The sequence below is a fragment of the Camelus ferus genome, chromosome 19 (genome assembly GCF_009834535.1).
Source record: "Camelus ferus isolate YT-003-E chromosome 19, BCGSAC_Cfer_1.0, whole genome shotgun sequence".
NCBI classification, from domain to species: domain Eukaryota; kingdom Metazoa; phylum Chordata; class Mammalia; order Artiodactyla; family Camelidae; genus Camelus; species Camelus ferus.
In genome coordinates this window covers 10,633,576-10,703,758 of record NC_045714.1, presented here as the reverse complement: position 1 = coordinate 10,703,758, position 70,183 = coordinate 10,633,576, and the positions used below count along the sequence as shown (strand labels likewise).

Below are 70,183 nucleotides of genomic sequence, written 5' to 3'. Positions count from 1 at the left end.
GCAAAGATCAGTTAGGTAACTGTGGGAGGCAGAATAATGGACCCCCCCAAGATGTCCCCACCCCAGTGCCCAGAGCCTGGGTACACATTAGGTTATATGGCAAAGGGAAATTAAGGCTGCAGACGGAACTGAGTCGCTGAACGGCCGACCTTTCCTCTGTTTCACATATCACGTTAGATATTTTTTTTTCTTAATTTTAAACACTAGATTCAGGCGGTGTATGTGACAATTTCATACACAGAGACTGGAAGGTCTTAAAGCTGGAAGTCCCTTAGGCAGGAAACAGGATGAAGAAATACATGGGACATTATGAATGAAAACATCTAGGCAAATTAGAATGACCCACTTTTAAGGGAGCAAGTCAAAGGTTTTTTAAAAATTTCTACTCATGGCGGGGGAGGGTCTAGCTCGGTGGTAGAGCGCAGGCCCAGCCTACACGAGGTCCTGGGGTCAACCCCCAGCACCTCCATTAAATAAATATACAAATAAACCATTCGGTAATTACACCTCCCCACTGAAAACAAACATTTCTACGCAGTTTATTTTACATTTCAGTTTATACTGAGAAAATCTTTTTTATTTTTAATTTTTTTATGAAAGACTTAATTGTCTGTTGAGGCATAATTGGTGGCCATTGTATTAGTTTGCGGTGTACAGTGAGAAGTGCTCAGCACAGTAACTGACGTCCATCCCTGGACACGGGTACGATGTTTTTTCCTTTTTTTCTTCCTGGTGAGTACTTCAAGTTAATCTACTCTCTTAGCGATTTTTAAAATAAGCAATAGGGGGCCCAAGGGATGTGCTCAGGGCCACATGGAGACCTGCTGGCTGACCCTTCTCCTCCCAGAGTCGAAGTGGGGACAGAGCACGGCTGCAGCCTCAGATTGCCCCCAAGCCTCCACTCTGATCGGCACCATCCGGAGCGCTTGCAAAGTTCGCTTAGAGTGTTGGCAGAACGAACCCAATGCTTCCACACATCCGTATCAGCAGCCTTGATAAAAACCAGCCCTACGGTTCTAAAATAGCCTCCTCGGTCTGCCGGAGATGCCAGGTCTGGGGAGGAGAATCCAACCCCAAGGTGGGGGCACCATCTTCAGAGACGAATAACACCTGCCATGTGTCTGGGCCCAAAGGCTCACCTCGAAAGGTGGGTGGGCATGAGCCCCCCAGAGAGGCACGGGTGGAGGGGGAGACAAGCGAGGGTCCAGGAAGCCCCAAAGTGGGGCATCATCTTCCCCCTTCAAGTCCCTTTCTCACCCCCCTCCTTCCCCTGACTGTCTTCTCTCATCACCTTATAATTAAAAGATCGGGCTGTGGAGGGACACCCCCCAGGCTCCACCCTCACGAGCTGCCTGATTGTAAGCAAATTACTTCGTCCCCTGAGCCTCAGTTTCCTCAGTGTCAAATGGGGCCCCCGCCCTGTGCCGGGTGGTCCTGAGAGGCCACAGGACAGTGCAGTGAAGAGCTGGCAGAGGGACCAGCCCATCAGCTAGTGCCTGACAACCCGCTTCTGCCCAGAAGGTGGTGACGACCCTGCCCCTCCCTTCCCTGCTCCCCTCAGGCTCCTGGCCTGGCCCCCAACACGCCGAGCACAGATGATGGAATCGCCAAGGTGAGGGCCTGTTTTGCCAAATTCCACCTGCAGCACAGCCCTGTTGCCCTGATTCACCTGACGTGTGGCTTGAAGAGGGAGCCTGGACCAGGCATGCAGCCTGCATCCTCCATCAACTCTCACAATAACTCTTGGGGCTGCTTCTTACACAGCTGTACCCAGCACCTAGAGTGGTGGGTGGTGCGTGGCAGGTTCTCCATAAGTATTTGTTGAGTGGTTGAAGGAGTGAGCAGTACATTTTTTGTTCCCATCTTACAGGTGAGAAACAGGCTCCAGAAGGTCAGCCGGCACGTAGCAGAGGGAACATGCTAAGGGAACCCAGGCTCCTGTCCAACGTCCCAGAGGTGGAATTTAAACCCAGCTGCACTGGCCCCAAAGCCTGAGTCTTAACCACCAAATGATACCCCATCTCTTCTAGCCAATCTCTGCACTGAGCTATCTTGCCGGCCAAAGCCTGCCATGCACATGCTGTGTGGCCTTAGGTAACTCACACAACCTCTCTGAGCCTCAGTTTCTGCAGTTATAAAACAGAAAATCGACCTCACTGCACTCAGGCAGGGATTCCCTCAGCTCATTTTCCCTCTGGTTTCTCAGCATCTAGCTCCGGCTCTGGCACGCAGTCCATGCCAAATAAATCTTTGTTGATTAATTAATCGAGAGGACACGTTTACTTTAGAGCATTGAAGTTGGCCCAGAAACTCTCTGGTTGGTTGTCTCTGTGAACATATTGGTTCTCTCTCCACTTTGAAGAAAGAGAAACTGGAAAAAAGCAGAAGAAGATTTAGGCGTGTGGGTTATGGGGGAAAGACATGAGCTGTTGGCAGACGCCTCAGACCCTTGGAGAAAGACCTTTCTCTACATCAAAAAATCAGCCAATGAACGTGAATCACCAGGCTCTCCATTAACACAGTGTCAGAGGGCGAGCTATCCCGCTGGCTGGGATCCCGGCCTCGGGGGAGGACCGTGATGAACTCCAGCTCCCGGCTCTGAGGGCGTGGGCCGGCCAGGAGCCCGCTGTTCCCTCCTTCATGAAGCCCTGTGCCAGCGCTGTGCCAGGCTCTGGGAGACCCCAGGGAACAAGCCAAACCCAGCCCCCACCGAGGGACCTCAGAGCTCAGTGGAGGTGGGGGGACCCGTAAGGTTCTGAGTGGAATCCCCCAGGTTCCAGCAGAATGGTCACAAGTTCCCAGTGAACACATTCAAGCACTGGGTGGGTAGTTTCTGGAGCTAACAAAGAACTTTCCAGAGAGGTGGGGAAACACACTTTTTCAGCAGAGTGTTAACTCTAGGGCCAATGTCAAGTGACAGCTGTCAGGGGAGCCCCAGGCCCCTTGCAGGAGCCCCCAGATGGCAGCCTCTAGTTCTCATGCTCTGGGGCCCTCAGGACATCCCTGCCCCCGGCCATCCACCTGCAGGGCTCACCAGCTCGGCCCCAGCTGCCCGTCCAGCAGAGCCAGTCCCGCCCACCCACTGGGCATCCCCCTCATGGACAGCCTCGCTCACAGTGTCCTGCCAGGCTGGCTTAAATCAGGAGCTGCACAAACTCACTGGCCTCAGGTCCAAGCAAACACAGCTCACCTGACTCAAGTCCAATGGCTGGGAGAGCGCTTTTATCAGAGGCTCTGTGTCCTGACGTGGGCTCCCGGCTGCTTCCATGATTCAGGGCTGGGGGGTCACTTTTACAGACTTTATAGGCCCTTCCTGCTGATCCCACCACCACTGCTGGGATGGGGGTCCACACACTCACACTGCCAGGGACAGGGAGGGGACAGGGCCGTGGCAGTCACACAGGGTCCCATGTTCAGAAAGGCCCCTCGCTTGGTTTAATGCTGTGCTGGTGCCAGCTTGGAAATCGATACTTTTTGAACAAGAAGTTGTGCGTTTTCATTCTGCACGAAGCCCCTTATTCCACAGCCAATCCCAGGGGAGGGACTGTAAGGGCCCCCCTGGTGAGCCCCATCAACCTGAGATTTCCAGAATTTTTGAAAAGGCTTCAGAAACAGAAATCAGCAGAAACCACCAGTATCCCCCGGCATCGCATGCCCACCGTAGGAGTCCGAACCCTTGCACACGTTCAGGATCACACAGCTGTGCCCATGGAAGCTCGCGGAGACCCCACACATTCACACACACTCACATATGTTCACACGTGAACATCCACGTCACCCCCAGCCACACGCTTTCTGTCCTGGGAGTGGCTCAGGAGACCTCAAGTGCCATCCCAGCTCCCATAGGCTATTGAGAAAGCAGGGGAGGCAGTGAAAAGCTGGGGGGGGGGGTGTTGGGAACAGGAGAACCCCTCCCCCATCTCCCAGGAAAGGAGAGACCCCCTATTTCACCCAGGATCCCACTTAATCCTCAAATAGCTCCCTGCAGTCTTCCATGCGCCTTATCCCATTGAATTCCTGCAGCCACTCCAGTGGTACTTTGCATTGTACCCATTTTAAGGACAGCAAAACTGAGGCTCCAAGAAGTGATGTTGCTGGCAGGAACCAAGGTAGGCAGACTGGGGGCTCCATTCCCCATACGGCTCCTGAGACATGACAAGGCCCCCGGCACCCCGGCACCAGCAACGGGCTCGCCCCTCCGTCTTCCCACTCCCCACCTGCAGGATGCTTATTCCCAGGTGCTGCTTAAGCTGGTTCACAGGGATGGGGTTCTCCCATACTAACCAGTGCTCACCACACCACAGTTACAGGTAGGGGGACAGATCACTCACTGCTCAGGGACCCCTGGTTTGCTCTAGAGTCCCTGGCCCCCAGCCCTAGCCCCTTGGCCAGTCTGCCCTTTGACCCCACAGACCAAGGACCAAGAAGAGGTTGACGGGTGTGACTAGAGATCCACAGATAACACCCCACAGCAGATCAGCCCTGAGGACGTGGGAGCAGGTGTGGGTGTTGCACTTTGAGGAGGGGCAGGTCATCCCTTTGGTCTCATTTAGTGGTCCCAGGGCCACAGCAGGAGTTCCAGGAGTCTTTCTGCACCTTGACGTCTCTCAAGATTCTAAATGGAGCTTTCTGAGGGTTCCAAGTGGAACATTCCAGAGGTTCTAAATGGAGGCTCCTCTCCCAGGGATGCTAAACAGTGCCCGGGGGCTCCTTGGGCTGGGGCTCTCCCTGGAGCCTCGGGGACAGCACTCCACGGGGCCCACTGGCTCCGTGCTCAAGACAGTGCAGGAGGAGGAAGAGGTAAACCAGCAGGCCGCTGCCTCCCGAGTCTGAGCCTGTCCAGGCCCTGCAGCCCAGGCCTTATTTGGTAAGAGCTGAGCTGATGGGACACCAGGAGGCCCTGAGCCTGCCGAGCACCCACCAGGCCTGGCAGCCCGCTCCCGCCCACCTGGCCTCCTCCCGCAGTCCCTGGGCCAGAGGCTGGCAGATCCGGAGGTGCGAGATCCCAGAGGTCAGGCCAAGGCTGTGGCCGCTTCCCTCAGATCCCAGCCCGGTGATGGGAGAGGGATTCCCCGGCTTTTGCCTATATATGGCTGAGGAGAGGCGGCGCTGGGGATGGGCCCCCAGGCCCCGGAGGTATTGTCTTAAGAGGGTGTTTGGCTTCGGGCAGTGAGGCCTTGGATTCTTGTAAAAACCTGGCAGGGACATTGTTTGACAGCTTTGACAATGTGCTGGAGTCTCTGCGGGAGCCCAGCCGGCCCAGGGGGGCTGAGGGCATGTGACACCCGTCAGCTGCCTGCCCGGCCCCTCGGGAGGGAGGGGAGACAAGGGGGCAGGCGTCCGGGACAAGGCAGGAGGCTCAGAGCTGCCCAGCTTGGCGGGAGGGGCCAGACAGGGACGACCCCTTCCGGGATGCAGTTTCCTCATCCGCGTGTAGTGTGCGCAGCGGCACCACTGAGGACGCATGGAGGAAAACGCGTGTGGAGGTGCATGGGGGGGTCAGCGTTGGCAGGACCACCTGTCTCAGTCCTACTACGTGCAGCCACGGTGCAAAGACTGGTCCATCTTTGTCACTGCATTCCTACCTCATAAACCCCAAGGAGCTTGGATGACCCTCTCACCCCTGCTGGCCGATGAGGAAACAGAGGCTGGGAGAAGAAAACAGACTTAAGACCCTGGGCTCTGTCTCCAACCTGCTGGAGACCTTCGCAGGGCAATGTTCATTCATTCATCCTCTTGAGGAACTTGTCCTGAGCTCTGCTCCGGGCGAGGCGTCATCCTAGAACCTGAGGCAGCAGCAGTGAACCAGCTAAGAAATGTCCTGTTCCCAAGAAGACAAACATCCCTTCAAATCAGGCAAAGAAGTCCTCTCTGTGCAGACGGCCTTTAAACCAAGGCCCAAAGATGAGAAGGAGCCAGTTCTGGGAAAGAGGGAAGTGGTACTGCAGGCAAAGGAAATAGCATGTGCAAAGGCCCTGAGGCAGGGAGAGGCCTGGCCCGGTCTAGGCCAGTCAGGAGGCCACTGTGGCTGGAGCAGAGTAAGCAGGGAGGAACAGAAGATGCAGTCAGAGATCACAGGAGCTTCAAAGTCCCCTGGGATTTGGGTTTTATTCTAAGAGGGGTGAGAAGCTGGGATTTCAGCAGACATCTACTAAGATAATCAGATGCGCTCTCCTGTATCAGATATCTACACTAGCTGAGTGCTGTATGTTTGTTTGCTCATTTGATTCCCTTGCATCCCTGTGTGGAATCTTATCCTCACTTTACAGACAAGGAAACTGAGTCTCCAAGAGCTGAAATGACTTGCTGGAGTCATTTTCACGGGATAGGACAGGGATCCCTCACTCAGCTCTGCCTGATGTCAAAGGCAGGCCCAGAACAGATCCCCACAGCCAGCAGGGCCAGAGGGGAGCAGTGCAGTGTCCTTGGGGTGGCTGATCCTGTCTCCTTTCCACCTGCTTTCGGGCCCACTGCCCCACCACACAGGTCTCCTGAAGGATGGGTCACCAACTTACCCCAGTCTGCCCAGGACTTTCCTGGTTTTAGCACCGAAAAGTCCTGCTCCCCGGGAAATCCCTCTGTCTCGGACAGACCAGGACAGTTGGTGTCACACCCTGCAGGGGCCCAGGCATCACAAGGAGCTTAGAGAGAAAGGAGCGGACCACAAAGCCTCCGCACCTGCACACCTGGCCTCACACCCACCTCCGCCCGGGCCAGGAAGGGCCGTGGAGAGGAAAGCAAATAGCAACCCGTGTGTGGCCACCTCAGCCTCCCTCTGGTGCCAGGGCAACGCCGCCGGCTCCTGGACAGCCAGCGGCGGCAGAACAAAGGGAGGCGGGAGGCCGCCTGCCAGGGAAGCAGACAGGCGGGAGCAGGCCCGGGAACTGGCCAAGCAGGGAGCGCGCGTTCCCCAGGCGAAGACTCAGAGCCACACAGGCCTTCACTTGAGTCCAGAGGCTCTGTGGCCTTGAGCAGTTTCTGGGCCTCAGTTGCCTCATCTATAAAGCAGAAGAGTGACAACAGCCAGAGGTCTGCCGGATGCCAGACTCTGTTAAGAGCTGTGCCAATTACGCCCTCCTGGGGCATCCTTGGAAGGAATGGCTGTTAATTTGTGCAGACAAGGAGCTAAGCCCAGAGAGGGTGAGACAGCCACCCAGGTCACACAGCTGGTAACTGTAGAGCAAGGATTTGAGCCTAGAACTGTCTGCTTCAGACCTTCGCCCAGGCCAGGAGGCAGCGCTCCCCAGAGGTGGGGTGCAAGGGCTCGGGGGTCAGCCCCTGAGGGCTCAACGCTGGGATCCCTCCCTGCAGATCCCTGTGACCCTGGGCAAGTGGCCAGACCTTTCTGGGCTCATTTTACACCTAAAGTGAGGGTAACTACGGTGCCCACCCTGCAGGGCTGGTCACTTACACAGTGAATTTGTATCCAGCATCTACACTGCACCGGGCGCTGTTCTACGTGTTGAAGATACAGCAGAGAACAAAACAGACAAAAAACCCTGTCTAGAGTTTATATTTGGGGCGGGGGATGGAGAGGACACAGACAAAAAATATAGATACAAATATCTCCATGTCGGGGTTAGGAATAGAGAGTGAAGGTGGGGTTCCCTTTGATGAGGGGGCAAGCAGGCTTTATAAGGAGGGGATATTTAAGCAGAACCTGAATGAGGTGAAGGAACAAGTCATGCAGATATTGGGGGGAGGGCATTTCAGGCTGAGGGAACAGCCAGTGCAAAGGCCCTGAGGCATCCTCAGGCCTGGGGCATTTGAGAAAGAAGAGGCTGGAGTGGCTGGAGCCCAGTGAAGCAGGAGGTGGAGGAGGAGAGGTGGGCAGGGCTCCAGTTGTGTAGGGGATGACAGGGACAACCAGAAGGAGGCAGTAATCCAGACGAGAGGTGATGGTGGCTTGGCCCAGGTGGGAGCAGGCGAGGTGGGGAGAAGGTCAGATTCTGGAGATATTTTCAAGGTAGAGTCAATAGCTTTCATTGATGGATTGGATGTGGTGGGAGACAGGGATGGGGAATAAGAGGATATCAAAGATGACCTCAGGAATACGGTGAGGAGTCAGTGAGCTGGTACCTAATGAGCTCCTCGCACAGCGCCAGGCACGCGGCCACCGCTCAGTGAACGTGGGCTCTTGTCTTAGTTATTAACTGGGATGCTCTCTCCCCTAAGCTGTCAAAGCCTCTCTGATGAACAGGCAAGGTAAGAACTGGTGCATTGGGCTAACGAAGCGGGAGAGGAGAAGCTGGGAAAGTGAGCGCTGACAGCCAGGGCAGCCCCCCTCCCCACAAGGAAACCTTCAAATCAAGACTGGCGAGCAGGGATTTGCCCTGAGCCTGGAGGGGTGCTTCCTGGCCTAGACTTGGCAGGAGGGAGAAGGAAAGAGAGGAGGAAGGGAAGGGGAAGTCAAAGGTCCCAGAGACTCAAGAATCAGTCACCTCGACACAGAGGACCCAGGAGAGGCCAGGATGGGAGGGGCAGGCAAGACCCACACCATCCAGGGCGATCTCGCCAGACGCCAAGGAGGGCCCTTGCCTTCGGGTCCCAAACTTCAGACTTTCAGGGTCACCTCTATGACCAGCCATCTTCATATTTTTATTTACGGTGACTCACCTTTTTTTTTATTTAAGGAAGTTTATTTTAAAAGGAAATTCTCTATCACCAATGTAAATAGAAAACCAGTATCACTTGCCACTAACAGAAGGTAACTCTGACCGTGAACCCAGCAGAGACGAATCGTGTTGTTAGATACTGCAGCCTGCCCGCGGCTCTGAGCCCGAGGCCTGTTCTCTCTCTGTTGAGGAAGGGGACTGGCAGGCGGCTGCTGGCTGTGAAGACACGCGAGCCTCAGGCTGAATCGAAGACAGAAAAATCGTTGAAAAGCAATGGCCTTCCCGCCATGCCCCACGCCTGCTGCGCGCACAGCATCCTGCAGCCACGGCAGCCGAGGCCCCACATTCAACGTGCATGTGAGTCAACCTCACCCTTTAGAGATGAGGAGCCAGGGACCCCAGGAACAGGAACCACTGTTCCCTGAGAGTTCACAGTGCATCCACACTCACACCAGCTTTGGATGTGCCACCAGGACATGTCCCTTCCTGTCCCCTTCTCAAGAGACAGAGGATCTCCAAGCTCTGCCTTGGATCAAGAGCATCTCCAAAATTTCACACCGCCCTTGCAGCCGCAGGTGCTTGGAGGGGCCGCCATCCCTCCAGCACCTCCAGCCATGAGGCCACCAGCATTTCTGCCCAAGAGGGAATCACTGGGGTTCTGGGCATCGGTTCAACTGTTCAGCTCCCATCCATGTACCATGAATTCCTTGGACAAAGGAATTGATATTTGGCTTGATTCCTTGGACAAACGCAGAGTGTGTGTGACAGCTGGGTCTGGGGGCTGGGCCTGGCCCACCAACACCAGCCACCAACGGCAGGTCTTCTGGGGTGGCGGCTTACCCGCATTCCAGAACCACAGGCTGGGGCACGCCCGCCAGGCAGCAGGCTTGTATTTACTGCCAGGCAGAGGAAGAAAGAAACTCTTTTGTCTTCTGGTCACATCCTGGTGACAGCACACCCCCCTCCTCTCACTTTCTCTTTGGTGGACAATTCTGCCTTCATCTTACAGAGCAGTGGTGTGGGGCAGGGAAACCCCAGGTTTCAGGGTTCAAACCTCAGGTCTGCTGCCTACCACCTGAGTGATGGCGGAGGGAGGGCTGGACTCCGTGGGCCTCCAGCTCATCACCTGTGAAATGGGGGCTCATAAAACACACACCTCGCAGAGTGACTGTACAGTTAAATGTTCAGCATTTCAAATACTGTGAGCATGCCGCAGAAGTTAGCATAGGTCATCCAGGGCTTTTGGCTTTCATTTTTTTCCATTTCCCACATTTAAATAAGGCCACATTTTGCCAAAAGACAAAATGCCGGGTCACGGAGCATGTGTAGGTTCTCAGCACTTATTTCACACAAACGTTGATCTCCACAATCTGAATCCGTTTACAGCAAAGCTGATGTGTCACTTTCCCCACATCCCTGCCAGCACTGGGCTTTATCATTTTATACTTGTTTTCTAATTGAATCTGCACACAGCAGGACTTTTGTTTGTATTTCTTTCTTTGCCTACAAGACTACACATTCTTCCATGTAGCAACTGTCTATATTTCCTTGGAGATGAATGGTTTGTTCACCTCTTTTGAACATTTCTCAAATGGCCTCTGTGACTTCCCGTGGTGGGTCCCCGTGGGAAGCGACTTCCAAGCAGGAAGGAGGATGGGAGAGGTTGCAGCTTGGGAAGGCGGGGAGAGCCTCCGCCCCCACCCAGCCCATCTCCCGCCTTCCCTTCACCTGAGTGTCTTTAGAGTTTGCCCAGGGTTGCAGGCACCCGGACTGGGGAGGAGGAAAGAAGGGACCAGAGGAACTGACTGCATTCTTGGAGTAACAAACCAGCCAGCAGGGCAGAGGTGTGACAGGCACTGTTTCTGCACCAGGGACCACCCACCTTCTCGCCCCTGGGAGCCCCTGGGTATCAGGAAACTTTCCTTCCAAACTGCAGAGGTCAGAATAAATCTCTCCAAGTTATGATATTGGGATGACTGTATCTCCTTGTTTCTTAATCACTCAGGCTCCCAGGTGCTGTATTAGCAAGATACCCAGAACCTGCTTCTCGGGTCCTCCCACACCTTCAGTAGTCCAAGGATCCCAAGGTCATCTTCAACCCCCAGGCTGGGGTGGGGCCTGTTCCCCACTAAAGGTCACTGCTGCCTATGGCATCTTACTACCACGTGGGGTCGCTGTTGAAGATGGGTTTCAAACAGTCCTGTGGACATATGTCCACATGTCCTGAGCTGACTGGACCCTTGCCTGGGTCTTGGAGGTCACCCACACTTGGGACTCAAGTTTACAGCTCTCATGGGTCACTCAAACACTCAGAGCAGAGTGACAAGTCATGTCCCCATCCTGTGTCCCACTACCTAGCACCTCAACAACTCTGCACAGAAGCCCCCCTGGGGGAACCTGAAGGTAGCATTGCTCCTACTTTGACAGAGAGGGAAGTGGAACCCCCAAAGAGTAATTTTTCTCAAGTCACCTGGCCAGTGAGCACCCAATTCAAGCTGAAGCCCAGTCTCCAGACTCCCGTTCAGTGCTCTCGGCACCTTTGGGTTTAGCAGTTGCTAGTGAAACTCCTCTTTCTCGGCCCCTGAAACTGCAGGATGTGACCTCTGCCTTCCTCCCCACTTCATCTCACCTCCTCACCCAAGTTCAAAATCCTTTTCCACCCACCTTTGCACCTGTCTCCCTTTCCTACAGATCCCCCCCAAGACCTTCCAGGGAGGTCCCTCACTATTCAAGCCTCTGCTCATCGTCACCTCCTCCCACAGCCGTTCTCCCCTCCGCTCCCCTCCCCTCTCGGGTGTCCCCTGTCACACTCCTCCTTAATCGTGCACTTGTCACCATCAGACTTCATCTTGTCCCGTCCACTCTACCTTCAGAATACACCCCAAATCCCGGCCCTCCTCTCTCCTCCACCACCATCCTCCTGGCCCGACCACCCCTCCTCCAAACACAGCACCATTGACATTTGGGGCCGTCCCAGGCACTGTAGGCCATGTGGCAGCATCCCTGGCCCCTTCCCAGCACCCCATCCCCAGCTGTGACAACCCACAATATCTCCAGATATTGCCCGGTGTCCCCTAGGGGACAGAATCACCCCCATGGAAAACCACTGCTCTAGACCATGGCAAAACACGTCTCAGGTAGTGGGGGCAGGAAAGCCTGCCAAGGAAGCCAGAGGAGGCCCCATCCTGGGCCTCGGGGCCTGAACATCCCCTACACACACCCCCTGGTCCGCAGGATTCTCGGGGTTCTTTGGAACCAGCGTGGAAACCCCTCCCCAGGCCAGAAGCAGCGGCAGGCCCGACCACGCCCAGCCGGGAAAGGCAGGCCAGGGTCTGACTATAGAAGGCCGGTGGGGAGAGGTTGTGAAAGGTCTTCTCTGGGCAGAGGAAGTGGCACTCTGATTAACACTTGAGGTGGGTTCACCCACATTGAGACAGTCCCCACAGGGAGAGGAAGTGGGGTTTAATGAATTCAGCCACCAGACCCCGGGGCGGCACCGACAAGACAGGCAGTTCTGGCTTCTGGCCATGGGGATGGCCCAAAACCACTGAGGAGGCTTTCAATTCTCTGGGCACTGTTTTTAAAAGAAAGGGGACTGGACCAGATACTGTTTTCAAAGCGAGTGTCTCCTGCTGTTTCAGGGCATGGGCTTTTGAGCCTGGAGCTCTCTGTGCCTCCATGTTCCCATCTGCAGAATGGGTTGACGAGAACCGTGCCTTTCACAGAGTCTTTGGAGGATTTGCTGAGGTGGTTTGTGCTGTTGGCTGGCCTAGGACAGGGCCTGACACGGGACGGGGTCTCGGTAGGTGTTCCATGCTTGTGAGAATGGGGCCCAGTCAAACTGAAAATGCCAGCCCCTCGTTCAAAAGTTACTAAGAATGTCAAGACAGAGACAGCAGAGCATTAAACCTGGCGTGGGGCCCTTCTGAGCCCTGCGGCGCTGCCTGGCCCACAGGTCTGGGAGCTGGGAAAGATGCGGGTTGCCGGGAGCTGTGGGGTAGCGGACAGCTTCTTACCAGGACGGATCCCTCTCCATCACTATCATCAGTGACCTCAATGTGTGGGAAAACACAAAATCAGGGCCCTGCACGCTGTATGAGACCACTCCTGTACAAGACATTTAAACGGCGCACCCAAAACAATACCACAGATTGACTGTCACCATAAATATGCCGGTAAAAATCTGGGCGGGAGGTCGCATCTCCCATTCCCACTGAGGGTGGCTGGGAGTGGGGGTGGGAGCTGGGCGGGAGGCCGCATCTCCCACTCCCGCTGAAGGTACCTGGGGCTGGGGGTGGGGGTCACAGCAGAACTGAGCTGAATCTGTAACATTTCATTTCTTTAAAAGAAAAAGGGTTCGTGACGAATGTGACAAAATCTTCATATCTCATGATGTTTAATTCTGGGTAGTGGTCACAGGGGCTTATTTTATTATTCTCTGAACTCTACTGTGTATTTTCATTTTTAAAAAGCCAATTTCACTGCTTTAAAAAGCTTGAAAGCATTAGATTAGGTAAGAGCTGGCCTTTGGCTCAGGCCCTGGGAGTAAGGTGTCTGAGAAACGCACAAGTGTTAATAGAGCACCTACTATGTGCCTGGCCCAGGGCTGGCTTCTAGGGAAATAAACATGAGTATTTTCCCTCCAGGAGCCCAGAGACCAGCATGGGACAGAAAAAAGGCCTTCACATCCTCTGCGGGGACCTGCACAATACAGACCCCAACCCCGGTGCAGGGCTGCCACTTTGCTATTTTCACAGGAAAGCAGGCTCCGCGGGTGTTTTTCCCTCCTGCAGAAGGACGTGGAGAGCCTCGTGGGAGTCAGCTGGCAGGCACTGAGGCTATGTGTCTGGGGAGAGGGGAGATGGGAAGAGGAACAGGGGGACATCAGCCGGCACATTCAGGCGCCTTCATGGGTGCAGGGGCGACCCAGGGGCTGCCCCAGCCACTTCTGAGACCCTTAGATGAATAGGAGACATCACCCTGAATTGTCAGCAGCCTCTGCTGGCAGGTCTCTGGGTCTGCAGCCTTGGGCATGGAAGTACCTCAGCTGGAGCTAGAGCCTGAGCCTGGAGTATCAGCAGCCTCTTTGTCAGGAATAGGCAGAGGACTGGCCACCAGGTTCCGCCTAGCCCAGGGCTTCATCCCAAAGGGGCCGTGGCTGGTGGTCCCTGCCAGGTCAGCAGCACAGGTAGCTCCCTGTCTCAGGGCTGCTCTCTGGTCATTTCTGTCTCCTATGTTTATTTAACTTTTTATTTTTAAATACATTTAGACTTAGAGAAAATGTTTAAAGCTAGTTCTCACATCCCCTTCACCCAGCTTCCCCTAATATTAATATTTTACATAATAGCACAGTGATCAAAAATAGGAAATTCACCTTAATACAATACCATGAGCTGTAGGCTTTACTAGGATTTTCCACCTAAGCCCTTTCTCTGTTTGGGCCCCACGCTGAACTGGTCATCTTGTTTCCTTAGTCCCCTGTAGCCCCGGGGAGGGTCCTCCCTCCTTCCTTGTCCTCCCTCACCTTGCCAATGTGAACAGCATCAGTCTGCTATTTTGTAGATTGTACTTCACCTTGTGTTTCTCTGATGTCCCCTCACGGCTTGAAATAAGGTATGATTCATGTTCCCTAAAACGCAACCTTGTAAAGTGTACGATTCTGTGGCTTTTCATATACACAGAGCTGGGCAACCATCACCACAATCGAATTCCAGATCATTCCTACCACTGCAGAAGGAAGCCCTGCACTCCGTCCCCCTGGCACCCACCATCACGGTGCTCTATCTTGCCCCATCTCTTGCCCTAGTCTCCATCTCTCTCCGGGACTCTGGTCCTGTTTTTCTTTCAGTTTCTGTTTGTGTCTCTGCCTCTGAGTCACTGGTCTCTCCCTCACAAGTTCACTTCTATTTCTGCACCTCTGTCAGTCTCTCCCAGTCTCTCTCCGTCTATATTTTCCCTTCTCATTCTGTTTGCTCTCTGTAGTGTGTGCGTCTTCCCCCTCTTTCATTCTAAAGGAGACAAAGGCAAAACCCAAGAAAACAAATAAGAAGCAATGATAAGACATCCTCAAAGCTCTGGGGACAGATGAGGTGGGGGTGGGGAATATCTGAGGCCTTCAGCTAGATGGGGACAAAGGAGGAGGGGACAAAGCAGTCAGCCCTGGAAGAGCTGCTGAGAGATGGCCAGGTGGGAAGGCAGCATAAGCAAAGGCCCTGGGGCAGGAAAGAACTCCATGGGCCAAGCCAAGGAGAGATGGGGGAGATAGACAGGGGCCTCCCTGTGCCCAGGCTCACTTAGAGGGAGCCCGGGATCCTCCCCAGGCTGAGAGCCTGGCCAGCTCAGGGTGAGGCTTGTGGAGAATAAGTCATGACTGAACCTCCGAGAACTTTCCAGGACCCCCCACTGGGGGCCAGGCTACGTGTCAGCTCTGGGGACCCTGAGCTGGACATGACCCACCTCTGCCTTGGAAGGAACCTGCAGCAGAGAAGCACAACCCAGGCTCGAAAAGAGTATGTGTGTTGATTTATTCCAGTATTTGGTCCAGAAGCACTTATTAAGCACCTGCTGCATATCAGAACCACAAATAGGCATAGGCAATGTCCTGACATCGTGGACTCAGCGTCTAGGAAGAGAAGCAGCCCACCCACTCACCCCAGCCATGCAGGGGGCAAGGCTGAAGCACAGGCGGCCATTCACTCTTCCAGCAGCTGCTGGACAAACACAGATGACCCTCGGTAGATGGCCCCTGTTCACAGCACAGCTTCTAGAGCAGAACAGAGGGGGCTCTGCGGCTTTTAGCTGAGCAGCCTTGGGCAAGTTGCTCACCCTCTCTGAACCTCAATTTCCTCCTCTGTAGAATGGGTTGCTGTGAGTGCTAAAGGCTGGGCCCCCCAACATTCAGAGAGCCCTCCTTGGCCAGAACTGAGTTTATCTGCCACAACTGTTATTGTTCCCAGCTGCAGGGGAGGGCTGGCCAGTCAGGGGGATCCCAAGCCTGCAGGGGACCCGGCACCCTCCCCTAGGGGTGCAGTTTAGGCAGCAGCGGGAGGGAGCAGCGTGTGCAGCAGCTGGATACTGGCTTGTGTCCTTAAGTCACCAAGGGCAGCACCAGGCAGGCTGGCCAAAGCCCAACAGCCTGACCCAGGCTCATTTGTGATGCAAATGGCTGGCAGTGGCTGCGGGCCAGGGCACAGGGTCCCCAGCCAGGCAGGGCCCCGAGCTTTTATTCCGAGCAGAGTTTGGGGAGAGAGGAGGGGGAGCCTCCCCAGCCAGCCTCGGGGGAACTCTCTGGCTGGGTTAGGGGTGAGCAGGGATCCAGCAGGGAGACACATTCTTGGAGGCTGACGGGGCAGAGAGAGGCAGAGTGGGGGCGGGTAGTGCCAGGACAAGAGCCACCCCCAGCTCGGCCAGAGGAGTGAATGGGAAAGCCTCTGCTGGCAGGGCTCCATCACGGGGAACCCGGAAGCCCTCTCCCAGCTTCCTCCTGGGATCCCACAGAAACCAGGGCCCCACATGTCACACCCGGTCACTTACTTCCTAGCTGGTCCCCACTGGATCTCCAGCCCCTCTGGGGTCCCCTGCAAGGCTGCGGCCACAAAGACCTTCTCCCCTTCTTTCCTGGCCCTTGGCCACCCTGGGCTTTTTCACAAGCTGTTCCCTCTGCCTGGAATGCCTTTCCCTCTGGCAATGCCAGGCTTTTTCTTTTTTAGATCTCGGGCCCTTACTCTGTACATGTAACCATATATTCTATTTCCTAAAGATGGTGCTCAAAATTGTATAAACTTCAGGCCCCACGAAACCTGGGTCTGTTCCCAGTGGCAGGAAAATGTCCCCTGACACCATCCTCCCTGGCCCCTGAAGAGATTCACTCATTCAGCAAATATTCAGTAAGTCTCTTACTGAGAAGCTACTATGCATGGGATACTTTTCTAGGCATCAGGAGTAGAACAGTGAATAAGACAAGAATGCCTGCCCTTATGGGCTGACAGTCCACCAGAGGTAGAGGCAATAGTCAGACAAATAAGTAATAATAAATAGTTCATATGTAGGTTTGAGGCACGCTAAGAGTTACAGAGGAAAATGAACAGGCAAGGGAGGGGGGTGTGGTGAGTAGAGGGGGCTTTGATTTTGAATGGAGCAAGGTAAGAGGTGACCTGTGTGGATACCTGGGAGAGGAGTGGGAACATAGCATGTGCAAAGGCCCTGAGGCAGAGGAACGCCTGGGAAGGCTTAGGGCTTCACTGTGGTGCTTATCAGGCTGAAACAGTTATTCCAGTGATGACTTATGAACTTTTCATCTTCCCCACTAGGTCCTTGTATTTGGTAGTTGTTCAGGAAGTAAACGGAGAAAGAATATATTTATTTATTTGGGAGGACGGGTGGGTGCTGGTGGTATTGTTAATGGAGGCCCCCCTATCCCAGGGCACTAGGTCAGCTCATAGGCCAGAGCTCGGTGGGCACCTGCAAGCAGGGATCTGGGCGTGAGACGGGGGCACCAGGCAGCCTTTTCCAGGAGCTTGGGGGTGGCAGGCATGGTGAGAACAAATGAGGAAAAGAAAAACAGGGAAGACCCCACTTCTCTGAGCTTGGTTTGGAGCATATGTGAGGCCTCTTGAGATGCCCCAGAAATAACAATGACACCATCTCAGGGGCCAAGTTACAGCTGGGTCACTGAATTTGGGAAACGAACTTAAAAACTGTGGCCCCGGATGGTTATCTTGTCTTGTGTGGCCTCCCGGCAGGGCTGTGTGAAAGCTGAGAAGAGCCTGCGGGTGAAAGTCCAGCACACAGTAGGTGCTCACGGACTTGACCATGGCAGAAGCACCATGACTTTGCTTGAGGCGATTCATTGGAAATGACTTCCGCCTCCATCCCGGGGGAAGATGGGCAAGAGAGCTCGCCCAGCCCTGCCACCACAGCGTGGAGTATCCATGCAGCCCACAACAAGGCCAGAGCAAGCTGTGTGTGAACTAACTGGGAAATCTTCAAGACGTATGTAAAAGAGCCGGGCGTCTCACAGAGCGAATGGCAGGTGCTGATTTGGGAGGGAACAGGTAGACACAAGTGCAAAATGCATTATGTCAAAACGAGGTGCTGGATGCCTCAAGGGAAAAGAACTGGATGGGGGACAGGACGGGAGGGAATTTCCACTACAGACCCCTTGATGCCTGGTCAAGATGCTGGAAAACAGAAGCGGTGCAATTATCCTGTATAAAGATGCCACCACTGTTGGTAACAAAGGTGGCTGCTGGCAGTTGGAGGCGGGAGAAACCACTAGACAGGGATGCAAAGGAGGCAGGGGTGATGGGTCCCTTCTCACTGAGCCAGCGATCCCTGCCACCACCTCCACCGAAGAACAATAGTGTGTCCTCTCCTCTTCGGAGAGGAAGGGCAGGTGGAGACATCCTGCAGGGCCAGGGGTGGCAGGTGCAAACCTCAATAAGGTGACAAATACTATTCTGAGAGGCCAGGCAGAAGCAAGGGAGGAAGGAAGTCACGCTGGTGCTGGTCTCTGGCTCCATGACTGCAAATGCGGAGGTGCTGGGGGACGGCTGCCCCCGGGGAGGGGAGGGGTTCCCCCAGGGAGGGGAGGAAGATGCCAAGGAGTGCTCCCAGTCAGGCCCCCTGCTCCCACAGCCACCCTCCAGGAAGCTGTGATTCCAAAGCCAAGCCGTTCTGTTTTGCAGGAATCAGGGTAGGTGAGTGCATTCGTCCTCACCCAGCTCCCTAGCCACCTTGCCAGCCTCAACCCCCTCCCCCGACCATACTCCTGCCCTCCTGGCCTCTGGCAGTTCCTCCACCTGTCCCAGCACATCCAACCTCAGGGCATTTGCACAGGCTGTGAGCCCCTCTGGAATGCTTTTCCCACTCTTGCCTCCTTACCTGACTTCTCTCCAGTGACTTTGGCTGGACCCACCTTTCACCCAGACCCTCCAGGTTCTTCTCCATTTCCTCACCTGCTTGTTTCCATCACACATTTGTAACTCAGTGGTTTTTTTGCTTATGCTCCTATCAGGGCAGTAGCCACACCCACCTTTTTTACTGCTGCACCCCCAGTGCCTGGCCCAGAGAAGAAGCTTGGGCATTTGTAGAAGGAACAAAAGGAGAATTGGGGGGCACAGTGTGCTGTCACTTAGGGGGAAAATATTTAGTGGTTCTGAGAGTCATCAAAGAGAGAGCCAGAGTCTAACCAGGGGGGAGAATTTTACTGTTTGCTTTGTTTTAATGGAGGTACTGGGAACTGAACCTAGGACCTCGTGCATGCTAAGTGTGCACTCTACCGCTGAGATAAATACCCACCCCTGAGTGGGGAATTCTAGAGCGAAAAAATTTAGACTGCCCTTCATGATAAAGGAGGCTGACTTTGTGATGGGCTTGGCTGAAGTTAGGGACAGTGGGAGGGAGGCACATTTTCTTTCTTGTGGAATAGCCCAGAGGGTGGGAGCCAGGGGTCATGAACCTGAACATGAAACCAACATAGGTTGATAAGTGAAAAGAACTTGGATCCTTATAACAGTACTTGAGCTGCTTGATCCAGCCATTCCTGAAGTCAGAAATTTCAGCTGCATGAGCCAATCATGTCCAACTAATCATTCTCCAGAAGGAGGGCATATCAATCAAGAGTCTTTCCTTTGCAAATGACAGAAAACACAAGTCAGACCAATGTGGTGGGCAGAATAATGCCCCCCACCCAAGACATTTGTGTTCTAATTCCAGGAACTTGTGAATATATTAAGTCTGATATATTAAGTTACATGGCAAAAGGGATTTTGCAGATGTTATCAAAGTTATAGATCTTAAAAAAGGGCGAGTATCCTGGGTTATCCAGGTAGGTTCAATCTAATCACATGAGCTGTTAAAAGCAAAGAACTTTCTCCAGCTGGAGGCAGAGAGAGGCAGCAAAGGAGGAAGCTGGAGAGAGATGAACAGTGAGAAGGGCTTGACTCACTGATGCAGAAGGGAACCATGTGGAAAACACGAGAAGGAATGTGGGAGCCTCTAGGAGCAAAGCCCTACCCCTCAGCTGTCAGCCAGCAGGGAATGAGGACCCCAGTCCCATGGCCACAAGGTGCTGAATTCAGCCAACATCTGAATGGGCCTGGAAGAGGATTCCTCCCCAGAGCCTCCAGCAAGGACCATAGCTCTGCAGATACCTGGACTTCCACTACCCCAAGCCGAGGACCCATCAGGTCATGCTGTATCTGGAGTTGTGACCCACAAAAGTACGACGTAGTCATCTGTTTTGTATTGTCTTAAGCCGCTAAGTGTGTGATGATTTGGTACTACAGCAATAGAAAACTAATACACTGGTTTAATGAATATAGAGAATTGACAGGCTCTCTCAGCCTGACTTCAGGAATGGCTGGATCCAGCAGTTCAAACACCGTCCTCACGATTCAATTTCTCTGCTTCCTCCATCCTGCTGCCTCCTAAGCTGGTTCATGCTCAGGCTCCATGGGTCGTCCTGGCAGCTCCAGGCTCTAAACCCCCAGGTTAAATCCACAGGAAAGGGTACCTCCCTCCCTCAGGTGTTCCATCGCGAGCCTCACTGTCTCTCAATGCCCACAATCAGACCACGTGCCCACTCGCAAGCCAATCACGAAGGCCAGTGGCATGCAATGTTCTTTTGTCCAGTCTGGGTCACATGCTCACCCCCAGTGGGGCCGCGGTGGATCAGGAATCATCTGAGACCCAGGGACACAGGTAGGGGAGGTCTGGTTCCCCAGGGACAGTTTGGGAGCAAGTGGCCACAGAAGCCACCACACAAGGGGGCAGTAGGAGGTCCAAGTGCACAGAGGATTTACTTTGTTTTACTTTCTGGAGACCTGCAGGGGGTCAGGGGGCAGAGGAGCCCCAAGCCACCCCAGAGAATGTGACTCCGAATCCCCAGACAACTCCAGCTCCACTGAGCCCCCTGGGATTCCCACCCTGGGGGCTCCGTTTCCAAACTCCTGTGCTAACTCAACCACCAGGGAAGCCTTGCGTTCCTCAGATGCATGCTTGACTGGGACACAGAGTAAATAAACCGATATTATTACCACGGCCCCACAGGGTGGCCACTTGGCTCTGAGGCAAATATAGTCAAAACTGCATTTTGCTGCTCTCGGAGGAGACTGAGGCTGTCCCAAGAGGAGCCCGCAGGAGGTGCCGGCATCCCACCGTCCCACGGGCATCCCTGACCCTTCCCAGAAGACGCCACTGGGGAGGGAGGTGTCCAGCTGCTCGTCCTTCTCACGCCCGGACCAGGCGGCCCCTCCTCTCCCCGAGCCTGCACTCCTGCGGACCCATCCCAGGTCAGCGACCAGCTGGGTGCGGGGCCCACGACTAGGTACCCAAGCCCCAGCGCACCCTCGGCTGATAACGCACTCCACACGGCCGCAGACGACTTCTCCTCGACTTGGAAGATCATTTAATTTAAATTCTTTACAATTCACACATTTAGCATTATAAGCCCCCTGCTATGAGCCTGGCCCTGGGCGCAGGGGCTGGGTACCACCATAGATGCTCTAGCCTGCTCCTGCCCCTCCCAGCTCACAGTCCAGGATGGGAGACAGATACTAAATGAGTAAATACATAAACGCACTGAGTACAAACCCTGATAAGTGCTCCAGAGGAGGCAGGCAAGAAGAGTGCAGAGTGAGGGAAGAAGGCAGGAAGTTGGCCAAGGATGGGCACTCTCCATGAACATCTGCAGGCAGAGAGAATAGCTCATGCAAAGGCCCTGTGATCACCTGCCGATTTTCTCCCCAGCTCCTGTCTGATTCTGTAATGACCTTAGTTCATTGTTTCCTTGTTTATCGTCCATCTCTCCCAGAAACTGAAAGCCCTAGGAGGGCAGGAATTTGCTTTGTTTCCTGCTGTATCCGCAGGGCCTAGAACAGAGCCGGTATACAGCAGGGGCTAATACATGTTAGCAGAGCTCACTGAATGCAGAATCAACAAGCAGGCCGTGAGCTACAAAGTTCAGCGGGCAAGCAAGTTGCAAAACAGTGAGGTCTCGTTTAAAAGCGTTTATGACTACGTCACTGCCTTGCTACAGAGAAATCTGGAGAGGCAGACACAGGTGGTAGCTGGGATCGGAGGGGATCTCCCTTTGTGCTTTACAGAATGTCACCTTCCAACATTTTACCGTGAGATTGTATTTCTTTTTAATCTTTTCATTTTTTATAATCACAGAAGCAACATACCTTTGTGGCCCCATGTTCAAAGATACACACAGAGTAAAAAGTAAAACCCATATACGCCAGACAGCACCCCCTCACCGCGCCCAGAATTCCCTGAATGCGTCTTTCATTGGAACCTCCGCCCCACCTGATGTCCCCGCATCCACCCACAGACCCTAGAGGTGGAGGCCCAGGGTTGGTGAGTGTGCATGAAGGCCTCGGAGACGTCTGGGCCCCTCCCCAGCTTGTCTAAGCTGGGAGCCTCACCTCCCCGTGGGACCTGGAGACACAGCCCAGCACAGGGACCGACTCCCTGCTGAGGGCCGTGCCTACCCCGGGCACGCAGCTTGCAGAGGTGTGCACGCAGCGGAGTGCTGGGCTCAAGGCCTGTACAAGGTAGGTGTTCTGTAAGTTCTCTGACCTGCCTGCCTCACAGGGAGGAACACGGTGCACCCACACCCCTCAGTTACCTTGGAGGCTTTTATTAAACTTCATCTCCAGTCTCAGGATTGTGGAGTTTTCGGCAAGCTGCTCCTCCCCCTGGGCCCACGGGAGCCAAGCAGACCCTGGCACTGCTCGCCTCTCTCTGGGCTAGGAGAGCTCATGCATGCAAACAGGGGAGAGTTTGGGTCCACATCACTCAGCGTGGACTGTCCCAGGGCTGCTGACTGCTGGTGAGCAGGGACGGGGGGGACCTCGGCTCAGACAGGAGTGGGGCTGTCAGGGGAATGCAGCCCAGAGGACCGGGTCAGATCCAAGGAGGTGGAGGAAGCAGTAAGAGGCAGCCCAGACTCGCTGCTATGATGCTCTGGGACTGGAAGCAGACTTGTGTCCCGGATGATGGCAGCAGAAAGAGAGGCAGCTGCCCAGAAAGGAAAGAAAAATCAGAGAGAGCAAGGATGGGGGGTGGGGAAGACAGGAGTTTGGGGAAGGCATCTGGCAGGTGGGCAGCTGAGACCTGGTGAATTTTGAACCAGGGCTAAGGGACAAGAAGGAGCCAGCACAGGACCCCTGGAGGGAGAATGACTCTTAAGAAAGGCATCTGAGAGGTGGCAGGGTCAGTGCGCACCAGCTGTGGAGGCGGTGGCAGGGAACAGAGATTTTATTCCAGGGTAATAGGGAGCCACAGCAGCTTGTATGCCAGGGAACAGCATGTTCTGAGTTACTATCTATCTATCTATCTGTCTGTCTGTCTGTCTGTTTGTCTGTCTTTCTAACTGTCTGTCTATTTATTTATTTAACAGAAGTAGTGGGGATTGAACCCAGGACCTTGTACCTTGTGCATGCTATGCGTTCTGCCACTGAGCTATCCCCTCCCCGCTGAGTTACTGTTTTAGAAGATTGAGTGGGTCACCATGGACAAGAGGCAGGAGGAGGCAAGGACAGCTGCTGGACCCCACCCAGCTCAGGCTCATCAGAGACATCCAGAAGATCAATATAAACAAGCCTACGGGTGTAGAAACGACCCCACCCTGTTAGTACTTGCAGCGCGTGCACACAGACATAGCCTCCACCAAGTGCCGAACTTCGTTCTCCAACTTTCATCGCTCAGTTGTAAATCATACAGAACTGTGTTAAGGAAAAGCAAAACTCTCCTGTAGTCCTAGCACCATTCACATCTAGTCTATTTCTTTCCTCCCATTTTTATACACAGATGCAGATTATTTAATAAATTTCCTTTATTTTGGAATATTTCCCCCAACAGTGCTAATGTTATAATTTAAGGGGGAAAAACCCTTTATTTTAAGTTTCTCTAAAAATGTCTCCATCATGGGGCCAGGGAAGCCAGCAGGAGGCATCCAAAACTCTTGATCTGTCTTTATTTTGGGGTTTGGTTTTTTTTTTTGGCAAGGGGGTTGTTTGTTTTTTGGTTGGGAGGGAGGTAATTAGGTTGGTTTGTTTGTTTGTTAAATTTATTTAATGGAGGTACTGGGAATTGAACCCAGGACCTCATGCATGCTGAGCACATGCTTTACCACTGAGCTATACCCTCCCCACCTTGAGCTGCCTTTAATGCACCAAGTTCAGCTGTCTGCTGGGCTGGGCTGAGGGGGAGTTTGCCACATCCCCGATCTCCAGGCTGCTGTGCACCCCGATGCGTACACAAGGCTCAGGGCAAGCCGGCAGGGGAACGAGGCTGATAGCAGAGCCGGGCACTTATCTGCCCCAGCAGGAGGCCCAGGAGGTATCTGGAGGGCCAGGTGTCCACTCCACACCGTGCCCTGTGCAGACACCCAGCCCCAGGGCACGCTGGGCAGCCACCCCTGTCACTCTCACTGTATCTGGATGGTCCCCAACTCCAGGGGGCTCCCAGTTCTGTGTTTACACCTCTGGGGGACAAACACAAGTGTGACTCAGCAGTCAGGGCAGGAACATGCGGGTTGTCCGAGGGGACTCCCGGGCTGGCTTCAGGGTGAGGAAGGTGAGGGGAACTGGGCGGGGGCGGGGGGGGCCAGAGCTCATCCACAGGCGGGACCCTGAGAAGCAGCGGATGGCTTTCGAAGGAGTTGGGGTGGTTTCTCACCTCCACCCTCAGTTGCTTGCTTAGCTTTCCCAGGTCCCTCCTCCACACCAGGCCCGCACTGAGCACGTTACCTAGGTCTCCCCTTTCATCCCAGTGGCGGCCCAGGCAGGGCAACTGTGGGGATTACTCCATGCGATGGCCGGAGTTCCAGCAGCCATCTTGTCCTATGAGATGGTCTTGAGAAAGTGAGCCATGCAGTAAAATCGTGCAATGGGAAGTCAGCAGGAGCCTGAATTCTTAATGACTGAGGATGCCTTCATTTAAGCCCTGGACCTCCTGCTTCAGACTTTTTTAACATGAGAAAAAAAAAAAAAAATGAACCTGTAACTAGCTAAGAACCATTGTTATTTGGGGTTTTTGTTGTTCTGGGGTTTTTTTGGTATGCCACTCAGCCTAATTCTAAGCAGTGTAAGCCCTTTCAGATTGTATATATCCAGAGTCTTGATTGCAAGAGACAGAAAAAAATAAATAAATAGGCTTAAGCGAAAAAGAGAATTTATTAGCTCTTGTGATAGAGAAGTCCAGAGTCTGATTCAGGCATAGCTAGATAAAAGGTCCCAAAGATGTCACTAAGACCCTGTCTTCTCTCCGCTTCTCAGTTCTACTTTCCCTAGTGCTGGCTTCCTTCTCAGACAGCCTCTCTAGAAACAAAAAATGTGTTTACTTCATAGGTAACTGACCAGCCACGTGAGTGTTTGACCCTGGTCAGCCCCACAGACATCGGCAGCCAGGTTCATCATCATCATCGTGACTAGTGGCTGCATCCTGTGTACCCAGACCATGGCCCTGCCACCCTCAACTTGTCCCTGCTCCACACTCAGGGTCCTGACTCTGGAAGCTCTCCCTCCTGGCTTCGCCACCGCCCAGAGCCCTCAATCCTGGGCCCCAGAAGGATGTTTTGAGGCGTCCAGGCCTGTCCCAGAGGCTGCCACCAGCTGATAGAGACAGGAAATGGGCTGGCCGCAAGTGGCCTTCCAGATAACCCCAGTGGCACCCACCACCCCCTCCCTGGCCTCCGAGCCTTTATCAGCTGCAGCAGATGTCTCCTCTGAGCTGGGAGCCTGTGCTGACCTCCCCGACTCCCTGCCAGTGTTTGCAAACGAGGACCCAGCCGGTGGGAGAAGGGCAGGCAGGAGAGGCCTTGAGGGTCCCTGGTACGAGAAGGGATCTCACCTGACTTGACCCGGGGAACCCTGACCCCTCCCTGGGCAAAGGCTGGGGGCTTGAACCACAGAAAGTGGGTATTCGCAAATCTTGGAGTCAAAGGGATTGGAAAAGGCTGGAGGAAACCCCACATGGGCCGCAGGACAGTGCAGACAAGGTGGCCCCCTGGTCCACCCCAAGCCACCTCCCCAAATCAGGGTAACCCATCTCACTTCAAAACCAAGGGCTGACCACGTGAAGCTGTCAGTGGACTGTGGGGTCAGACCCAGCTGCCCAGCTCCATGCAGGGGCTGCCCTCCCCATGCATCCCTCTGCCCCACGCCGTGCAGATACTGCAGCGACTCTGGCCTCTGTTCCCCACACCTTCCCTGGGAATCGGCCCAGCACACTCCAGCCTGGTTGGATGGTTCCAAAACTCCAGCGGGTGGCCTCCACCAGGAACGGCTGATACCATTCACCATCGGCCGAATCAAGCTGGGAATGCTGGCGGGCCTGCTTCCCCTGCGCCTGGCATAGCACTTGGCGTGGAGGAGACAGCAGGAAACAAGGCAGGTGGCCCCTGCCCTCCTGGAGTTGGTGTTCCAATGGGGGTAGGTAAGGGAAAGCTGAGGACGCAGATGAAGAGGGATATAGTTTTGCTGCCTGAACCCAGATGAGGGTCAGAGGAGGCCTCTGGGACAAAAACACCTCTGAGCTGAGAGCTGAAGAAGTCCCACAGGTAAAAGCTCAAGGATTTGACAGCAAGTGCAAAGGTCCTGGGGTGGGTGGTGCCCAGTGTGGGCAAGGGCCTCATAGACCACAGTGACAGCTTTGGCTTTTCCCTGGAGGATGACAGGGAATCACAGAGGGCTCTGAGCTGGGGGAGCAGAGACCCCACTGATGTTAAACAGGACAGTCTCACTGCACATGGAGTGTGGACTGCAGGAAACCGAGGGCAGCAACAGCAAAGGGGCCACTGCCAGGGTCCAGGAGAGACAGGGTGGTCCTGGACTGGGGCTGGGAGCAGAGGAGGGCATGAGGCAGGGGTAGCAGGAGCTGGATGTGATGGTAGGGAGAAGAGTCAAGAGTCACTGGAGTCTGGCTCACCCACTGTGGAGGACGTGATGGGGGAGATGGAAACAGACTGCACATGTGGGGCCAAGCTCTGCACTGCAGGGTCAGGTGGGGACAAGCCTGGTGCCTGGAAAGCCACTGTCCCAAAGGAGGCCGACCCATGACGTCCAAGCCTCTGCTCAGACTGTCCTCCCCACCAAAGTGCCCACTCTACTCCCCCTGATCGCCAGAAGCCCCTCCATCCTGGTGGTCCAGCCTCCCCTGAGTGCCTCCTCCCACCTGTGCGGTCCTCCCCCGCCTTCCCCTTCCCCACAGCATTTACTACGCTGTGCTGAGCTTGCCAGGCGGTGTCTGAGCACGGCTACCCCGCCCCAGACTGGCCCAGAGCATGTCCATCCACTGGGAATCTGCTGCCTCCCCAGAACCATCACCTCCTAAGTTCTTCTCCTACCCACTTTCCACTCATCGTCCCATGCACCTTGTCCCAGGGCCTTTGCACCTGCTGTTCCCTCTGCCTAGAACCAGTCATTCTGTATTACCCGGTAATACGTCCTGAGCAGTATCTGAAATTGCCCTGTTCGCATGTTTGTTGCACCTCCACCACTAGTTTGCATGCTGGTGTGTGTCCCCAACTAGACCATAAACCCCGCGGGCACAACTGAGGGTTTCACTCATGACTATCCCTAGTGCTTTGCATGGGACCCGGCGCATGCGTTTCTTGGAATGAACAAGTGAGTGAGCAACTGAGGGAATGAGTGAACGAAACTCCTCTCCAGCCTTCACACCCCCGCCAGGAGGCCCCCGTGATGCCCCCAGTGCTGAGTGGTGGGAGAGGCTGCAACTACCCTGGGTTAGAGTACTCCTCACCCCCAGCCCCAGATGTCCCTTCCTGACTCTGACCTTGCGCCCTGCTTGGCTGTATTCCATGAGGTTCCAGAGGTGCTGCCAATCTCAACACTGCACCCAACCTCCAGCCACAGCCCCCAGGGCCCTGCTCTGCACACGTCAGCGACCTGAGCCTGTCAGCCCTCCTCTAGGTGACCCTGACCCAGGAGCGACTCACCCCCGGTTGCTGTCGGGGTCGGAGGTGCCCACTTCGAGGGAGTAACTACGTACCAGCTTTTTCTTTAAAGAAAACAAGTTTTATTTTTATAATCAGAACATTCTAATAAAAATATTATAATAATATTAGCTACCTTTATTTTCTGGGCCTTGACTCTGCACCAGGTGTGCCACGAAGCGCCTGCCCGCGTCAGTCAGCCCTGAGGCCTCCCACTTCCCTGAGGTAGGTCTGGAGGAGTACCCCCAGTGCCCCCCGACCTTCCGGCCCGCGCTCCCCAAACTCCCTCTGCCCGGCCCCTCTGCCAGGCCGCCCGCCCTCATCTCACTCTCCCCTCCTCCTCCAGGGCGGGCCCCCGAAGGCCTCCCCATGGTGTGCCAGAACTGCCACCACCCCCCTATCTCCACTGAGCCCCCGAGGAAGGCAGAAGAGGGGTCTCAGCTCAACCCCGTGGCTCAGGCTGGCACACAGCAGGTGACCCTGGGGAGGTGGGGGGAATGGCCCTGCACTCTGGGCCTCAACCCACGTCCCTGTCGCAGTTGTGGGGAGGGGGCCAAGCTTAAGACGACGTACTGTCTGGAGACACCCACACTCTGAGGGACTCGGGCACTGGAGCCCACAGACACTTGATCACAGAAATACTGTCACTGTCTCCATGGGCGGAGCCGTCAACAAAAGCCAGTCTCTCAAAGTCAGAAACAGGTTTTGGATGCTTGGTGGCGGGAGTCTCCATTGAAAAAATAGACTGAAATTCGGAAATAATCTTAGTAGCAAAACAATGACAGTAAGAAAAACAGTCGCCGAGCTCCAACGGAGAGGACTTTGGCCGCCTGCCCTGTCGTTGGTGGCCCTGTCGCACCTGGGAGCCTGGCGATCTTGAGGAAGCCGCCCCGGGCCATCGTTCAGAAAATGAGAATCCTGGAGGCAGACGTTTCCCCGGCACACGCCCGGGTCACAGCTGCGCGGGGGGCGTCAGCAGCCCCCGCGCTTCGAGGTCCTGGGCTTCCCTGGAGTAAGGCCTCTCTGAGCAGGACAAAGTTTCTGCTCATCCACCCTAAAGGGTGGCCAGGGTCCAGGAGGCCCCGCCAGGTGCTGAGGGGATGGCCTGTGGGCTCCTGGGGTGGGAGGAGGGCACGGACGGTGACAGGAGAGGCCGGCACGTGTGCGAGATTCGGGCTGGTCTTCAGATAGCTTTCAGTCAGTCTTTTCTCTCAAAGTCCTCCCTCAAGACATGACGGGCCTGGGTGTAAAGAGAAGTGGTCTCTGGGCCGCGTGCGGTGCAGGCAGCAGCCCGCAGGGTCTCCCGGCCAGCGCCCACTCGGCACGCGGGGCGGCCCTCACTGCATCCTGTCGGGCTGCAGCTGCGCGGGCTGGTACTGCAGGAAGGCGGTGCCCGCGGGCGCCGCGGCCGAGAGCGCCTGGGGCACGGCGGCCGGGTAGCCGTAGCCCACGAAGCTGGCGGCCGTGGCGGGCGAGGCGGCGTACGGGTACTGGTCATAGGTGGCCGGTGGGTACTGGGCGTAGGCTGGGCTGGCTGGCGTGTACTCAATGTAGGGCGAGGACAGAGACGGGACCGGGGCGGCTGGGATCACCACGCTGGGCTGGACGATGGCTTGTGGGTAGATGTAGTGGGGAGTCAGCCTGTGGGGCCAAGCAGAGAGGGTCAGGGTCAGGCAACAGAGCGGGGAAACCCAGCTGGCTCTGGGCTGGAGTGGAGGACCTGAGAGAGCTGCGTGATGCTGTGTCCCCCCTCTTGAGTCTCACCCGTAAAATGGGTGCGGTTACAATAATGGTGTTCCCAGAACACACCAGATGTGCCCACGACCTGCACAGCACTTTCCCCAGCACCCCACAGAGCTCCCGCCTCCCCTCGTCAAGTCCGCACTCAGATGCCTCCTCAGTGAGCGCTTCTCAGGCCTCCCCATTCCGCCCTACATCCCACTGTGGGGGTAAACCCTGCAGGTCGCAGATGGGGAAACTGAGGCTCAGGAAGGCAGTATCAGCAGGTGCCTGAGCCCCACGGCCAGACTGCAACTACAGCGCCCACGGCAGTGGTGTGATGTACACCCTCAGGTTTGGGCACAGAGTGACCTCGGCAGGGGGCGCTGGACGCTGTGGCCCCAGAATCAGCATCTCCTTCTATCACACCTGCACGAGTCACACAGGACGGGGGTGACGCTGTTACACACCTGAGGGGATGTGGAACCCCAAATTCCTTCCACAGACCCCTGCCCTGCTCCCACCCCATTCCAAGGAGAAGCTGCTTTGAAAGAAAAAGGAAAGCGTTTCCTCCCAGTGCTCCTGCAGGCTTGGCAGGGGCAGAAACTGGGGCAGCTTTTTGGAGAACAAGTGGACAGAAAGCCGGCCCCTGGAAGTGTGGGCTCCCTTCCCACCAAGCCAGGGCCCCCGCTCTGGAACAAAGACAGAGGCACTCAGCGATCCCGGCAGCACCTACAGGAGCAGTGAAAAGGAGAGACACCCGAGCGTCACCCATGGGGATGAGCAGCATCCAATGCCCCCAGACCACGGCATGCCGCGCTGGGAAGAGGGGATCCACGCTCAGCCCCAAGCCTCTCCTCTGCATGCTGTCGGGAGACAGAACAGAAGTGCTGTTTATGCAAACCTGTGATATTTATACTGAGTGGTGATACTGCTCATGCTAAAAAAAAATCAAATGTGTATTTATACCCATGCTAAGGATGGGTGAGATGGGATCGTATGAAATCGCTGTTTTTAAAGGTCCAAGAGCTGACTGATGGCAACTTTATCTGGTACAATGTTTTGAATGCACAGAAAAGGGCTGGAGGGAGGCTGCGGGAGGGTCACGTGAGTGTGAGCATCTCTACAAGGCGAATGGATTCACGTGCATAATTAGGAAAAAGCAGCACTATTTGCAAAGGAGAAGCAATCCAAGCGTCCATCGGCTGATGAATGATTTCCACATCGTGGTGCACCCACGCCAAGGAACATTATTCAGCCATAAAAAGGCACGCAGCTCTGACCATGCCACCGTGTGGATGAACCTTGAGGACACCATACCGAGTGAAAGAAGCCAGACACAAAAGGCCAGACTGCGTGATTCCATTCACGTGAGATCCCCACAAAAGCAAATCCGGAGAGGGAGAAAGTGCTCAGACCGCAGAGGCTGCAGAAAGCCGGGGCGGGAAGGACGGCCGTGTGATGGGAACGCTCTGCGTCAGAGCGTGGCGATGGCCGCACAACTTCGTGAACGTACTTACTGCCCTAGAACAGTCGACCTTCAGTTATGTGTACTTTATAATAAACGCACATATAAGGAACAAACCCTGAGCTGGGGTGAACCACCCGGTGAGGGCAGAGCTGGGGTGGCGATGGACGCCACGGCCCCACGGACCCTGCAGCAGGCACCTGGGCAGCGAAAGCCTGGGCACGGCCGGCCCGTTCCGGAGGGGCCCCCAGCCCCCCTGGCCAGGGAGGTCCTACACCGAGTCCCCAGCTATCTGCCCTCCAAGGTGGCAGCCCCTCGACAGTGACCTGCTTGTCAGGAGGCCAGGCGGCTTCCACCAGGAACCCTGCCCCCTGATTCCAGGCCCAGTCTCCCTCTCCACCTCATCAGAAGTCTCTGCTGTCCACTCACTCCTGCCTCCTTGGTGGCAACGAGAGCCTTGAACAGAGTGGGGCCTGGATTTGAATCCTGCCTCAGCCTCCCAAGCTGCGTCCAACCTTCTCACAGGTCTGCGGTGTGCTCCGGGCAAGGGCGCAGCGCGAGCAGACGGCACAGCCCCTGGCCTCCCGAGCCTGGATTCCAGGAGCGAGAGAGGCGCACAAGCACACTGACCCGTGAGCCAGAACCGGGACTGCAGGGAGTGGTCAGGGGAGGCTTCTCGGAGGAGGGGGCGGCTGCTTGGAGCCTGACGGACCTCACAGGAGTGGGTGGGGGCTCCGCCCTGACGCCCAGCACCTTCCCCAGGGCCTGGCTGTGGAAGATGCTAGGAGGGCAGCGCTCACAATCGGATGGCAGGCACAGGCCCCTCCAAGAAGCACGAGGGGCCCTGGCCACCCAGAGACCCCCCGGGAAAGGAGTGACTAAAGCTACAACGGAGCGTGTCTTGGTGTAGCGCCCACCGTGCCAGCCCAGGCATCACTGGTGCCCCCACCAGGTGAGCCCCATGTGGCTCGCGGAACCTCAGAACATTCCTTTTTGTGAGCCTTTAGAAACTCTGACCCCAAAACGTCTCCTAACACGGGCAGGGACACCCTGCCTCAGACAGCATTTGCTAAAAATGTGGATCCCCGAAGACTGCCAAGTCAGATGGGGTCGGGGATCTACATCAGACAGGGCCCCGGGGATTCGGATACACACCCGCACTGCAGAACCACTGCCTGGACCAGGGCTCACGCTGTCCACACAGCAGAAATACCCAGGACTTTCAAACCACAGGTTTCTGGCCACACTTGCCTCAAGGGTGCTGGCCAGTGCAGCTGTCATGTTTACCAGATTTCTGACCAGTGCCATCCGGACCAAGGTCTGTCCTGGCCACCACGATGCTGCAAGGCTGGGGAACACTCAGACACATGGCGGCGAGTAAGTTCCAGCCTGGGAGGAAGGGGACTCCCTTGTTTCCTGACTTGCGGGGAGAATGTGTCTGTATATGTTCACCTGTTTCCTTCAAGTGCCTTGTCCCCATCCCCCAATCTGTATGTGAAAAGCCGAAGAAATAGATGCTGTTACCCCCATTTTCCAGAGAGGGAAACTGAGGCTCAGAGAGGCCCAAGTGACTAGCACAGTCACACGGCCAGGGTGTGGCAGAGTCTGTCCCCCATCCGTCTGCCCAAAAGACTGGCTGGGACCTGTGACCCTGGGCCCACCCTGGGGGCCAGTGTGGGTCTCCAAAAGGCCCCCAGAGGTCAGAGTGGCCCCAGGTACCGCAGGCACCAGCCCAGGAAGGGGCAGCCCCCAACAGTTCTGTCCCCAACAAGGAGCTTAGCGCATCCTTAGGGACTGGGCCCCAGACAGGTATGTGCACCCCAGAATCGGATTGAAATGAAAAGAACAACGGCGGGGCACGGGTCCTGCCGCCCAGTGAGCGCTGCTGAGTCACAGGCAAAGGAAGCTGCAGAGCCCTCTGAGGCGAGACCGGGCCCCGAGCTCTGCACTCAAGTTACAGAGCTTCCGTGAGGCTCGGTTTCTCATCTGTAAGCCGGGTCTGGCAGAGGCTGACCTCAGGGCTTGAGAACGGAAACCCTCCCCTGGAACAGCAGTTCTCAACCGCGGTGACTCCACCCCCAGCGGACTCTAGGCCAAGTGTGGGACATTCCTGGTTGTCACACTGGGCGTGGAGGATGCCACTGGCATCCACTGGATGGAGGCTGGGGGCGCTGCTAACATTCCTTGGTGGACAGGACGGCCCCCCCACAGAGAAATCTCCAGCATCACGCCGAAGTCGAGACCTTGCTGCGAATGACAAGGTGAAGGCGAGGACTTCTGACCACTGTCATGACCACAGACACCCATGAAGGGCCAGGCTGGTAGTGCGTGTGCGCGCACACCGCCCCCCCCCCCGACACCCACACCCACACGGGGAGGCCACTGGCTCTTAAGGTAAGGGAGAAAACCCACCCAAACCACCGGCTGGCCCCGTCTGAGCACAGCCCCCATGCCCCTCCCCAGGCCCACACACCCCAACAGGGGGCGGTGCCGGGGGTCTGGCTCCGGGGAACGGGGTGTGTGTACACAGCGTGCTCCTCAGCACCCCAGCTACTCCCCAGAAAGGTCAGGGTGCCACCAGCCTCCACGTGCCTGACCTGCAGGCCTCTGAAAAGGGCACAGGGCAGTCACACTCTGTGCCTGTTGGGAGACAGCCTTTGGGGACGCCCCTGCCCACTCTACCTCCACTGCAGCCCACCCCCACCCCACCCACTGTCCTCACTCCCACCCCCGAATTCCCCAATTCTCCCTGTTCTCTGCCCTCCTCCCCTGCCCCCACCCTGCAGCCAGGGGTCTTCTTAAAAACACACCAGAGACACCACCACTCCCAGACAAATCCCCAAAGGGTCCTCCCCTCACGCCCAGAGCCAAACCCAAACTATTCCATGGCTTCCTGCACAACCAGGCCTCAACCTGCCCCACCCCCAGCTCATCTCCACCCAACTGTCCCCACTCCAGCCACCCAGAACTCCCTTCTGTTCCCCAGATGAGACGTGCTTCTCGGAGCACAGGGCCTTTGCACCTGCTGTTCCTGCTGCCAACAGGTTTCTTCCCATAGCTCAGACCTCACCTCCTCAGAGGCCTTCCCCGCCCACCCCCCACCACTATGGGCTTTACTTCCTTCCTACACAAAACCACCTCGTCGTTCACCTTCTCTTCCGCAGCCTTCCCCACAAGAACGCAAACCCTACGAAGGCAGGGACTTTCCCCTCCTGTCCCAAGCACCCAGGCAGCACTTGTTGAGTGCCGAGGGCTCTGCTGGCACCTGGTGGCAAATGAGCCTCCTCTAGGGCTGCCCCTGCCTCCTGGGCCAGAAGTCATAGCCCTTGGAAGGCAGAGGAAGTAGCCCAGCCTAGAACCGCCACTCCCGGCACAGCTCAGCCAGCAACTCGCAGCTGGGGGACCCCGGGCCTCAGTTCAAGTCTGGCTCTGCACCTGCCAGCCTTGGCACTGCCCGTGGTGCTGCTGTGCACCCCAGAGAACTGGCACCAACGACCCCCTCCTCAGACTGACGGAGGGCAAACACAGTCCCCTGTGCAGCCAGGACGGACAGGTTTGGGGTCAGAACCCAAAGGTCAGGTGACCCAATGCCCAGAGCCAGGGCCTGGGCAAAGCAAACCTCCAAGCCCCCAGACTGGTAAGGGGGCTGCAGCCGGCCAGGCACAAAAGCTGAGACCGTCCTGGAGGGACAGACACTCAGGCTCAGCCCAGGTGGCCACGTGGCACTGTCTGCTGAAAGGGGGTTGGGCCGAAAGCTCTGCCTGGACCCACACACCCAGGCTGGGCAGCACACAGCCAGGAGCACCCAGCAGGCTGGGCCCGATGGAGACCAGGGTCCAGGGGCGAGAACCCCGAGTACAGATCCTGGCCACTCCTGTCCAAGTCCCTCGGCCTTCTCTGACCTCAGTTTCCCCATTTGTAAATGGAGGGCACCACAGGGTCCAACAGAGCCTCCCCTGGGTCCCTGAAGGCAGGTGTCCTGGGGTCTGAGCAGCGGGGTCTGCCAACTCCCAGGCAGGCAAGGGGGTGCTGACAACAGCCAAGGGCCATCGGCGCCCAGGAGACAGACGACCACGCTGCCCGCGCACTCAAAGCAAAACTGTCAGCGGAAAGGGACCAGCCGCAGCCCCAGGACTCATTTTGTGAACACACAGCCACCCCCGAAAATAAAAATAAAAAAGGCAAATGAGCCCATTTCACTTTTTCTGCTCTCAGGAGGTTCTGCCTGATGGGCTGGAGAAGCTGGCGGCCGCTGGGGCACAACAGGACTCTCAGGCTGGGGAGGGGCCTCCCAGGACTCCCCTTGAGGGGGGGACATCCAGGCTCTCTGGGGCCATCGGGCCAGAAGCAGGTAAAACACGTCACCTGAGGAAGAGCGCCCCGGCCCAGCATCTCCACTGGGACTTGTTCAAACCCAAACTCCCGCTCTTCCCTTCAAACTGCAGCCCACACCAGCCTCCCCTGACTGCCAAGGCCAACAGACCTTCCACTAGCTCAGGCCCAAAGTTCTGGAATGTTCTTGGACTTCTTTCTTTCACGCATTCTTAAAATGTATTCAGAATCCCACATCTTCTCACCCCAGCGCTGGTCCAAGAGGCCCTCATGACCTCGAGTGTGGACTGGACCACTATGTGGTCCCCTAGTGGGGCCTCCACCTTGGCCTTGAACCCAGCAGCCAGAGGGATGCTCTCAAGACCCAAGTGCCCCGGCCCTCATCTGCTCAGGGCCCACAGTGGCCCTGCATCACTCAGAGTAAAATCCAAATGCTCCCCTAGGCCACCGCAGCCCTACATGAGCTGAGGCCACCCTGATGGGCCCTTGACCCCCCATCTCCCACTTCCTCCCACCGTTCACCCCAGCCTCTCCTGCTTGGGCGCTCCCCCCAGAGCACCTGCCGCGGGAAGCTCTGCAATCATAAGCAGGACCAGATCTCCCTCTGTTCCCATGGAGTCCTCAGCCTGCCACAAAGCCAGCAACTGTCCTTTGAACAAACTGGTTGAATGAAGCACAGCTTCCTCCCTCCAGCCATGTGGAAGGGGTCAGGAGAGGGATCCAGATGTGTCCCCCTGCACCAGCACTTGGCAGCACACTCATAATTCCATATGGGGAAACTGAGGCTCAAGGAGGGAAAGTCACAAGAAGAAGGGGCACACAGACAAGCTGAGGGGCCTCCAGGCTCCTCTCACCACCTCCTTCCACTGCCGTGTGAAGAGGCAGGCCGGTCGGCCCACCTTGGGGCCCCCTGTGCTCCGTGCTCTGGGACACACCTGTGAGGCTGAGCTGGACGCCCGCATCAGCCTATGTGTGGTCAGGCTTCTCTCCTTGGCTGGAGGCTTCTGGATGAGGCCCTCCAGCCCTCAGCACAAGGGGCCCCTCCTGCCAGGGCCAGTGGGGCCAAGAGAGGAGCTCATCCTTGGACAGGAACCCAAGAACCGCCCCCAGAGGCCAGTTTCTGTTACAGCAGACAGACGGGGACAAACAACAGGTGTGCACGGGCCGCCCACCGGGGAGGGCCACACCAGCCCCCGCCTCGCTCCACTGGTGCCAAACAGGAAGCTGTGCTGCGGGGAGGGGGCAGGGCCACCCCAGACACCCTGAAAGTAAAAACAAGCCCCGTGATGCCACCTGGGGAGGGCGCCGGCTTCCACTCAGCAACCCCCAGCCTCGGGCTCTGACCTCACTTCCTGCCACACCCGCAAGGTGCTGACCCCCTGCGCGCTGACCCCCGCTCAGGGCGCTACAACTCCCCCTGGCTTTACTTACTTCCTATCACTAACAAATGATAGAATCGCAGGAAGGTGCAAATATAGTACAGAGAGGCCCCACGTGCCCCCCTGCAGTGGCCCCCAGGGGTGACGTCCAATCTGGGAACCCCACACTGGCACGTGCCTATTAGCAAGGCCCTGGGCCTTGGCAGATTTCACCATTTTCCGGGGTGTCCTCGTGTGTAAGTCTATGACGCTCTGTCATACACACGAATCATCCACCACCGCTGCACTCACGACGTAGGACTGTCCCGCCCCACGAGGCCCACCCCCAGCCAGCTGCCCCGTTCAGCTGGACCCACTGCCGCCTGGGGCCCTCATGTGCACAGACAGCGTTTTAATGTCCGGGCATCCCCACCATAAAGCGAGACAGAGAACCAACTGTATGTTTCTTATTCAAAGTATTCCAGGCACAGGGCCTGGCATACAGCAGGTGCTCAATAGAAACTTAACGAATTAAGGACTCCGGGAAGAGCTCCTTCCCGTCTGCCCAGCCCCACGTGCTCTTTCAGGGCAGCTGACATCTTCCTGGCATTCCCCACTCCCTCCCTGTTTCTAAGGGGGCCTTGCTGGGGGCGCCACACCCATGCACCGCCAGCCCCATTCAGTGGACCCAAGCGCTGGGCCAGGACCCCCGGGTGTGCACACACCACCCACAGCCTGGTGACGGCGAGGACAGGAGGTCTCCACCTGGGCACTGGGGACCTTCACACAGAGGGTGTGGGGTCCCTGAAACTATAGGTCAAACGGGGCATGCACGTGCCTGGGGGGGAAGGTCCCAGGGTCCTGGTCAGTCCCAGGGGTCCTGGTTCTGACTTCTCCAAGAGTTGGTCAGAGACCTCATGGAAGGAAGGAGGCTGTCGGAGCCCCTGACTCAGGCTCCCTCACCTACTGTGTGAGCTCCGCTCAGGCAGTTTCTCCTCACCCAGTGCCTGCACAGGCGGAGGGGGCAACAGACCGTATCACAGGGCTGCTGTGAAATGAGTCACTGGTACATCCCTGTCTTCCCGTGCGCCAGGTCCCCGTGGACCAGCTCTGCAGACAGGCGCACACCAGCCCCCAGTCAGCCCCGCAGGGAGGCGCCGACATGGTCCCCACCACACAGAAGGGGAGAGAAGCCCAGAGAGAAGGGGCAGGGTCTGGCCCTGAGCCCATGCAGCAAGGGGGCCTTGCTCCAGTACAAGGCTAACCTGGCATCCAGCAGCCCTGGGACCCTGCCCTGCTGTCTGGGCCCCTGGGGCTTGGCCCTGCACCTGGCACTGAATGGGGCTGGTGGTGAATGGGTGTGGCACCCCCAGCAAGGCCCCCTTAGAAACAGGGGCTGGTGGGTGTTATGCCCAGAAAAGCAGCTGGCCCTTCAAAAATAACCCAGGGAGAGGCTCCAAGTGCAGCCAGGCCCAGGACAAACCTCGGCTCCTGGCAGGCCTTAGGCCCCAGCATGGACAGCCTTGACACCCAGAGGCCCCTTCTGAGCCAGGCCCGATGCTCTGCCTGGACACCTGCCCCCCTCCTGCACGCAGACTGTCCGCTCCACCCTGTCACCAAAGGGCTGCTCTGCTGGAGGGTCTATGGCCTTAGCGTCTCCCCCTGTCCCTGAGCCACTTGCCACTTGCTAAGCCTTCTCCAAATCCAGGCCTCAGCCCCAGGTACAGTTACGTGATGGAAATGTCCAGGTTGAGTTAGGTCCTGAAAAATCCTGTTCCTCTTGTAAAAAGAAAAGCTGGGGGCAAGGAATCCAAGCAAAAATCACAGACCGTAAAAGTTCTTTGGCAAATCTTTCCACACTGATGTTGATGACCCAGCCAGGCGAGGATTCCACGATGGCCTTGCCCAAAAAGATTCCACGGGGCTGTGGAATCTTCAGAGCTGCCCAAGGCACATGATCGGGGCCAGAGTCTGGGAGAAGCTCCGCCAGGCAGGAGAGGGGTTAACAGGTTTGCAAACTCTGAGCTGCCCGAGCCACGGCTCCCACCATGCCCTCGGCCAACCAGCGGCAGGCCTGGCCTCGCTGCCAGCCCGGAGCCGACAAAACTGACCGCTGAGTCAGGCCCGGCCGTGCTCCCGGGGCCTAATTGTTTGCAAAGACAAAAGGGACGCTGACGGTCCAACTCTCCGGCCAGGCAGGCGGGCTCTGGGTGAAGACAGCTGACCCCGGCCGCCCGGCCTGGCCACCCCTCTGCCCCTGGACCTCAGCGAGGCCTGGTGGGAGGCTGGGAGGCTGCCCGACTCTGACAGGCTTTGGTCCACCGGCCACTGGAGACGAAGAGCTGGACAGTCCCTCTGACCCTTTGTCCCTGTTTGGGTCTCCACCCCTTGGCAACCAGCAAGCAGAGCTGGAGGCCTCTGCATCATCACAGGTATTAAATGGCCGGCCAGGCAGATTCAGTTATGAAACGCTGCCACCCCAGTCGGGGGCACAGAGCAGTAAGATCTGCAACTGACCTCAACTACCCTCACGTGGGTGGCGCTCTGAGGACCATGAGAACAGTCGGGGTGTCCTTCCTACCCACCGCTCCGGAGAGCAGCCGCTGAGACATGTGTTGGAGAGCCAGCCCATGTGGGTTCAAATCCCATCACTCCAGCCACCAGGGACAGGCTACGCACCTTTCTTTGTCACAGTTTCCCCACCTATGAAGCAGGGATGACATGAGTCCCAACCTCAGAGGACTGCTGTGAGGACAGGAGAGAATTTGGGGGGCATGGAGCACCTGGCCCCACCAGTCATTAGGTGGTCATTACCCCATTTTCCAGATGAGGAAAACTCCAGGCTCAGTAAGAGGATGTCTCTTGCCAAGATGGACCCACCAGTAAGTGACAGTCAGGATCTGAACCCCGTCTGTAGGCTCCAGAGGCCAAGCGCTGATGGTTACGCAAGTCCCAGAGGCAGCCGTGATGGGTAGGAACGGAGCCCAGATTCGAGCGGGAAGAGACCGTCACGTTTCAAGCAGGAAAGAGCTGCACATGTTTGAGGCTCATGCTCAGATCTTAGCATCAACCCCAGTCCCAGCCTCTGTCCTGGGGAACAGAGCGAGGGCTGTGGAAAACAAGGACCACCCTCTCTGTGTGGCCTGAACCCAAAAAGGAAGAACCTGGATGACAGCAGGAAGATGAGGGTGTCCCCAAACACCTTCCAAGATGCCTGCAGACCCAGATGAAGCAGATCCTAGGGCGAGAAGGAAACCCAGAACCACCTGCCCCGGCCGCCCTCCAGGCTTAATGCCAGGAGGACAGACCAGAAGCTGTGTTCACACACATCCTCCGATCCACGTGGGAGCCACTGTGCAGCCACAGGTGCTGCCTGTCAGGGTGAGGACCCCCGAATCATGGGCACGCAGCAACTCTTCAGTCATCCAGTTGAACTGCTCAGGCCACGCAAGCCCGGCTCCCAGTCTGCTCCAGTCCCTGCTCCACACTGCCCCAGTGAGCCAGGGGGCCCCTCAAACAATGCCTCTCTCTGGGGCAGGTGCACACACACGTACACACTTGCGGCTTTCAACACAAAATACAGGGTCTCAGATTTGGTCCGATAGCTTAGAAAGTTCTAACCTTCGGAAAGGGGCTGCCTGTTTTATAACTGTGCCCTCCACCACCCAGAACAAACTCCCACCCCCATCAACAGGCTCCCTGCACTGGGGCGCACAGCCGACATCAACCCCGGAGCTGGGAAGGCAGGCGGCATGGCAGGCTCCTTTGTGCCCCTGAAGTTTGTGTCCTTCCCCAGGCAGCTGCCAGGCTTTATTAAATGTTTCTAAAAAAGAGGGGGAGGCCCTTTTCCGATGGTGGAGGGTGGGACACGCGGCTCCAAAGCACATCGGACAAAAGGCCCACAGGCCAGGCCCACTTGGGCGGGGACATCTGGCCCTGTGCCCGTCTCACCTGCTGCAGCTACGCAAACATCGGACCGGCTGGCGGTGACCTGCTGTCGCCATCTGTCGGGCACTGGAGCAGGTCAGGGGGCACCCTGAGAAGGGCCTGGCCCCCTAGCTGGCAAGCACTTCCAGGCCCGTGCCAGGCCTCTGCCCACAGAGCTCAGAGGTGCAGTTATAAACCCATTTCACAGGTGAGGCGGTCACACAACCAGCAAGGAGAAGCAGAGGTCTGAACCCAGGGCACAGGCTCCAGAACTCATGGCGGGGGGCAGGGAGGGTGTAGAGAAATGCAGTCTGCCTTCTCCCCCTTCTCCCAGCCTGTCTCCTCCCACTCCCAAAACGCAATCACACTTCTGGAAGTTTGGAGCAAGTGACGATTCTGAGACACAGAAAAATGGCTGCAAAAAGCACAACCAAAGCGATAGGGTCGGCGGGCCCAGGGTGAGCCTCCCTCAGCCCGGTGGACACCTGCACTGGAGACCCAAGAAGCACATGGCCTCTGGCCTGGTCTCCAAGGACTGTGCGGCCCCATCCCCAGCCAGCCACGGCCACTCACCCGTAAGTCCGCTGAATCAAGGTGGGGTGCAGCTGCTGAACACCGATGGCAAAGCCTAGAATGAGAGGTCAGTTACGGGCCCGCCTCAGCCAGGAAAACAAAACCACTCAGCCATCCACCTCTAATCCAAAGGGATAATCAGCTTCCTCTCCCCTCACAGGCCACCTCCACAGGACCCCCAAAACTCCTAGCCAAAGGGGGCCAAGGGGCCCAGGTGGCAGCAGCCCTTGGGACCAACTTTCTCCTTCTGGCAAGGACAGCTGACAACTGGGTGACGCATCCTCGTCGCCCTGTCCCACCAGCATATACGGCAAGGGGACGGGGTTCAACTTCCAAGCTGGGGGATGACTGCCCTGTGATGGCTCTGTGAGCACCTGACAGCCGACTGCCACTCCTGGAGGAGGGCGGCGTGGGGAGGGGGGGCCTTATCCACCCGACAGATACCAAGGCTGAATATAGCAACCAGAAGCGCCAGGGAAGGAAAACACAGGCTCTCACCCGTCTGGAGGCTCCGCGGCTTGGCACCCAGATATGCCAGGTTCACGTTGGCCTTGCGGCCGTCGATGTTGGGGTTTGGGTCTTTGCAAGCCCTCTCAGCTGCCGCCCGGTCGGCCATAGTCACCTAGAGGAGCACAGATGCATCAGGGGCTTCCCTTGCCGGTGGGGGTAGCAGAGAGAGCCCGGCCCTGGCATGCGGCGCTCACTTCTCCCCATCTCGGGTGCCCCTTAGTTACCCAGGATGCCTAGACCAGTCCCTTCAGACCCCAGCCTGGGGCCCTCCCACAAAGCTGCCCCCGGATCCCAGCTCCTCCCTCCAAGTTCAAGTGCTAGAAAATATTGCTTCAAGGACAGAAAAAATCCCCTGGGAAGACAGGGCAACCGTGAAGGGTGGCAGGGGCCCCCGCCTGGCCTACTAGGCCAATGGGGACCACACATTTCCTCATGGAAGGGGGTTTGGGGACACTGTAGTTAGAAGGGAAGTAGGAGACGTGTTTTCAGGCCATTTTGTACTTAAGAGTGTTTCGAGCGTCGAAGAGAGCTGTTGGAAAATAAAACGGGGGATGCTTAAGGGCTCTTAAGCGCCCTGAGGTGAAGACCTGCTCCTCGCTAGCTTGCCTGTAGAACCAGGAAGTCTCGAGAGTAGCCGTCTGTCCCCAAAACCTCTCCACAAACTCAGGAGTCCTAATTGAACACAGCGGCTCTCTTTTAAACCAGGCGTGGGGTGGGGGCAGGGAGACGGGGCCTCGGGGCGGAGGCGTGGGGTGGGGGGTGGGCAGGACCGGCAGGAGCCATAGAAGGGGCAGCAGGTGCCGACGCCGGCGAGAGGCGTCCGGGCTGGCGTGCGCCCGCCCGCTGGTTGACTCAGCGCCCCGGCCGCGATAAGCGCAAGGCGGGGTGCGCCCGGCCGTGGGGCCACTTACGAAGCCGTAGCCGCGGGACTTGCCCGTCTGGCGGTCGGTGATGACCACGGCCTCCTCGATGTCCCCGAAGCCCTCGAAGTACTTCCTGAGCGAGGCGTCGGTGGTGTGGTAGGGCAGGCCGCCCACGAAGATCTTGGTGAACGTGGTGTCCTTCTGCGAGCCGTGCATGGCGCCGGGGGCGGCCGGGGGCCGCGGGAAGCCCGCGCTTGGGGCGCAAGGCGCGGGCTGCAGCAGCATGGGGGGGGCACCGCCGCCTACGGACCCGGGCCGCGTGGGGCCGCGCTCATTGGGGACGGCGGCGAGCGAGCAGGGCAGCAGGGGCGCCGGTCCAGCCGCCGGGCCCGTCCACTCGCGGGTCGGTCCCGCCGTGCGTGCCGAGCTGCGTTGCGCCGCGCTGCGCTCCAGCCGGCGTTGCGACCGCTCTGCGCCCCGGCGCCCGCCCCCGGGCTTTGTAGTCGGCCCCGCCCCCGGTAGCCAGGCCCCGCCCCTGTCCCCGGCCACGCCCACAGCCTCAGTCCCGCCCCGCCTAGGGCGCGCGAGGGCCGCCGGGAAGCGTAGTCCGGGCCCCACCCGGCCGCGCCCCACGTGCCGGGGGAAGTCCTGCGGCTGGAAGCGCAACAGGGGAAGGGGTGCATCCGGGTGTTTCCGGGGGACTTACTACGTGCTTGCGGTGTTCCGGGCCCCTGCCCTCGTGGAGCGCACAGTCTACTGAATGAGATGTAAACGATTCAGGTCATGTTTAGTGAGTCGACATTTCTTCAGGGCTACTTAGGGTACAGCAACCTATATTAATAGTGAAATGATTTTTGTTTTTGTACATAAATATAATTCGTTGGACTAATATTTATCACGGCATGGGGGAGGCAGGAATGCCCAGAACACACTCTAGCCCCACCGAGCTTCTATGAGTGGGACACACAATTAAACAGGTAAGCATACAATATACTATTCAGAAAGAAACAAATCAGGGTGCTGCCATCCAGCAGGGGCCAGAGTGGCCCCAGAGGCCCCTCTGAGGTGACTGGGGCAAGGGAAGAAGTTCTGGCAGCCTCAAAAGTCCAATTCCTTGCCAGGAATTGGCGACCCTTGGGAGCCCTGTTCCCTCTGTCCCCTTCCCCAGCCGTAGAAACAGCTCCCCCACCCCACCTCGGGTCTCTGAACGTCACGACAGGCAGGACAGGTTACAGAACTGTCAAGGCCCCTTGTCCAAAGTTACTGGGAATGTCACATCTGACAGGGGAGCACTGAACCAAGACAGGCTTTTCTGAGCAGAGGGCCCTGGCACCCACATCCCAATGTCACCTGGGGGTAGAGGGTCTGGCTCTGAGAGCCTCAAGCCCTCTGCAAGTCCAGGCACTATCGTGATGTCCGGTGCAGAAGGGACTCTGCTGTGGACAAAAAAGGTCACATGCTGTAACAGTAAATAAAGGATGTTGCAACCATCAAGCCATCAGCCACTGCAGCCACCCTGACTATACACCCTGAAGGGATTCAGGATGGGAAAAAAACGGTACTGGCTCCTGATAGTTAAGGTGCATTTCAAAGGAAGGCTTTCTAGGAGCCCAGCCTCTTGCATCTTCCCATATGTAGAAAAGCAGTAAATTCACTAATCTGAGAGGTCTGGTTTTTCTTTAATTAACAGTAATCTTTTGATGTTGGTTTTTGTTGCAAAACCTTACCTCTTCAGAATAGCCCCTCAGAGCAATCTGAGGTGCCTCCTGGGCTTGAGTCCTCAGAAAGTGCAAAATAAAACATAATTCTTGACTCGTAGATTGCCCTTTTTTTTTTTTTTTAGTCCACACTGCTCTAAGTGGGGTTGCTCCTGGTGACCCCAGCTTCTGGGGGGCTGAGGGGGATAAGGAGGCAGGCAGAAGGTTTACTGGTCTTTCAGGCATTTATCTGGCACCTTCGCTGTCAGGCAGCACTTGACTCCAGGCCCAGACCAGCCGTCTCAAGCCCTGGAACCCCAACCCTACTCCCAAGTAGGCAGCCACCGGGTCTGATCCTTTCTTCCCCCAAACCCCCACCCATTTCACAGTGGGAGTGGAACCCCAAGTCTTCAGAGGGCCCTCTGGGGATGCATGTTTCTGTCTCCCCTCATTTCCCCCTCGTCTTGCCAGCTCTCCAGGCCCACTCCTGCCTTGGGGTGATGTCTCATCACTTGCCCTTTATCCTGCTCTTCTCTTCCTTCAACATACTTCTCACTTCCCCAAGTTTTGTTTACGGAAAAAGGGGTTTACGGTCTCTCTGCCCTGCCGAGCTGGAGCCTTGGATGTTTTGCTCAAGCTGTAGGGACAGTCAAGCAGAGGGCCCCCGGGAAATGTTTGTTGAGTGAATGCACGATGAACGGAAGGAGGCAAGGAGTGCTCTCCACCAGACAAGGGGCCCTCAGAACACCCTTTGAAAACTTTGATAAAATGTGACCTACACTTGTTGGACCAGGGAGGGCGGCCACTGTCCGGCCGCGTGATCTTGGGCAAGCTGCGTCCTTTCACCGAGCCTCAGTTTCCCCTTCAGTGACAGGACCGCTAGGAGTATGGGCAGGGTGGGCGGTGCACCTTGCTCCCCCCCCCCCCCCGGCGCAGGCAGCCCCGGCTCCGGGCCTACAAGTCCCAGCGCCGCCCGGGCCAGCCCCGCCTCGCCCCGCCCCCCGTCCCATCCCGGCGCAGCGGCCGAGCGGGGAGGGGCGCCCTAGGGAGTGCGGCTGCGCTCTGGGCGCCGGGCGTCCGCGGAGCACGTGCTGGCGCAGTGGGAGTCCGGAGGGGAAGGCCCTGGGGGCCGCCGCCCGCTGTGGGACGTGCAGGACCCGGGTTGCGGGCGTTTGTCCGCCCCGGACAGGCAGGCTTGCTGCGCGCACCTTGCTCTCCCGCCCGGCTCGGAGGAGGGCAGGGAGCATCAGTGTTTTAAAAAGCGGATGCCCTGGTATGGTTTGTTCACTTGTTCATCCCCTGGCCCCTAGGTTTCTGCGTCACCAATCTCTGCCCCCGTCGGGTGGCCCCATATCCCCACGTGTCACCAACTTATGCCTGAGAATCAGCCATTCACCCGACACAGAATTAATGATTTATTAGGTGCCAGGCCGAAGTTCTAAGCCCGGGAATACTTCAAGAAGGAAACGAATAACGTAACGCCCACCCCCACACCCGCCACCACACCGAGCTTTTATTTTAGAAGGAATAGAGAGAAAAATGAATGAATATTTTATTTATATTTAGGTAAATTTTACCAGGCAGGTGCTGAGACAGGAGCAAAGAGAGACATGTTCTTTAGAGTCAGGTAAGGCCTCCGGGAATTGGTGAGAGCAAGTGGTGAAAGCCAGGGCCATTGGAGCATAGGGAACAGCACAGGGAACAGAGAATGCAAAAGCTCAGAGGCAGGAGGTCCAGCCACCATCATTGATCCAGTATCCTTTGGGTGCTGGGCACTTTAATGTGGCTAATCCTCACATACCGGTAATAATAAAGGATCAATTTGTTTTAGAGTGCCTGTTTTGGGCCAGGTCCTGAACTGGGTGACTTACGTGTGTATTAGATGATTTAACCTCAAAACAGCCTTTGTCACAGGTAGGTACTATTAGCCTAGTTTTAAGAGGGAGAGAACTGAGGCTCAGAATGACTTCCCTGAGGCCACCAAGAGCAGCAAATGCCTGGCCAATCCATGATCCCATCTTGTCCTGCCTTTAGAAAAGGCCTTGTTTCCCTGCTTTGAGGGCTGGACAGGTGAGACCTCAGAGAGGTTAAGTGAAGGGAGAACCAAGTGGAAATCTGTTGGGCTCTGTGAATGCTTCCACTTTTCTGCAAAAAGAAACAATGGTAGCTGGTACTAGCCTCTCATTGCTGTTTCTGCTCTGAACATGGGTGGGATGTTTGGAGCTGTGGCAGCTGTCTTATGACTGTAAGGCAACATGCGAGAGACTCACAGACACCAGCCCTGATACCACGAAACCCGGGGGACATTTGGCAAATGTCTGGAGACATTTTTGGTTGTCATGACTTGAGGGAGCAATGCCATTGGCAGTCTAGAATGTGGAGGCCAGGAAAGCTGCTGAATATTCTGTAGTGCACAGGACAGCACCCCACAACAAAGAATTATCCAGCACAAAATGTCAATAATGCTGAAATTGTGCTAAGCTAGTGTCAACACCCAGCAGCCCAGAGGTTGATCTTGGTCCCATCAGTTTGGGCCTTTGGGCTGATGCCTCTCCCTCTAAAGTTCTGGCCCCTTCGTTACAAGGGGACGCAGCAGGGCACAGGTGGGTGGGCTTGCTGTGTGCATCTCGCACTCTGGCCCAGCCTGGAAGGGGACAGGAGGAGTGCCAGTACCTTAGGAAGAGGACACCCAGGAATGCATCGTCCACTCACTCCTCCTCTGGCTCCTTAGGTTTCTGCATCACCAGCAGAAGGGAAGGAAGGTTGAGAAGCCAAATGGAGAGACACAGGAGTGGCGATTTAGGCCAGGCTGCTAGGGGTGACGGCCCATCTGCTGCTGCCTGGCACACCTGCTGCCTCTCCTCCCTTGAGGACAGTTTCCCAGGCGCACGGCTCTGAATGTGGCAGGTGCGAAAGGCCCGGTTCCCATGCCCACCGCCCACAGTCGCCTGACACAGCTCACTCAGAAGATGGCTGAGTACAAATCCCACCTCAGGCTTTGTTCCTGTCCCCACGAGGGGAGCCTGGACTCAGCACCCTGCTCCAGAAATGTCAGCCCTTGTCAGAGGCTGTGCCTGGGTGTGGGCGTTTGCTGTGGGTTGTTGAATTGCGTTCCCCCCAAATGTATTCAAGTCCTAATGTCTAGTACCCATGAATGCGACCTTATTTAGAAATAGGTATCCTGTACTATCATCTGTTTAAGATGAGGTCATATTGAAGTGGTAGGGGGCCTAATCCAATGACTGTTGTCCTTATGAGAAGGCAACATAAAGACACAGACACAGGGAAAAGGCCACGTGACAGCTGAGGCAGACGTGGGCGTGGTGCGTCTGCAGGCCCAGGAACGCCAGGGCTGCTAGCAACGCCAGAAGCTAAGAGGAAGGTTTACGTGAAACAGCGCCTCCCCTCCTCATGCCCTCAGAGGGAGCATGGCCCTGCTGACACCTCGAGTTTGGACTTCAGCCTGCCAGATCCATGAGAGAGTAAATTTCTATTGTCTTTAAGCTGCCAGTTCACGGTCACATGCTGCAGGAGGCTGATGCAGGCGGAGGGGAGAGGAGGCCCAGCCCCCAGCAGGTGGAATTACAGCTATTGGACTCAGGGTTCGGAGCTGCCTTCAGAGCCACACAAGGGTCCTGGGACTCCGTGGGGTCCTTCCAGCACTTGGGCCTGGGAAGCACCCCTGTACATCTCTGAGCTTCAACTGCTCAGCTGGGAAAAGTGAAGAGCGGGCCAACTAAGGATCCTTTCACTTAAAATCGCCAGTTAATGTCCAGTCCCGTCCTTCCCTGCCCAACCCTCCTGGAAACAGAACTGGCGCCCACCTTCCCTGCACCCCTCCTGACTGTCTCTGGAATCTGCCCTTTAGCCCAGCGAGCAGCCCGGCTGGAACCCGGCCACCCCCACCTGCATCTCCGAGGCACCACGTGGCTGCAGCCCTGGGACCCACGCAGATCCACTGTCCTCGGCAGCCAGCCTGGTGCTTGGATCACTGTCACTGGTTTGGATGCTCCCAGGGCCTGGGGCTCGGACTCCATTCAGGCCTCCCCTCCAGCATCCGTCAAAAGCTCATGTCCCTACCTGACCCTACCTCATACATCTGTTTACTTCCGTATGGACCGTCTCCCCGTGAGAGGCCAGCTCCGTGAGGATGGCTGGGGGCTGTGTTGTTCATGGCCACATACCCAGGGCCTGGCACAAGGAAAGCACTCAGTAAAGATGTGCTGAGTGAAGGAACAAATATATGAATGAACACATTCCAGAAGACTTGAGACTGGGGGTGTGGAGGGAGGGATCCCCAAAGCCTGTTTATCTTAACAGAGATGTGAGCCATGCAGCGTTCCCACGGAGTCAGGCTGGGCAGCCACCTCCCCGTCTCAGAGCTGGGCTGCAGCTGGGGACGTGCGGGCCACCTGCACCCACCTCCACCCAGACCAGAGGCCTGAGAAGCCTTGAAATAAAACAGCGACACAACAAAGCAAAAGAGGACGCGCAAGAGACTTTCACCCAGCAGCCAGGCGTGGACTGGGTCCTGCAGTTTCAGTTTCGGAGAGTAACCTGCCCCCTGGGCTCCTTTCTGATTATCCCTGTCGGATAGTGAAGTCATTCTGCCTTCTTTTCGGGCTGCCCTGGGGTGGCGGCCGAGAGCAGAGGGCAGGCTGCATTTATGTCCTTGGTTGCCAGCCCCCACCACGCTGGGCCTCAGTTTCCTCAGCTGTAAAATGGGCATAATGACATTGCCTTCCTCCCGGGGCTTTGGTGAGGCTGAAATAAGATAACACACAGAGGGCTGAACTCGTCTTCAACCTGAACAAGAGCTTGGTAAATGCGAACTCCTGCAATTTTGGTTTTTCCAGCCGGCACTTGTCAGTTTCCCGCCTTCTCAGGCAGCCGGAGACCAGGTGGGGAGGTGGGCACCTGTCAGCTCTCCTAGCCATGCTGTGTGGGTGGCTCCCTTATGCCTGTGGGACAAAGCCCCAGATCCCTTTGTTCAAGATGCCTTCCCGTGTCACCCACACCAGTGCTGAAGGGCCCAGTGTCCCAGGTCGTGTCCCTTCTCAAACATAGTCATGTTCTGAGGTACTGGGGGTTAGGACTTCAACATAGGAATCTGGGGAGGGACACGGTTCAGTCCGTGACAAATACCTACTTGGCACCTGCAGGCAGCTGAGTTGTTAACCAGAACCCTGCCTGGGGCCTCCACATAGGCCACCACCTCACTGCGGGCTCCCACTGGTGCGGGGAGGAGTGGGTTCATGTGACCTGAAGCACCTCAGGAGGGTCCCCGGCCCCCATCCCCAGGAGACATGCAGGAATTTAAGGACAGGGTGAAATACCGTGCTTCAAGGATTCTCTCAGAAAAAAATCAGCCTCAGTTGCATTTCTGTTTTAAAGGCCAACCCGAGAGCCAGAGGGACCCATGGGGGATGGAAATGCTGGCAAATACGTCACACTGCTTAAAGCGGTGAGTCCAGGCCCGAAGCCCAGTCGGAGCAAGGACAGCCTCCCCTCCCGGTCCCCTGGCAGCCTTGTGAAATCTCACCTAGAGTAGTTGACACTGTACCAAAGGACTACTGGCTACATCTTAATTTGAGACTCAGAAGCGGAGGAAGAGACCTACACTGCTGACCGGCGATGGGGAAGAGAAACTGAAGCTGTGGGGCTGACCCAAAGGGCCTTGCTGATTTGGGCCCATGGGACGCCAGGACTGACAGTTTCTTCTTACGACTTGTGTCCACCTTCCTGTCCCCATCACCTCTCCTGCTCTCCTCGACCCAGGGGGGCGGGGGAAACCAAAAGAGTAAGAATGCATAGCAGTTACTTTTTAGGGGCTGACTTACAATTTAAGCAAGCAGTGTAACAGGTATTTTAAAATTTGCTTTGAAAACGGCCCTCACCTTAAGAGTATTTCTCAACATATCGATGCAAAATTCACACTAGACTTGCAAACAACAGGCTACAAAATTATCTACTCTGCTTCTGTTTGTCTTGTAGTGACATAACATCTGTTGTGATAAAAACTCTCAAAACTGCAGCCACATGGTTCTGCTGCCTTCTCCTGCCTTCCCCAGAGCAAGGTCTGTGAAATCCAGGTAACCTCACTTAGCAGGAAATCCTGCAGAGCTAAGACGTGCTGGCAGTCTCTGGATACCAACCTACCCCCTCTCAAGGGAATAGGATGCCTGTGTTGAAACTGCCTTTCGTAAACACTGTGGCCCCGAGACATTTCCCACCAGGCGCTCTGAACCCAATGTCCAGGGTTTATACAGCTTGTTCAAAGGCCTACAAAAGTGTCTGAGGTGTGGGGAGAGGTGGGAGAGGAGGGAGAGAAAATAGCTTCAAAATATGAGAACAACAATCCCAAATTAATGTTTCATTTAGTGTCTACAAATGTAATACTATTGACCTTACTATTTACAGAGTTCCAAAAATTTGTCAGGAAACACTTTTGAGAAATTTCCTGGTATTCAAGGTGATCACTGATAAATCATTGCCAAGTGTAAATTAAAAACTGCCAAATAATTTCAGAAGTAAAACACGAAAAACATTTTTTTCAAAAAATTTTCAGTAAAAGAATATGTATTTAAGGTAGGATGTGGGCACACTTTAACATTTGATGTGATGAGTAGGACACCTCCAAACAGTCAGAGGGCCTGGGGGTGCAATGTCCCAGGGCAATCTACTGCGAGCAGTAGATTGACATTTCTGGTAACCACACGTACAAAAGTACGATCAGGTGAAATTAATTGTATTACCCAGAATATTATGATTTCAATGTGTAATCGCTGTAAAAGGTTAATGAGATACTTACATTCTTCTGCTTTTGAAATCTGCTGTGCTAAATTTACTTTTACATCTCAATTCCAACTCATCACATGGGGACCTCGAACATCCAAAGTTACTAAAACCCATCTTTAAATGCCCTTTTTGCCACCGAGACCCATTTGGGATGGAGGTTGGTCTTTCCTAATCTTTCCTTCCCAGACCAGGGCAGGGCAGGCAAGTGCTCGGAGTCCCCTGCACCTCACTCAAGGCTTCAAAGTCCCAGGAGGAAACTAAGGGGGACATTAAATTTTAAGTAGAAATGTCAGGAATCTGACCTCTGAAAAATTGTCGACTTTGGTGTTTCCTAAGGAGGCCATCAATCTTCTAAAGATAAAAGTGTATTATTTCAAAGAATAGTATTCTAGCAGTATAAATAATCCTTCAATTCCACTTTCCAACTGCTTTACAAGCTTAGTAATGGCAGCCAGCGGGGCACCGACTCGTCATTTCTTTTCATCAGCTGAAGTGGCTGAAACTGAATACAGAACCTGATCCCCCGACTGGCATCACTGGCGCCATCTGCTGGCCGCACTGAAGCAGCCTCCCCTTTCAAGAACCCTTTTACAGACTAGCAAGATCTCCAGACTGCCCGTCCGTGGATGTTTTTGTCCCAAAAGCCTCCGCAGATGCCACCCGCCCTGGAAGTTACAGGAGTAGCAGCTAACACTTGAGCATTTATTACCCGCCAGCCATGGAAGCACTTCATGTGCATTGATTTCGAATACTCACCCCAGCCTTTGCGATAGCTACTTTCATTAATCTCTCCCACTTTACAGATGAGGTCACTGAGGCTAAGAGTTGTTTAAATCACATGCTCAAGGTCACAGAGTTGGTAAGTGACAGAGCTGGGGTGTGAAGGCAGGCAATCCAACTCCAAGTGCCTGTTCTTAACTATGCTGTACAGCTATTTCAATTGTCGTCTTATGAACAACATAATGACCCTTCCTATTTTGGGGTGATTGCAAGGACATAGTTATGACTGGAACTCACACAGTACCTCATGAGGTTATTGAACCTCAAGAACTCAGTCTAAACCATATAAAAGGAACAGAAAAAAAAAAAAAAAAGGAACGGGGACGGAGAAAACTTCCAATGCAGGATACTATAAAATATATAACATATGCACGCATCAGTTCGTACACACACACACACACACACACACACACACACGTAACGGTAGCGCAGTGTGCAGACACACCGTCACTGTGAGCAGTGCGCCGGAATGTTCTCAATGTTCTCTGCAGTCTTCTGTGACTCCATTTTAAAAAATGCTTGTTGCGACAGCTACAGTCATTGTACTACCTACGGATGGGTCACGATCGAAATCGGAAAATGCTGGCTTAGATGTTCCTATATGCTTTCAAGGGTATGCATTTGGTTCCTTTCTTACAGAGCCCTTCCTTCAAATTTGAGTAGAAGTAGAGTACCCCTCCACTCTGCCAGGTAGCCTAGAACATACAGAATAATGTCACCTTCGTGTCACCTTCCAGCGAGGTACGTCTGCACCTCAAAGATGACTTTCAGGTGGCCTGTTGTAATTTCCATTGAATCATTTCGTGTCTTGCTTTCATTGCTTTATTTTCACTGTATTTTTTTGTGATTATTTTCTACTTTGGGCGGAAGATATTAGGTTGCCATATACTGAAATTTTTTTCTCTAAATTTATGGCGCTGACAAATTTATTTCCAAAAGGCAAGTAAGTGGACTGATTTAAAAAAAAAAATAAGTAAATGGCCGTGGAAGCGGGGTGGCCGGGCGTCCGGAAGCTGCGCTGTAACCCGCCCTCTCGTGCAGGGCCCCACCTCCGGGGAGCTTCACCCTCGCGGTGGAGGCGCCTTTTCCGGGGACAGCAGCCCCTCGCTGGAGTGGGTCCGCCTGCACGTTGCTCCAGCCAAGCCCACCCAGCCCGGCATCCTCCTGTCCAGCGCCGCCGCAGATGAAGCCACTCCTAATGCAGTGGGGGGGCAGGCAGGGCTCCCCTTGACTGAGAGGGGTCTCCCAGGCAGGCTCAGACATGCGCACGCGCCCAGCACATTTCCATGCTGGTTCTCGTGTCTGCGGAACACTGGGTTGGACCAGACATAACAGGAACGGATGTGGGCCTCCCTGTACACGACTCCCAAACCTGTATTCACCCTGTTTCACCAGCATCTTAACACACGGTCCTCGCACCAGATCGTGTGCAGTTAACCAAGAAAAGTGGTGTTACAAACAGGGACGAGGAAAAGCCTGGTAAAGCCAAATGGAAAAACCCAGTGACAGCACAACGTGAGCTGTGGAATCTAGGTAGCAGACATGTTCACCATGGCGCTCCTTCAACTCCTCCGTTTGTTTGAAAATTTTCATAGTAAAAAGTTGGGGAAAAAAGTGAACAAAACTTGTCTTCCCCATAATTCCATCTTCAGTGGAATTATATTATATATAATTATATATTCCACCTTCAGTGAAAGCCGGAACTCTATTTTTAACCGGGCGTCCAGTAAATTTTTAATGGCAGACTGATGTGACATTAAAAAAGTGTAGATTACAATTTTATCTTTTCAAACTAGAAGATGCCATCAAATTTCTTAATACCTATTGAACACCTACTGTATGCAACATACAGTACTCGTGCCTGCAGGGATGATGTTTAAGATGGAGAGTTCCTCGAAGACTCCATGTACCTTTTAGGAAACATGAAAACAAGTATCTTAAGAAGTCTGATGACTTCCACAAATGTTTACAGGTTCATCAGTAGCAAACACGCAGCAGGCTTTTAAGCTTTCGGTTCTAGGCCTGTGGAGAAATAAGCCTTGTCCATGCACCAGGATTCACATCCTGGGGGGTGGCAAGGAGCTCGCTTACTCCTGGTTTCTGGCAGCGCTAAGTCCAACCTGGGATTAAGCAAGTGATTTAAATCTGCCAGTTAGAAAAACTATCCCCTTGGTAATGTGACACCAATCTTGGACAAGAACACTCTAAAAGGCTCATGACTTAAGATTCAATATTTTGCGGTCACTTTCAACCACAGCCAGGCACTAGCTTGTAAAAAATAATGAAACTGTGGCTAAAGGTCTACACCTGTTCCCACCTCCAGTGAAAGCTGGCTGCTGAGTAAGCAAGTGCGGCTCTCTTCTCTCAGCGGTCTTTCTTACCTGCTTGATCTGCTCGCACGTTCAGATCAAAGCTGGGAAAAAATTAGCTGTAGACAGTTAACTTGAAAATTCAGATTTTTTTCTAGTGCACCTGCCTTTTTTTGTCTCTCTCAAAACAAACAAACCAACAAACAACTTTTCCAGCTAAAAGAGACAGAGTTAATGGTCTGAATTCATCTGTGATCTGATGACTAAAGAAATCTAAACCAAGTGCAGGCAATCTCTTCAGTAGAAAACTTTATTTTCAATGTCCTTTATGAATAGACAAACACGTCTTACAACATGATCAATATCAGATTTCCACACTGAGCAAGTTAGTTTACATACCAGCTCTAAAGAGTAAACCAGGAGCAGCATTTGGGACCACAGGGTAAAAACACATCACTCATTTTGGATACTTACCAATCAGGAATTCTGAATTACATGAAATAAAAAAAGCAACATCCCAAAACTACGTCTGCTGGGGGCAGGAGCTCAGAGCACTTCCCATGTGGGGACTTGGGTCCTAACTTGAAGGCCACACAAGCATTACCCACTAGGGCTTTGTCCACAGAGGCCTGAGCCTCAGAACAGGAACACGCCTGTTCCAGTCCCCGGGACATTGGCCCAGCAGGGCTGACAAAAGCACTGGGGGTGTTAAAGGTGGGAATGAAGGAAGCAAAAGAACTCATTCAAACTCTGCCCAGCAGTGCTCGGAGAGGCTGCTGCCCGACGGTCCACACTAGGAACCATCCCAGCTCAGGATTCCCTCTTCACTAAGGTGCGAGGTTTCTGCATCTCCCAAAGGGCATCTGCAATCACAAATCAAAGCCCGAGGATGACACTGAGCAGGACGGCCACTGCAGACCTTACGGGGGAAGGTGGGTGGGCACGGGGAGACACGGACAGAGGGAGCTTAGCAGATCATCTTCAAAATATTTTATTACAAAATACAGTACAGGGTTCGTAGAAGGTTTCCCAATGTTCTCTAATACATACACTGCTGAATGAAGCACTGCAAAATACCTGGCAGTTGCCCACATGGATCTAAGAACTTCTATAATAATTTCAATCCCCTTAGAGTTACAGATGACATCTGTAACCGGCAGTGGAATGGACAGACGGAGTCACTGTGGCCGTGGGGCTCCTGACTGCTGAACAATGACATGGTTTTCTCCGGGGGTTGAAATCCACATCCATGGCTGACAACCCACCAAAAGCTGAGACCCAAATTCGTGCAGAGACGAGGCAGAGTGGAGAGAGGACCCCGGACAAGCCCCGGGCCTCCAGCCACTACTTCTTATTCCTGGGCTTTAGCTCCTCGGCTGCATTACGCAGGAAAATGTAATTTTTCTTTTGGGGATTATAAAATTCATGTCCCTAAAGGGGAAAAAGAACAGGATCTTAAAAAGTGATTAAAAACCAAGTTCGCATCCTGTGGCCACTTTGAATACGGCCAGTCTTGTGCTCTGCTGCCCGACAGCGTCCAGCGGGGCTGGGGAACCCTTACCTTTGACCAATCATAGCTGGACGCATATGCAAATATGTTCCCATTGTGATTGAAGCAGCAAGCCGATATCGGCTGATCTAACTGTTCTGAAGTTTTTAGTTTTGTCCTGGCATCTTTGTCCCAAAAGCTGAATCTACCATCAGATCCTACAGTTGCAAGGGTGCCATGAACTGGATGGAACGCAATTCCATTCACCTGCAAGGATGGACACACACAATGAGAAGCAGAGGCAGGGGAGGGAGGAGAAAGCAGGTTTTTGACAACGCTGACATCCTGGTGGAGTCAGGAAACAAAACATACAGTTATCATTTCACCAGAGCTGGCCGCCCGCCGGTCACAGAAGCTGGCCAGGCTTCCTGAGTCAATCAGCAGCCCGGGACCCAATCTTGCCTCGTTAAGAACACAAGTCAGCAGAAGTTAACAAGTATGTAGCTAGTAACACCAAGAAGCAAACCTCAGGAAAATGCCTTTTTCTTTTTCAGCAAACAGCAATTTCTCGGTTTTAGCAAAGTGTATCAACCGTCTGCCAGCACTCATGAAGGTGGAAGACACTCCCCCAAAACTCCTAAGCTCGCGTTCCGAAGCAGAGAGAACGAAGACAGTCAACATGTTCATAAAAACAGAAAACTGAAACCTCCTGCGTAAGCTGTTTATCTCCGCACATGACCACACACAATGACAGCAATCGTTTCTGATCCCACAATGACTCAGCCATCCACCACCGAGCCTCGTTTCTAGACACATTCTCAGGGTTAAAGTTTCTAAAAACGTACCGCGTAGATGTCTTGAGGAGCTGAAGTGTTGGTTCCGTTAGATCGATGACATTTAAAGGTGAAGTTATCTTTGGCACTGAAAACACAAAGGCCCAACTTAGTTTTCCTTTTAAAAACACAAAGTGTCCTGTGAGAATCACAGGCAGGCTGCTGGGGCGGCACTTACGGGTTTGGGGGGTTGATGTAGTGAATGGCAACTCTCCCCTCGATGCTTCCCAGGGCAAAACCCGTCGGCTTGTTCTGCTTGTCTTTAAAAATAGCCACACATCGATGCTATAGTTTGGGGGAGAAAAGTGTTATCATCACACTGTAAAATATAACATTCCATAATGAATGTGAAGGTAAACAGCTTTTACCCCATTTTGGGTCTTAAAAGAATCAGAAACATATTTCTGAAATATGGTGAAGTAGATATTTCCATTCCTCCAGTAAACATTTTCTTCCTCCTTGTATTGTGCCGCGTACCGCAGACCGGGCGCTTCCATCCAGGGGCTGTTCCTCCTCTGCCGCCCTGACGGCCTGCTGTCACCGCAGCAGGGCACAGGGCTTTCAGAGCCCCACCAGGTCCTATTCAGGTGCTGGCCCTTGGTGGGGCGGGAGGAGGACATGTCACTGATTTGCAGCCCATCATCGACTAGGCGGGTGCCCTCCAGCAAGTCACATCATGTTCCCAAGCCGCTGCTTCCCCAGCCGGAAAGGGGAAGTCGTGTCTGCCCGGCGAGCACGGAGGAACACTAATGTGGCAGTACCTTCTAAGCTATGAACATGCCACACAAAAGCCAGACACTGCACTTGATCCAACAGAGTCTGAGGGGCCCAAAGGAGGGTCTCCTGGGCTCTACAGAAAGTCCCGTGGGAACAGCCCACGGCCCAGCCTCCAGGGACAGAGCAGCAAGGACTGGGGCCCATCTGGGTCTTCACTTCCTCCTTCCGGTGTGACAGCTTGGCCTGACCCAGGGGACCACCCACCCTGCCCAAACTGGACATCTTAGCTCCTGGGAGTTCAGGAGGTGCTGGGAAGGGGTCAGGCCCAGGGCTAAGCCACACAAGATGAAGGAAAAGAGCAGCTTGTTATCATGGTATTTGCTAGAGCATGCAAGTTTCCTAAGTAAGTCGAAAGGCATAGGCTAGTTCTATTTCTGTATCATTTGCCACCTCTGCCCTTTTAAAAAATAGCACATCTGTTACTTTTCTGAATAGAAAAAAAATACAGAGACAAAAGTCTGTAAGTCCTTAAAGGACAGGAGGGACCATGGCTGGTCAAGCTGTCCACCTTCCTGCCCTGCTCAGCACAGGGTCTAGTATACAGCACAGACCAGGAGCCACACAGCCTCAAGGGGCGCCATTTACGAGAACACACCCGCACAGGGGCCTTACGCCAAGGCTAGTGGCATCCTTCAACAAACAAAAAGCCAGGTACATGGCGCAAGGTGGGAGAGGCAAAACCAGACGAGGTTTTGTCAAGAAGTTTGGGGCTGATCCAAGGGGAACTGAGGAGTCACTGCCGGGTCATAAGCAGGGATATGGCAGGGTTGTACATGCCATCTCAAGGAAGAGCCCCTGACTCATGTATGGAGAATGGACTGAAGAGGGCACAGAGCTACACTTGTGTTGTCATTCAAGACTCGGGTCAGATGTAGAAGGCAGGAGGAGAGAATCACGTACAGAGCAGAAGTGAGATGAGAGAGGAGGGAGAGTGAGTGAGGATGATGCCCAGAGTTCTGGCTTAGACAACTAGGCGCTGGAGGGCCAATGAGGGAGAGGCAGAGCACATGGGAAGAGCAGGCCGGGGGCAGGGGGCAGGTGACTATGTCTATTCACTCAGCAAGCAATACAGAGTACGTCTGTGAAAGGCCTGGCTCCAGGTGCCAGGAATAACCACGACAAACACAAAAATCTCTCAGTTTACATTCTAGTTGGAAAACAAGACCTATATGTATGTGAATGTCCAACTGACGCACAAATCTATATACACACAGCATGCAGAGAGTGACCAGAGAGAACCCTGACAAGAGGTAACAACTCAATAAAGATCTGCAGAAAGCAGCCCCGGGCCTGGCGTGGGATACCGCTGGGCTGAGACATCGGGAGTCATGCAGAACAGCGTCACTGTGGGTGTCCTTGTCAGAAGCACAGGGGCAAGGTCTGTCGGGACCCAAGTCTCCAGCCCACAGGTGTGACTGAGCAACAGCAATGGATGGCAGACGGGATTCTGCTCAGGTAGAGAAGGCATGGCCAAGGGCAGACGCCTGCAGAACCTCCACGTGCAGCAAGAACCAGCAAGGAAGACTAAGCAGCAACCAGAGGGGCAGGAGGCAAAAGGCAGCGCGACAGAAACCAGGGGCACAGTTTTAAGACCATGTAAGGACAGTGGTGAATGATGCTAAGATGAGCGCTGATCAGTATCTGCCAGAATTACTGACCAGGAAGCCGTCAGTGGCCATGCCAAAAAATTTCAGTGGAGAAACAGGGGCAGAAGTATCAAAGAAGCAGGGTGAGAAATGAGTGGGAGGTAAGGCAACAGAGAAAGCTCACGAAAGACACCTGTCTTCAAAGGGAAAAAGGGACCTAGCTGGCAGAGGATGTGGGGGTGAAGAGGTGTGTTTCTAGGATGAATGAGACTTGAGCTCGGTTCAGTGCCACCGAGCAGTACTCAGAAGTCAGGAGATGAGATGGAAAAGGGAGGTGGGCGCCTGATTGCCTGAGGTTCCTGAGCAGGCTGGAGGGCATGGAGCCCAACCGTAAAACTGGTCTTTGGAGAGCACAGACTCCACCTAACAGGTGGGAAAAGGCATGGAGAGATGCAGGTGTCACCAGAGTTCTAGACTCAGGAGGAGGAAGATGAGGAAGTTCCCGACCGTTAGCTGCTATGTTCTCAGATCAGAGGCTGATCTGATCTGCTGAGACAAAGGCTAGAGGAGGGAGAGTCTTGGGGTTTGAAGAGAGAGAAGATCTAGGAATCCATGGCAAGTGAAGACTGAGCTAAAAACGGAAGCTATAAATTCATGATGGAACCAATCCACTGAGACGTGCATCCACTTGGCTCTCAGTGGGGATGTTCGGAGAGGACAGTCTCTACTCACTAAGTGTTTTTGTTTATATACTTAAATTCGCTCCCTTCTGATGTCTGAAAGTACAATGATTTCCATATATGGGCACTGACTACCCATGACAGGTGCTAAATACAAGCTTCTTGATTTGACTTATGACTCACCTGGTGTTTCAGGGGAGATTCTATCCTCCTGAATTCAGAAGGTTGATTCTCTAACTGATAGACGATCAGTCCCCTCTCTGCAGTGGCCACCACAGCCATAGGATAGATCTGGGAAAAGAGGAAAGCAGAGACATGCTTAAACCAGAGTGTGCTCTTTTTTATGCCAAAGAGTTAAATCGATTTTTTTGTCACAAAAATAAGACTGAATTTTTAAAAGTTTAACAATCCAATGATATGAACATGTTTCAAGAAAACCTAGAGAAATCATATTTGAAAGTAGAGCATTTGTATCTTTTTTAAAGACTTGTTTTTTAAAACTATAAAATACATGACTATTTAGAAGATATACTGAGGGATAGAGAAGAAATTAAAATCACCTTTACCACCCCTTCAAAGGATAACTGTTGTTAACATTACAGTATGTTTACTCCTGTCTTTTTTCTGAACATTATACAGGTATACGTGTATGTACATTTCTATGTAATTCACATCCATCCTTTAATCAAAGCGTGTTTAGTGAGCACCACTCCATACATTTCCCCAAGAACACTAGCAGTGGCCACCTAACATCCCCAGATGGACCTCCCACAGGGTTCACTTAACCATGTCTGCCTTACTGGCCCACTGGGTCACTTCCAGTGTTTCACTATAGTATACTGAACAAAGAACACGTGCATCTTTACTCTTCTCATGATAAATGCCTAAGAGTGGAATTACCGGGGCAGCTAGTACAAAACTTTAAGACTTATTGCTAAACCAATGGAGAAAGTTCTTCAGCTTCTATCCCATTCAGAGTCACCAAAGATCTCACACCACATCACAAAGTTATTGCCAGTTTTCCTACTGCCACAAAGTGTTATGTCACACTGGTGACAACACGGCATGCGGCTATCTGCGAATGTTCACGTAACAAGTGACTAAAAAAGGCACACCCAGTTTTTAGTAATTCTAGAACAAATGCAGCATGAAACCCTCCAGACTTAAGATGACTGAGGCAGTCCAAACTACACCCCACGTCTAGTTTGAGAGATTTTTGGGTTACTGTCTAATTGCAAGACATCGTTAAGTTAAGTAGTATCTTTTTTTTTTTTAAGGAAATACATATTGTTAGAAATTCCTTACCACATCAGCACAGTAACACCTTTCAGGGAGTTGCAAAACCATCATAGGATTTGACGATCGTGTATCCCAAAACTAAAAGGAAAAAAAAAAAAAAAAAGCCAGTAATTGACTATTCAGAGCTAAAGTCCAAACAGTGTAAGAATAAACATCAATCTTGGTCAGGCCATGCAGTCCCTTAACAGTGTGCCATACCTTCAGAGTCTTATCCCAGCTCCCGGTCATCACACAGCTGTAGTTTGGTGCTTTGATCCAATGTATGGTTTTCACAGGAGCATCGTGCTTTCAATAAGACAAAACAAAAAACAGATCAAAGTAAACGTAATAATATGCTACATAGCTTCGGTTCTGGAAATTCAAAGAGAAGGAACTCATTTAAATATTGAGTTCATACCAAACACAAACCAAAACATTCAATGTAACATTAAGGGCCTGTATCTACCTTCCATGCTAACAAAATCAGATTTGATTTGAATCATAATTAACTAGTATGTGAGGGTGAGTGCAAGCCCTTCCTTAGGGGGTAGATATTCAGAATAACTGGTAAGGAACTACATCACAGTTGTATCTACTTAGATGACATGAATTAAGAGGTCAACGAGATGCTTCTGGCACAGAGTACTGTGACCTCAGAGTATGCAACACCTTCCTGAAAATGTTTCAGGGGCAAGAGGCTCCCCATCACCAGGTTAGACCCTCTGGTTCTAGGTTCTCTCACCTTCTGCTTTTCCGAGCAGTCTTCATACAAGAACCTGCCTGCTGTCCTCGAGCAGACTGTAAGAGCTCCATGGCAGGTGGAAGTGTCCCTCTTGTTTACCCCTGTATCTCTACTCCTAAGGACAGTGCCTGGTGTATCGTGGGCATTCGGATATATACTTGTCATGTGAATGAGTGACCAAATGCGGGTAGTACAAGGCAAGCCGCACATGGGTGCTGGAATGTCAAAGACGGGGATGTTGAGGACCAGCAGCTGTGACATTCTCTTTTATAGGTTTTAATATCACTAGCTCCTCATGATGTCATCCTCATCTACACGTATGTGGAAGGCCCATGACAGAACAATTTGCGAAATACTAGTAAGAACGAGAATGGTTACACAATTGGTGTTTCTTTCTGTGCCAGTATATTTAAGTCTAACTGATTTGGCATAGTCAAACTCCATTTTTCCTATAAGAGAATTGTTATAATTAAAGAATTGTAATAACCTGGGGCACCAGCCTTGCCCAGCCGTTTTGCAGAGGGTGAGTTTTCATTACCTGTGCAATCTGTATCGCTTGGTTACTGTTGAGGTCCCACATTTTGGCAGTTTTATCACATGATGCTGTAAATACTTTGCTCCCATCCTAAAATAAAATGGAAGAAATCTGGCATTCTAAGAAAAACAAAATCTCTATATGTACATTTAGCTATCAGGCTGAAACACTGAGGCAGGTTTTATTTTGCAATTTTTATTTTTCCAGTTATGTGGGGGCCAGTGTATTGCAAACTATAATGTTATCTACAAAACATATTTTCAGCTCAATTTTTAATTATTAGTTAATTTTTCTAAGAGATAATATGTAAACAGGTTTAAAAAAAATGTAAACAGCATTATGAGTTATATGGTGAAAACTAAGCCTTTCTCTTGTCCCTGACCCCAGCTCACATCTCAGAGGCAGCCATGGCCACTCGCATGTCCTCCAGAAACAGCCTTTGTATATGATACACCTGTGTAATACCTACCAGGAGCCGCTTTAAAAGTTATTTTCTTATTTTCATCAATTTCAAGCCTTCACAAAAGTTGCAAAAATACAATGAATAGCCCACAAACCTATCACCTAGATTCACCAACTGCAAACATCTTTCCACATTTACTGTATCTCTTATTCCCCTGCAACTCCTCCTACTCTATACACATATTTGCATAATTATTGCTTTTGTTCAGCTCAGTATTTCATAGCATTCTAAAGTATATACAATAAAACTACATTAATTTGCAATAATCATTAGTGAAATGTAAATTACAGTATAGCTTAAAAATTGGCAGTCACTGTGTAATGGTTTTTAGAATATTCACATATAGAACTCGTAAAGTAGTTCAGTCAAATAGGAAGTGCAAGACAATTTAAAAAGAAAATGGACTGAGCTGAAAACCTGGACCAGTCATCAACATACTTTTTTCCTTAAAGGGCCATACAGTATATCTTTTAATCTTTGTAGGTCAAAAGGTCACTGTTTCAACTCCTTAACTCTCCTGTTGTAGCCTGAAAGCAGCCAAACACATGTAAATAAATGACTGGCTGTGTTTCAAGAAAACTTTATTTATAAAAATAGGCAACAGGCCAGATTTGGCGCATGAGTCACAGTTTGCTGACCCCTGGCCTAGACGACTTCATCTCTGGTTCCAGAGCGCAAAGATTTACCACTGTCTTCCCTTAGCAAAAACTTCTTCCCGTTGAAGACACCAGTTCTCCATCTGAAAGAAGAGATAAAACCTTCTTCTCTATTAAGTTATAAGGAACTCCACAGATCCTTGAAAAGATGCTAATGCACGAAGTGAGCTGCCCTGAGGTTGAGTGAACTGGCATTTACAGAAACAGATACAGCCTGTTTCGTTTCTCCGAGCTGTACACCGTCTAGTGGAGGAATCAAAACATGGCAATGAAGAGGTGCAGCTCAGCGAGCTGAGTCCTGAGACCTGCAGAAGGTACTGCGTTGGGTGGAGAGAACCCAGAAAGCAGCTATGAAGTTTGGGAACGGTGTTGTGAATGCTTCACAGAAGAGGTAAGAACTGAGCTAAATCTTAAAAGGAAAGTAAATCACATGCGTATAGTTGTATGTGCATCATCTCCACTCCAGGCTTGCGGTCAAGTTTCAGCTCTAGCTCCTCCATTTCTTGACTTTGCCAGGTTACCTCATCTCTGAGACATAAGATCACAGCACACTGAGAGGTAGGAAAGGCTTTAAAAAATTATCTAATCCCCTGCTGAAGGAAACATGTCAATAAATTAATGGACTTTTTATGCAAGAAAAGCTTTTATAGAGTAATTCTGACATGACTCAAGTTAATCAAGTTATGAAAATCAATAAATAACTATTTCAGTCAGAAACAGCACTTCTACAATTTGTGTACATACATGCTATTTGTCTCAGGTTATATACAAACGCATATATATCCCAAGTTACACTGTCCTTTCTAGGACAACATGGACAATTGGCTGAAACTCACATCACTCCAGCAGACATCCAGCACAGGCCCAGTGTGCATCTGCTGGGCTTTTGGAATGGTCTGCCCACTATCCTGAACTTCCCAGCAGCGAACCTACAGTAATGAAACAAATTAATGCAAACACAGCAATTAATGATTTATTACACGCATTTAACCCATATGTTCCCAGCCATAATCTGATAAATGCAAATTTACATACTAGACACTTTTCCCCTATCAAATCAATAAAAATAAAATGAGTAATACTTGGTGCCAGCAAGGATAAGCTGAAACTTGTACTACCGGCCGGTGTGTAAATTGGTACAGCTCTTCTGGAGAATATTCATCAGAAACCCTTGAGTTTGTACCATTCCCTTCTGGATGTGAGAAGGATCTCCTATGGTGTACTTTACATGCATTGTCTCAATTAATCGCTACAACAGCCAAAGCTCTGTGAATTTGCTGTCATCTCCATCTCGCAAAGCAGGATATGAGGCTTAGAGAGGTAAGATAATGGGCCCGGGTCCCCTATCTATGTGAGTGGCAAAGCCACGATGCGTTTCTATGATTATGAGAGTGGTTAATCATTCAAGTTTACTCTAACAGGCCCCTTGCACTTCTTCTGTCAAGTGCCTCTCAAAATCCTCTGCCTATTTTTCTACCATAGTTTTTCTTCCTTTTTGTACACTATGATTTTTTTGTTTTTGGTAAGTATAGTGTCTATGCAAGATTTATGCTGTATCTAAAGGCAAACAACACTTTAACATATGCCTGAAGAACATTTTCAGGATGTTCTCTAGAAGGGAAATTTATGTATACCGTCATGGACATTTATTTCAATGAATACTACATTTCATTTGGGAATACATGTCAAGATACTGAACTATAGAGTAGAAATTTTTTAATGATGCATATGATCCTGCTTTCTCAACAAAAATTAGTGCAACAAGCCATTCAGAATGGTTCACACTCTAAACTAGTTTCTTAAAAAAGACCACGAATAAGTCCTTAACTCTGCTTCGTTCACTTGGAGGGGAAAAAAAAAAGCTAAGCTTATCCACACAAAGAGATATGACAGAGAGAACGTGTGTTCAAGGAGCACTTACATCGTTAGCCCACGATCCTGCAATAAGAAAGTTCCCCGGCAAGGTGGGGGGGCTAAAAGATAGACAACCAATGCTATCATCAGGAGAGGACGTTACTTCAATATCCTGGGGTGGAAAAAGTCAATGTTAAGACGTGTGCATCATCACAATTTAACTCAGAACTGCTTTCTTTCTCACTAAACATCCCATGGTGGACTTCCCTTGTGCTCAAGAACTGACTAAATTAGACCTTCCATACTCTGATAAAACTGAAAAAAGGGAAGAGTAAACAAGCCAGCACAAGTCCGGCACTGCTGGGACTACACGCAGCACTCTCAAAGAAAGGCCCACCTGCTCACTCTCGCCCAGAAGGGCTCGATCACAGTTATCACCTGCCTCCATTCCCCACAGAAATTCTGATTCAACCGCTGTGGGCTGTGCCCTGGGAATCTGCAATTTTAACAAGCACCTCAGTGATTCTGGCGCTAGTCCAGGGGACACATGGTTTCTATGCTGCAATATTTGAGAAAGCAGGCTAGACAGAGCTTCAGAGTTTTCGCCCCAAAGGAGGCTCCCAAGCCCTCTGGGTTTCTCCCGCTGTCACCGATGTAGGAAACCCCGGACTTCACTGTTTCTACAAACCCCGTGAAGTTCTACGTGGTACCTTCATAGGATTGTGATTATCTGTGGTTGTGCTGCCAAACATGCTGGACCCACCAGTTCCAAAACCCGAGGTTGTTCCAAACAGACTCATTTTGGCCCTAAAAAATAATGGGAAAGGAGACAGGTCCTTTCTTAAGAAATAAACATCACTGAGAGGCAATATAAAGATAATTAAGTAACAGAAAGGAAATAAAGAGTAAATAAATGATGTCAGGCTTCTGATTTCTAAAGAACTCTATGTATTAAGCACAGTGCTTTTAAAAAACAAACTTTCTAGTTTAGTTTTTTTATGGAAAATTGTAAAGATAGGAGAGTTCCCATACACCCCACATCCAGTTTCCTTCTTAGATGTACCATTAATTAACCAATATTGATACATTACAGCAGAGTATTTTTCAGTCACCAGCTAGAAAATAAATTCCCTCATATTTTTACATAGTTAGAGACACCGTGCTGAGCCCCAGGAATATAAGAGCAAACCAGCAGAAGGCCCCATTCCAGGTTCCCACTCAGTGACAGATCACTTTCTTACGAATTTCTGCACTCCAGTTTAGGTCAGTATCTCGGCATGAAGTTACTTAGAAAAGCAACCAGTCCTGGCAGCGACTATAGGAGGAATTTTAAAACAGTAATCCACTTTGGTCTGCTTGAGTACCAAAAGGTCTGGCATTATGTTATGGGCATCTGCCCAGCAAGAGTCCCCCCACTTGGAGTTTCTTCCTGGGCACCAGTCTCGTAGGTCCACAGGGGTTAGAACCATGCCTCTGCCACTCAGCAGAGCTCAGACTCTAATCTCACTGGGCCTCATTTTCCCTATTCTGCAAACAGAGAACACTAACACTTTCTCCAGGGTTGCTCTGAGGATCAAATCAGATTATCTCCGTATACAGTGCAGTGTCTAGAGCATAGTGGGTCAAAAACTTTCCCCCTTTTCCTTCCAAGAAGAAAGTCTACGCTTTATAACTCTCTGATGACTCACACACATTGATGCCACATTTTCAATTCTGTCGTTGGTTAGCAAATTTTTACACCCAGAAGTCTACCGTGTCAGTAACCTCTCTCCCAAAGGAGCCTCGCAGCTGAGTGATACGTGAGGTAACAAGAGCAGCATCTCTTAAAGAGGACAACAGAGACCGGGAAAACCACGAGGAATTTGCGGAAGGTATCTGAGTTTCCTGAGCTTCAAGAAAAATAACCAAGTGCAGACGTACTAGTTCTACAAGTGCATTAGTATCTCAGAAATGACTCTGTGAGAGGACGTGGTGCTTACTGAGCACCTCTGCCTCAAATGCTAGAGACATATTTGAAACATGAGTTAACAGCATGAGGAAACAAAGGAATGACAAGGCTTCTGCAGTGGAGTCCAGGAACTAAATATATGGCTTTGGGCAAATTATTTAGCCTTCATTTTCTCATCTGTAAAAACAGACACTAATATACACTTCACAGGGTTACGAAAACCAAGTGCAGTTGTAGACACAGTAACTGAAAAACTTCTGTTTCTTCCTTCTCTTCAACCATTAAGTTGGGAGAGAGCATTTCTGCCATCAGGGATAAACTTAGGGAAAAGAACAAAGGCCATCAAGCGTTAATCACCCATGCGCACCACATACTGTGCAGGGCACTGGGAACCCTTAAGAAGTTCAGAAGACGTGTTCACCTCCAACCTACCTAATCTCTTCCTGCTTTCTCCCTCCTGGCCACACTAGCTCTGATGGCTTCCTCTGCCTGTGAACACTGCAAGCTCCTCCCTGCCTTGGAACAGTCCAACTAGCTGTTCCCTCAGCTGGGATGATTCACCTTCCCCCAAACTCCCAGCTGTCTCCATTTGAATCTTCAGGTCCCAGTTCAGAAGTTGCCTCCTGACAACTTTTTGGGGTGACGGACATGGTCAAAAACTACACTGTGGTGATGTGTACACGACTGGATTAAAGTTCCCAAACTCATCAAAAGGTACACTTTAAGTGACACTTCAATAAAGCTGTTAGAAGCCTCTTTCTTAAGAAAGTCACCTCCTCAGAGGCTTCCCTGCCTTCCTAACGGAACATATCCAACCATCACATCCCCGTTTTCTCCACAGCACCGGCCACCATCAATTTGTTTGCAATCAATCTCTTCTCCGGGGGAAATGCCGGCTCCAAAACGGCAGAGAGCTGGCTAGATTCTTCCTAATATACTGGCCCACGGCGGCTGGTATTTCACAGATACTTGCATGGGCGGAGTGTGTGTGCATTCGTATGAAAAAAAGACTTGGCAAAGGAAGACAGAAACAAAGAAACAGTTTTAGGGAGTGATAAGTGCAACAAAGGAGGTTAAGCGGGTTGACGTGGGAGGGTCTAAAAGCAGATGCCCTTCTCCGGAAGAAGCCAGAGAAGGTCTCCGGGGTGGTGCCATGTATCTGGTGAGAAGCCACTCGTGTAATAAGGAAAGTGGAGGCGACAGGTGCTGCCATCAACTCTGTGACCCTCCCCGGTGCCTTAGTTACCCCGCAAGGAAAACGAGGGGGTTAGACCTGAAGCGATTCATAAGGCCCCTTCCAGCTCTGACGTCCCTCCCAGAGATCACTAATGAAGCTCGCCAACAGTCGGGCTCGCGACCCAACCTCGCGGCGGGGCTCTCTCCGCCCGGGGGCCCCGGTCTCGGCGGCGCCATGGCGGCGGTTAACGAGGGGAAGCGGCACGGGGCCTACCTGAGAGTCGTGCTGCGGAGGGAAGCCGGCGACAGAGAGCGCGAGGAGCTCGGGAGCCTGCGATTCCGCTCGAGCGCGGAGGAGGCGAAGGCGAGGTAGTGGGAACAGGAATTCCGAGAGCCCTAAGTCTACTCACGCCGGCCGAGGAACTGCCCTAATTACCGCGGAGACAGTGCGCATGCGTCCCGGAGCTACTTCCTGTGTCACCCGGAAGGCAAGGAGGGAAGGAAAAGGCTCCTCCTCCCTCGGGGTGATGGCACATGCGCAGCAGCGCTATTGACGCCAAGAAGGCGGCCTTGTGCCAGCGGCTTGCGGATTGGCAGAAAGTTGGTGTCGCTGACGCAGTTGCCCAGCGACCGCTTTGATAAATCCGTGGACGCGACAGCTGAAGGGTAATTAGAATTTTCTCTTGTGAATTACAAGTCTAGCAAAATTCTCACTGCTGCCGCTTCAGTGCAAGGCTGATGGGACGCCGCCTGGGTTCCTGCCCTGGCCTCCCTATTTGCGACTGAGGTATCCCGAGCCATCTGGGCTCTTTGGACCTCAGTTTCCAGCTGTAAAATGGGGATCATGATGCCTAAGTTCCGGGGCTAGTCTTAGTTTCAAGTGAAGAAACACACGTGAAGGACTTTTGCTAAGTGTAAGGTTCCATAGGAATGTTAAGGGACTGTTATGACGACCCGTGCCAACTCCGAATATTTCAGCTGGTTGTTTTTCCCCCTTTAGGACAATCTGAAGGATAAAAAGAGGGAGGTATCTCTTGAGGTCGTGGTACAAACACTGAACCTTCTCCCTTACTACTCGGTGTGGGCTGCTAACTAAAAGCCTTGATATTTGCAGGGAGCGTAAGGATCCGCGGGACTTGGTTATAAAATTAAGATTCAGAAGGTGCAGTGTGGGCCTGAGAAACCGCATTTCTAGCAAACTCCCAGCTGAGGTCGTTAGGCCACATAGTGCAGCACCAAAGATCTAGACGAGGTATTTAGAATCACTTGGGGAATCTTTTTAAAAACTCTACTGCTTGGACCTCACCCTCAGAGATTCTGATTTAGTTGGTCTCGGGTAGAATTGAGGGAATTAGTATTTTTTTGAAAGCTCTCCAGATGATTCTAAGATGCAGCCAAGGTTCAGAATCTCTAGTTTAAAAAATGAGAATAATAATATTAGCTCTTTTACGCAAAGGATGCTTAATCCCCTGTAATTTCCAGAGCAGCTCTATATGGTAGGTATCCTAATCTCCATTTTATAGAAAAGGAAAGTGAGGCTGAGAAAGGTAAGGTGACTTGTCAGACATCACACAGCTGTTAAGCAATAGAGCCAATGAAGTCTGCCCTGTACCTAACTCTTCTACCAGCAAAACCTTGCAATCATCTTTGATAAGTACTCCCTCCGCAACATCTTTCCTCATTCTGTGCCAAGTGGATCATCTCCTACCTTGTCTTGAATTTTGTAAGTAGCTTGGTTGCAATGAAGCACACATTAAGTGTAGCTTTACAAGGAATTAGGGCCATCCAAAGCCAATGATACAAGATAGGTCCCTGTCTAAAAGTACTCAGTCTTACCTGGCAGTTTTCTCTAACCTCCTGTTGTGTCTCAGACTCTTCCAACCCATTCTTGAAAACAAGGATTTGAAAATATTTTAAAGGATTTGAGAGAACAGTAGAGCTTCTACCAGCAGAGGGAGACCTTGGCTAGTTTTTATGAGAGTGTTTTCTTGGGATACCTTTAATGGTGAACAGAAGTCCAAACAGAAGTAATGTTTCTCAATATTTTACTACAAAAACACCCCATTGAAAATATTTTTAGTATACAGGTACATGTAGCTTAGTTTCAACTGCACTGGTTCTTTTCAGCACCACTGAACAGGTATCTACATCAAACAGTTCAACTGAGAAACTCATTAAGGGAAGTCACAGATGGAAATCCCAGGGTGTTTTTTGCCTATTTTGTAGGAAATGCAAAATGGAGAGGTTTTTTTT

General features: G+C 53.2%; 2 protein-coding genes across 2 annotated transcripts; both read right to left on the bottom strand.

The window, feature by feature from the left end:
- Window positions 1–28,325: 28,325 nt before the first annotated feature.
- On the bottom strand, window positions 28,326–42,820 carry RBM38 (RNA binding motif protein 38). The gene is made up of 4 exons (XM_032461425.1): window positions 42,378–42,820; window positions 41,455–41,578; window positions 40,957–41,011; window positions 28,326–29,220 (listed from the first exon to the last, which is right to left on the bottom strand). Exons 1-4 carry the CDS (start codon window positions 42,612–42,614, stop codon window positions 28,917–28,919), a joined length of 720 nt encoding a protein of 239 aa, XP_032317316.1. The 5' UTR covers window positions 42,615–42,820; the 3' UTR covers window positions 28,326–28,916.
- An 11,389-nt stretch (window positions 42,821–54,209) lies between these two features.
- Window positions 54,210–68,397, bottom strand: RAE1 (ribonucleic acid export 1). Its single transcript, XM_006186132.3, has 12 exons — window positions 68,205–68,397; window positions 65,517–65,613; window positions 64,874–64,978; window positions 63,789–63,881; window positions 61,837–61,923; window positions 60,776–60,862; window positions 60,584–60,655; window positions 59,462–59,569; window positions 56,414–56,520; window positions 56,248–56,323; window positions 55,475–55,669; window positions 54,210–55,344 (listed from the first exon to the last, which is right to left on the bottom strand). The coding sequence occupies exons 2-12, from the start codon at window positions 65,604–65,606 to the stop codon at window positions 55,258–55,260; spliced, it is 1,107 nt and encodes a 368-aa protein (XP_006186194.1). The 5' UTR covers window positions 65,607–65,613; window positions 68,205–68,397; the 3' UTR covers window positions 54,210–55,257.
- Between the last annotated feature and the right edge of the window lie 1,786 nt (window positions 68,398–70,183).

Excerpts from the sequence above, each read along its gene's own strand:
- RAE1 (XM_006186132.3), bottom strand. The coding sequence starts at position 65,606 with ATGAGTCTGTTTGGAACAACCTCGGGTTTTGGAACTGGTGGGTCCAGC. Across the intron at positions 64,979-65,516 it reads ATAATCACAATCCTATGAAG|GATATTGAAGTAACGTCCTC; the intron begins GTACCACGTAGA and ends TTTCCACCCCAG. Across the intron at positions 55,670-56,247 it reads CTCCTCAAGACATCTACGCG|GTGAATGGAATTGCGTTCCA; the intron begins GTACGTTTTTAG and ends CCATCCTTGCAG.
- RBM38 (XM_032461425.1), bottom strand. The coding sequence starts at position 42,614 with ATGCTGCTGCAGCCCGCGCCTTGCGCCCCAAGCGCGGGCTTCCCGCGG. Across the intron at positions 41,579-42,377 it reads AGTCCCGCGGCTACGGCTTC|GTGACTATGGCCGACCGGGC; the intron begins GTAAGTGGCCCC and ends GTGCTCCTCTAG. Across the intron at positions 41,012-41,454 it reads GCCGCGGAGCCTCCAGACGG|GCTTTGCCATCGGTGTTCAG; the intron begins GTGAGAGCCTGT and ends CTCTCATTCTAG.